This window comes from Hibiscus syriacus, unplaced genomic scaffold, assembly GCF_006381635.1.
Source record: "Hibiscus syriacus cultivar Baekdansim isolate YM2019G1 unplaced genomic scaffold, ASM638163v2 tig00110332_pilon, whole genome shotgun sequence".
NCBI lineage: Eukaryota > Viridiplantae > Streptophyta > Magnoliopsida > Malvales > Malvaceae > Hibiscus > Hibiscus syriacus.
This window is the reverse complement of record NW_024062688.1, coordinates 2,287,946-2,360,034: the sequence shown is the minus strand read 5'-3', so window position 1 is coordinate 2,360,034 and position 72,089 is coordinate 2,287,946. Positions and strand designations below refer to the sequence as shown.

Sequence of the window (72,089 nt, the reverse complement as noted above, 5' to 3'; positions counted from 1 at the left end):
ATTGCATGTTCATACATTAGGAAATGCATTATTGTATTTATGCCTCACTAAGTTTATGACTTAGCGTGTAAGCGTTTTACACGTAGGTACCGAGAAGCAAGAGGATCAGGCTTAGAACCGTAGAATAGTATACCCCCACTCGAAGATCGGATCAGAAGTACTTTGCACAATATGTTTTTTATGTAATAGATATGTTGGCATGTAAACAAAGTTGGGAAGTACGTATGCTCTGATCAATTTTGTAATGTTTTGAACACACTTATGTAAATTGTTAATTTTACGCTAATGAAAGTTAAATTTTCTATGAATTTTATAAATGTAAACGATTTGAATAGTCAATGTGACACCTCAGATTTATATCTGAGTCAGGTACGGGTTGGGGGTGTTACATACTCCCATATTGCTCACTTTCTCTTTCTCGTGCTTATACAACAAGCTAGAATAACTGATTTCGTCCCATTTTTTTTCATTTTTTTCATGGTAAACCAGATCCGTTAATATTGTCATACAATTCATTCGCCAACAACCTATATTCGAATTGGCAGTCCATTACCACATCATTCAATTTGAAATTTTATTTAAATTTTATAAATATATAAATTATGTAACGCCTTACTATGTACTCTCCCCCCCCCCCGGTCACTTCTATTTGCATCCTCCTTATGATATGAACTCCATAATCATTTATGTACAATAGAATATGTTGTAAAATATGTTTCGATCTCCATTGTGACAAGTATTAGACAAATAAATATGAAAATTGTTAAAATGAATACCCATTCGTTTCAATGTTCAATGTCTCCTCCACCAATTTCAATTGTTTTATTGATGTCTTAGGCATCTCAAATGCCTCCTTAAAAATCGGAAGAGTAAAACCTTTTTCTAATGCTCTCGCATGCATTAAAAAAACTAAACTTAGAAAACTATATTTATCTCAGGCTTAAATATACAAAAGGTGTCCAACGTATGTCCGTTTTTTCAGTTTAGTACATAATGTTTTTTTCGTTTTAATTTGGTGCCTAACATTTTATTTCGTTACTTAAAATGGGTCACGTCGTGGCAGACCGTTAGTTTTCTCCGTTAAGTAACACGAGTTAATATCTGGTAATTTTACAAAAAATTAAAATAAAATTATTTATTTTTTAAAAAAGAAAACACAAAATATTGAAATAACCCCAAAACTTTGAAAACCTTCATTTTAATCCATTAACCTTTAACCCCGTAATCGAACCACCTTTCTTCGACTGGTGGTGGTGTACACCGCCGCTCCCACCGAACTAACCAGAAACCGGCGATCTCAACCCGACCCTTAGATCACCCAAAATCGATCACCATCGAGCTTAATCATAAGGAAACCATTCGATCGCCCACCTCCAACCTCGACCACCACTCGTCAAAACTCCTACTTTTCTCTCAACCATAAACCAAAACACAGTTTTTATATTCCAATTTCTGAAAAGATTTTTTTCCATTTCCCCCCAATGGAGGTTTCCAAGCATTCAAAACAGGGGACTCCAGTAAAAGACCCAGTATGGAGTGGGACTTCTCAATCCAAAACTCCAAAGATTTCCAAACATTACGAGAATTCGAATCCAAACACTTCTGTTTCGATTTCTCCGTTAACAAAATCTTCAAATTCCCAGAAAGATTTTTCCAGGAATCCAATAGTTTATTCACCTAAAACCAAACTCGGGGAGACAAAGTTCGTGGTGGCCAAGAAGAAGTTGAAGAAAGAAAGGTCTGACCCAAATCCAAATCCAAATGTTGAAATCGATTGCAAATGTAAAGAGAAGTTTGGTGGGAGTTTGAAGAAATGTCTGTATGTTGCTTATGAGAATTTGCAGGCATCTCAAGAGGATTTCTTCAAGAACAAATCTGAGACCAAATTTGAAGAAGAGGCCGATTTGATTGGTAACCAAGAAGCAAAGAATAATATGCCGGAATCAAGGAAAGTTGTGAATTTGGTTAAGGCATTTGAAAGGCTTATTTGTACATCAAATTTAAAGGAATCAGAAGATGGAGATGATGAAAAGGAACCAAAATAAGAGAAAAATGATAATAGTAACAAGAAGCCATTGAAATGGGCATTATCAAATTTTGTTTTGACTGCTGAGAATCTTGGCTTTGATCGGTGTTTCTCATTGTGTTCATGGGATGAAACCCAAGGAAGGTCAGTAAAGCAATTGATTTATTAGTTTACATTTCTCCACTAATATTTGCTAATGCATGAGTCGCATGATGCTGCAGAGCCTGTGTATGCTCTCCTTGCATGCACTCTTTAGAATGAGCAACAACAACCCCGATAAGAATAAGAACTCCATTTGCATCTACAACTGCCTTCTTTGTTGCACTGGACATTGAAGAAAGGGCTTCCTGGACAAGCTTTGCATCTACATCAGCTAAGGCTCTTACAAAGCTTGTCCAGGCAATGATATGACCGTTTGAAAGTCTGACGACGACAGCTCCACCACGAACGGCACTGGAAATTGAAAGTCTGAATGGTTTCTTGCGATTAAGCTTGACGGTGACCGATTTCGGGTGATCTGAGGGTCGGGTTGAGGTCGTCGATTGCTACTGAGTTCGGTTGGAACGGCGGTTTACACTATCACCGGTCGGAGAAGGATGGTTCGGTGACGGGGTTAAAAGTTAATGGTTGAAATGAAGGTTTTTTAAGTTTTTGGGTTATTTCAAATTTTTTGTGTGTTTTTTTTAAATATATATAATTTTATTTATTTTTATTTTTTTAAAAATTCCAGATTGTGACACGTGTCACTTAACAGAGAAAACTAACGGCCCGTCACGACATGACTCATTTTGAGTAACGGAAAAAAACGTTAGACACCAAACTGAAACAAAAAAAACGTTAGACACTAAATTAAAAAAAAGACATACGTTGGCCACCTTTTATATATTTAAGCATTTATCTTAAATAAAACATGCATAATAAATAATATTTTTAATTGGTTAATCACAAATTTTCTCACATCCTAGACTCTTTTTGTTTTCCTTGACGAACTCAGCGTATCATATACCCTTACTTGCTCCAATATTAAATCCAACACCACCAAATACCAATGGTTATTATTGTTATTCATTGAAACCACGATATGTGTCATTACATATCATACGTTATTAAATAAATTTGAATATTTCTTTAGAATAAATGAAATTCAACAAATAAAATGTAATTATTCTACCGTATCACATTCCCTAATATGCCCCTAATATGCTTATAATCGTAATCTTATGTGAATGTCTCATTGTCTTAGATTCCCACACCACAGTCCGACCGACCATATCAATAACCTAAAAAAGTAATTTTTTTTCAACTAATTTGCATATCATTATCAATTTACACAAAATATAAAAATGATGTTTCAACTTTTCTCAACTAACCCTTGAGCCAACCCATGCTTCTGGTTTTAATGTGTTTGTGTTGTAACACCCCAACTCGTACCCGACCCGAATATGAGTCTGAGATGTCACATTACCTTTTTAAAACGTTTTTCCTTACAAAATATCAAAACATTTGAACTTATAATAAGAAAGATACGATCATGTATTGTTCAATTGTGTTTGGTATAAAATTTTAAGGCAAAAACGTATTTATGAATAGTAAAATACTGTATGAATAGTATCGTATGAACAGTACCTACTACAGTACTTTCGGCAAAATACTTATAAATTTGTATAACATCTCTATTTACATATAAACATTACAAAACTTAATCATATGATTTTACAAAACCGATTAAAACATATCGGATTTAAACCTTTATTTACATGCCAACCACTATCATTGTTACAAAATACATATTATACATTTATTTTCTGATCTGATCTTTGGAAAGGAGAAACTGACATGTCTGGCATAACTTTTACCAATCTTCCTCTTCTCGGAACCTACGCGTGAAACAATCACACGCTAAGTCGTTGACTTAGTGAGGCATACAAAACATAAACTATAACCATCTATCATTTTATATAAACAAAAGGTATACATATGCCAATATTATCATATCTTATAAAAACATATATCATTAACATGCTTTTCAATACTCATGTTATTGTTACTAATTCCTGGTGATCATATAAGCATGTGTTAAACATTTCTATACATATCTTAAAACACATAGCATCCTATAATCCATGCAATACCGTTCATATCACCACAAGCATATGCATCTTATATATTGTATTTGTTATTGTCTCTTTATTAGCCCATGGTACACTGGTGAGAATTGAAGGTATGTGAGTACACTGAGGTTGTGCACAAATGCTGTCACCACAGCTCGTATAAATTGCACCGAAGTGCCACGTAGAATTTATCCCGAAGGACCGCATAGAAATGCACCGAAGTGCCACGTAGAATTGCACCGTAGTGCCATATAAGATTGTCCATAAGGACCACATATATATATTCCTTAAGAATCATATACATATACCAAGAATCAAGTAAGTGTCTCAAAAGACCTCATACATGTTCCAAAGAATACATATACGTCCTGAAGGACCACGTAGAATTTGTCCCGAAGGACCGCGTAGACCCTCTACTCTTGGCATGCCAACTATACCTATAGCTCTCGTATCATATAACATGGGCATTATTCTTATGTTTCATATATTCATGTACTCATATCATTGCTCTTATGATCACATATCCCATGTGCATATAATCACGTAGTTTACTTTCATGTCACTTTTCATATGAATTCATATTCATATGTCACATAGCTCGTATCACTTTGCATGGATTCACATAAACATATATATCATTTGATTCATGTCTTATTCTTATATCATCATATATATATTTCATCACCTAACCTCATATCATATAACATGCTTTATTCTCTTATGTTCACATGACATATAATGCAAACAAATTATATTTACATATGTCTTTACTCACAAATTCATATATCATACAAATCATGTCATCTCTTGTTCTCATATGCTTCACATGCATCACATATATCATATAGCACATATCAGTTCATATAATCAAGTATACATTTCATGTCATTCACATCCTTATAATCAATACTCCATACACTATAACTATTGGAAATAGACTTATCACAAGTCCAATTTCTTATAATCTTATAAACTAAAATGCACTCATAAAAATCATATAACATTTTAGGAGTCACTTCTTACCATAGTAACTCCGTCATTGGCTCATCGCAAGCCAATATTTTTCGATCGCATAAGTACAATTAAATTGCACTCACCTTAGCCTTGCTTTGATTCGATCATAATCCTTTGATTATTCCGGAACTTGTTTAGGCTCAATATCTACATAAATATATCATTTCAAAACAACTATCAGAAGCCTAAACTTTAAACTTGATGTTAATAACTTAAACCGGTTTAATGAATCAAATTCTATTTTTTCATTTAGGGGGAATCGATACCCCCCAGGGGGGAATCTGTTCCCCCTGCACAATCTGGAAATTTCGTTTAAACCCAGACAATCACTGTTCATGCTCGAAAATTCACTATAACAACTTAAATTCTTCATGTTTCATTCACTTTTCTATTCTTAACTCAAATATACATACTTAAACTAATTTATATCCATTTATTTCATCTTAAACCTCAAAATTCTATTCTCCATATAGAAATCAATAATCATACCAAAATTTTCATGTTATCCAAACTTAATTCTAACACTTCTAACTTCTTATTCTCATAGATGACAAGTCAAATTCAACTTAAAATTCAACTTATCAATTCTATTCCAAGATTTCATTCAAGAACTCAAAATCTTTAATCTCTCCTATACCTTTCATCTTATTGTTTTAGAACAAATTAAGCTTTCCTTAAGCTTACTTATCATCTAGTGATCAAAACCCAACCTTTAATTCAACAAAAATAGAAACTCACCTTTTCCTAGTCTTCCACGGTTGGAGAAGAAGAAACGAGGAAGAAGATGAAATGTTTTCATCTTCACACGTTTTTATCTCTTATTAAAGGGATAAAAATATCTTTCATGAAAAATGACCATTTTGCCCTTTAATTCTTTGAATAATTACTATAAACTTTCAAGAAATATCCCCAAATAAATCATTGAACTATTCAACTATTTTACTTTAATCACCAAATTTTGAAAATTTACGATTTGGTCACTAACTCGTAATTTGGGATGTTACAAATCTCCCCTCCTTTTTAAGAAAATTCGTCCTTGAATTTTTATTGCACACATTGATAAGAACATATCTTCTAATACTCTCATGTTGTTTCCTTTATTCACTCTTTCCTTCCTTTAGTTCTTCCACTAATTTTTTTTTCTTATTCATTCATCTACTATCGTTTATCATATAAACAATAATCAGTAACCTCATCCATTTCTATCTTTTCTCTCATTTGATTCTGCATTTTCCTTTGATCTTTTGAAAATTCCATATAATATCACTCATCACGTAAACAGTAACATTCAATCCTTACTACTCAATATTATGAATCGATTGATTTTCTTCATCATTCTTTAATTACTTTACACCTTAAACCAAATCTTTACTCATTCCTAAATTCTTGTCTGTATTACCATACACAAAATCTTTTCATATAATCTCATGTATTTGTTCAAGGAATAATCACCTTTTTATAACAAAAGGTATTAACTTTAAATCTTCCTCAAACATAGTTAAACATATACTTTACAAAATATAACAATCTTTTTCACGTCACCTCGCACATTTCCTTACTTCTATATCGAATTTATCATGACTACTTACATATGACCTTTATCATATTTGATCTTTTAACCCTTTTCATTTTATTTGTTCCATTATTCCTTTATTCCTTCAAAGTCAAAATCTCCTTATACTCATATCATATCTTTTTATTCATGTTTACATACTCTTTTCCTATCACTTATGTTCATCTCTAATCACTGATATTTACCACATTTTTATAACTTTGATAATCAGCTTTACTTATACAGAATCTTATTCTTCACCATCTCTTGCACCTGTATATATATATTTTTTCTTCAAAGCTCCCTTTAAAACTTGTAAATAATCTTCTCTTTGCCTTCATCATATTTATATGATCCAAATACATAACCATATTCAGATCCATATCATACTTGATTAATTCACTTTATCTTTTCTTCCAATCTTATAACTCTATCACCTTTACTCTTACAGCTAGTTAATAACAACTGTTCATTCTAGGGCAAAAGCCCTAATCAATTAATCATATATTTATTTAGTATATTTTTTTTTCAATCAGAATTATCTCAACCATAGTTTACTTAACTTTTCAAATCCACCTTTATTCCCGTGCACCATGAAATTTCTTTGTTCAGTCTCAACATTTGAACGTCTTCCATCTTATAAAATAATCACCGACGTACTTATTTCTTGAACTTTTCCTGAAACAATATTCACATCAATGAATCTTCCATTATTCCCATTATAACATTTGTTTACCATATTTTAGTTCAACCGTATAATGACTACATTATTCCATCTAACTTTTACACTTTAGGATAGTGGAGATCCTCTAATATTATTCGGTTGTACATTAAATTTTCTGAACACAATCCTCAACTTTTTAATCTAGGGTACAACCCTTATCAACTTGATCATATAAATTATTTTCCATCAAAATTTCCCTTATCGATATCTTATTCAACTTTTCAAACTCGGACTCTTATTCACACATAATATTATTCCTCCATTTCAAAATCCAACGTTATAACTTCCTTTATCTTATAAATTGTTCACCGACATACTCATTCTCAAACTTTTCTATTACTCTTTATATTCTCTTGAACATTCAAATCCTTATCTCCTTCACTACATCACATTACATAATTGAAGTATACATTGTATTCAAATCCACTTTATATTTGGTTATCATAACCTAACAATATCTTATAATTCCAATACATTTCCATCACATAATTTTGTTAGCCATTACTAACTCTTTTCCATCTATAATGCAAATCCCTTATCATATTCCCACTCTTTCTTATACCCAATACTATTTACACGTCTACTATTCCTTTTTATATATCACTTCTTCAATAAATCTTTCGTGCTATCATAAACTTCACTTCATTACTTTAATTCTTTCATTACCTTTTCTCTTATGCTTTTGTATTCCTTTCATATCATTTATACTTTTCCTTCTTTATGCCTTTTTAACTTTTCTATCAATCTTTATTTCCGTCAAACATACAAATCATTTATCTTTAATACATTCTCTATCACACTACTTTATTATTCAACTTATTTCTTTCAATCGAAATATAAACCTTCATCAAACTATCCATATATATATTATTTCCAATCAAAATAATCTATTCGATATTTCCATCACTTATCAAACCTTCATTCTCATTCGTCCATAATACAATTCATTTGGTTCGAATTCAACCATTTCCTTTACCTTTGTCTTATACATAACTAATCCATATCATATCTTCATGTTCCTATGTTTTTTATATCATATATATATATATATATATATATATATATATATATATATATATATATCCTTAACTATCACCCCTTATCACATTTTCATGACTTTGATAGCCAACTTTACTTGCACAAAACCTTATTCTTTATCATTCTTATTCTTATGCTTTCTCCACTTGTTTCAAAAATCACCAGATTTCAATACTCATCTAATCCATTTAAAATATTTTTTCTGCTTCGATTTTCATAACTTCTAACAGAGCTTTTAACCCAATTCACAATGGTTGTCTTTAACCCTGACTTATCATCAATTAACTCTTTGTTTAATCTTTCAAGATCAAACCTACTGCTGGAGTCTGTCGAACTCTCATCTGATTTGATTCTCTGACGGAGAATACAACTAATTCATGTCTGGTTTAAAGTTGAAAACCATAATCTCTACCTTTCTTTGATGGTGCTTAATTCTAGGAAGCACTAATTCTCTTAATCATCTAAGATTTTTTTTTCTTAGCTCTCTCTAGAACTTTAACACGATCAACCATTTCTTGAAATGAGAACAATTTCAAAACCAGTAAAACTCTTTTAATTTAAGGCACAAGCCTTAAACAATTAATTACATATATCCCTCTTAATCAGAATCAACTCAACAATAAATATGTTTAACTTATTAAACTTATACTCATACACAATGCAATTTTCCTGGGTTCAAACTCAGGCATTATAATTTCCCTTTAGGGGGGAATCGGTTCCCTACTATGGGGGTATCGATTCCCTCATGATATTCTGGAAATTTTTGTTCGTTTGAAGGGGTATCGGTTCCCCCTTGAATGGGTACCGATTCCCCCTTGAATGGGTACCGATTCCCCTAGCCCAGAAATCATATTTTTAGCTCAAAAATCACATCATTTTCAGCTCAACACTTCATACTCCACTCTCTTTAATATTCCTAACTTTCATACACATACTTAAACTCAATTCTACTATATAATCACTTCTTTAAACTCAAAATTCTATCATTTACATGGCATTCAAGAATCACACTAAATTTCTAACATGTTCTACAAACAATAATCACATCACTTGATCTTTTAACATCCTTATGGTGACAATTTTCTACCATAATCTAGCTTACCCACTTAGTAACGAAACTATTCAATTTAACTTCTTCACTTTGGAGAAATGAACACTTTCTCACATTATCTTCCTATCATTTAATCAAATGTCTATAACAATAGAACATTTCTTGAATTCACCCTTGAACTCGAGTGTTCTCAACTCTTTTCAATACATTCCTTCTATGAAATATATAAGTATAAAATTAAAAACACATCATAATATCATTCAACATCAGGAAACATTCTCTAATCTTGTACAGGCACTCCCTGAGGTTTTTTGCTCTTCTCCCTGCCTGGCCAGGGCAGGTGAATGCTATTACCTTCAGTCTATTGCCTTGTGCTTCACTTTAGAAGCTCTCATTATCATACAGATAATATAACATATCATTTTAATTCTATTAGCAAGACAGTACACTCCTTACCCTATCAGATCAGAAAATTTTTCACTTTGTGTTGGCATGTATACTTTTTAAAACACTTTTAACTTTGTTTTTAGCCTAGAATCGGCTAAACCGTAGCTCTGATACCATTAAATGTAACACTCCAACCCGTACCCGACCTGAATACGAGTCTGAGATGTCACATTACCTTTTTAAAACGTTTTTCCTTAAAAAATATCAAAACATTTGAACTTATATTAAGAAAGATACGATCATGTATTATTCAATTGTGTTTGGTATAAAATTTTGAGGCAAAAACGTATTTATGAACAGTAAAATACGGTATGAACAGTATCGTATGAACAATACCTGCTACAGTACTTTCGGCAAAATACTTATAAATTTGTATAACATCTCTATTTACATATAAACATTACAAAACTTAATCATATGATTTTACAAAACCGATTAAAACATATCGGATTTAAACCTTTATTTACATGCCAACCACTATCATTGTTACAAAATACATATTATACATTTATTTTCTGATCTGATCTTTGGAAAGGAGAAACTGACATGTCTGGCATAACTTTTACCAATCTTCCTCTTCTCGGAACCTACGCGTAAAACAATCACACGCTAAGACGTTGACTTAGTGAGGCATACAAAACATAAACTATAACCATCTATCATTTTATATAAACAAAAGGTATACATATGCCAATATTATCATATCTTATAAAAACATATATCATTAACATGCTTTTCAATACTCATGTTATTGTTACTAATTCCTGGTGATCATATAAGCATGTGTTGAACATTTCTATACATATCTTAAAACACATAGCATCCTATAATCCATGCAATATCGTTCATATCACCACAAGCATATGCATCTTATATATTGTATTTGTTATTATCTCTTTATTAGCCCATGGTACACTGGTGAGAACTGAAGGTATGTGAGTACACTGAGGTTGTGCACAAATGATGTCATCACAGCTCGTATAAATTGCACCGAAGTGCCACGTAGAATTTGTCCCGAAGGACCGCGTAGAAATGCACTTAAGTGCCACGTAGAATTGCACCGTAGTGCCATATAAGATTGTCCATAAGGACCACATATAAATTCCTTAAGAATCATATACATATACCAAGGATCAAGTAAGTGTCTCAAAAGACCTCATACATGCTCCAAAGAATACATATACGTCCTGAAGGACCACGTAGAATTTGTCTCGAAGGACCGCGTAGACCCTCTACTCTTGGCATGCCAACTATACCTATAGCTCTCGTATCATATAACATGGGCATTATTCTTATGTTTCATATATTCATGTACTCATATCATTGCTCTTATGATCACATATCTCATGTGCATATAATCACGTAGTTTACTTTCATGTCACTTTTCATATGAATTCATATTCATATGTCACATAGCTCGTATCACTTTGCATGGATTCACATAAACATATATATCATTTGATTCATGTCTTATTCTTATATCATCATATATATTTCATCACCTAACCTCATATCATATAACATGCTTTATTCTCTTATGTTCACATGACATATAATGCATACAAATTATATTTACATATGTCTTTACTCACAAATTCATATATCATACAAATCATGTCATCTCTTGTTCTCATATGCTTAACATGCATCACATATATCATATAGCACATATCAGTTCATATAATCAAGTATACATTTCATGTCATTCACATCCTTATAATCAATACTCCATACACTATAACTATTGGAAATAGACTTATCAGAAGTCCAATTTCTTATAATCTTATAAACTAAAATGCACTCATAAAAATCATATAACATTTTAGGAGTCACTTCTTACCATAGTAACTCCGTCATTGGCTCATCGCAAGCCAATATTTTTCGATCGTATAAGTACAATTAAATTACACTCACCTTAGCCTTAATTTGATTCAATCCTAATCCTTTGGTTATTCCGGAACTTGTTTAGGCTCAATATCTAATAAATATATCATTTCAAAACAACTATCAGAAGCCTAAACTTTAAACTTGATGTTAATAACTTAAACCGGTTTAATGAATCAAATTCTATTTTTTCATTTAGAGGGAATCGATACCCCCCAGGAGGAATCTGTTCCCGGGGAATCGATACCCCCAGGGGGAATCTGTTCCCCCTGTACAATCTGGAAATTTCGTTTAAACCTAGAAAATCACTGTTCATGCCCAAAAATTCACTATAACAACTTAAATTCTTCATGTTTCATTCACTTTTCTATTCTTAACTCAAATATACATACTTAAACTAATTTATATCCATTTATTTCATCTTAAACCGCAAAATTCTATTCTCCATATAGAAATCAATAATCATACCAAATTTTTCATGTTATCCAAACTTAATTCTAACACTTCTAACTTCTTATTCTCATAGATGACAAGTCAAATTCAACTTAAAATTCAACTTATCAATTCTATTCCAATATTTCATTCAAGAACTCAAAATCTTTAATCTCTCCTATACCTTTCATCTTATTGTTTTAGAACAAATTAAGTTTCCTTAAGCTTAATTATCATCTAGTGATCAAAACCCAACCTTTAATTCAACAATAATAGAAACTCACCTTTGCCTAGTCTTCCACGGTTGGAGAAGAAGAAGGGAGGAAGAAGATGAAATGTTTTCATCTTCACACGTTTTTATCTCTTATTAAAGGGATAAAAATATCTTTCATGACAAATGACCATTTTGCCCTTTAATTCTTTGGATAATTACTATAAACTTTCAAGAAATATCCCCAAATAAATCATTGAACTATTCAACTATTTTACTTTAATCACCAAATTTTGAAAATTTACGATTTGGTCACTAACCCGTAATTTGGGATGTTACATGTGTCATGTACTGTTATGTGTTGCATACCAAGTTAAACAATAACCTTGTTGAGTAAAAAGTATGTTTTGTTATATTTAGACAAATTATTACTTATTTCAAAACTAACTGTAATATATAATAATTACCTCTTTAGGGATTCACAATTCCAAATATAATCACAATAAGTATATTTTATTTTCTCAATCCTTATTAGTATTTCAATCTACGACATCAATAATAAAAAATAAGCATACAAACAATCATCAACAATACAAATAATAAACTAACTAAGAAATGTTCTTTCCGTTTATGTTCTAATCAAATATTAATCCACAATTGTTTCCCAGTAACATTTCATGTCTCAACATATCCTTCTCATGAATCAATTTAGTTTCTAACTATTTTTTTCATCTTTCCACTCTAACAATAATTGTTTGCCACTAATCTTTCTTACATATCCTACAACCTCCAAAATGTATTTGACATTAGTCACAACACTAAAAGAAACAATATAAACTTCACATACTATTATCCATCTTACCTTTTGTTTTTTTAGCGGTGTAGCACAATCATAACCAATTTCATCAATAATGCATACATTAGATGTCGTAAATTCAGAAGCATACACTTACAAATTCTGATGATATTTCGATGGTTCATCTTCCCCTTTTTTCTCCTTCACTCCTTCGAACAAACGTTTATTTATTTTTTCTATCTCATCAAATTTCTTTTCAACTGGTCCAAAAAAACTCTTAATCTCACTCACTTCATTCACCATTAAACTACTTTTTCAGTTGCCCAATCTCATCCACACATTTTTTCCAAGTTCGCCAACACAACAATTCATCTCATTTATTTCATCCCTCATTTTATCAACTTCTTTCACCACTCCATCCAATTTTGTATTTGTTTTTTCCTCAAACTCCTTCCCATCAAACTTGAGGGCATCTACCACTTCCTCAATTCTAATTTGTCTCTCATCGACCTCTAAAACAATTTATTTAATTTCCAACATCTCAAACATAAATGCATCAAGTCTCTCCATCAGTGTTTCATTTGTGGAAGTCCCCTCATGGGGTTCTTTCTCTCCAATGTTCTCTTCTTCCATTTTAGGAACTTTCAAAATTAGATTTCAATATTAAACAAAGTTGTCAAATGCTTAATATCACAAGCTGATTGTTATTACCTTTTTGATCCTTTTCGGTCTTTTCGATTTCAGCTTGGTCATAATTCGAACCACTTCATCCTTGTCCAATGAAAGAATGTGTGGAATCCCGGGTTTTTTTATAGTCGGTACACTTGTAGAATTCAATCAGAAATCAAACAATACAACCTATATTCAAAATGTACTTAATCAATTTATTACTACAATTTTGTTTATTTAAATAAGTTTTATAACAAAAAAACATCTTCATAACCCATTTACCTATAATATTACAATGCAACATTTTAGGTATTTGTGATTCCCAATCTTTTGAAAGCTAACTATTGCATCTATCAATTTGTCAATAATAAATTCGCCCAATTTTGTTCACCTTTCATGCCTTCATCACACAACAACTTCAAATTGTCCTTGCTCAAGCTTGTATAACTCGTTGGACAAAGAAATATTCCAACAACGTACAACAACACTCTCACCTTCAACTGATCCCCATCAAATTTACCGCTTTTAATCACTCTCTCTGGTTCAGCTAATGTTACCTTTGTCTTTATATTATACATCCTGCTAAGTCTTTTCCAATCCTCCATCTCAACTAATACTTCAACACAAGTCCCTTCATTTTGTAGCCCCAACATGGCTACAACTTCCTCAACCCTAGATGAAATGAATATCCACTGAACCTAATTCTACGTTTTTCATTATCAAAATTTTCTATCATTTCCCGACACAACTCCCTACGAATTGTTCTTGTTGTTTCCTCAAATAAAGTCTCAAATCCTAATTCTTTAACAACATTCAAATTTTCCTTTCCTTTCAACTCTTTCATTAATTCATGCAACCTTATAATGATACATCTTAACGACATTTTCTACATTTATTTAAAAACAAAAAATTGTTATATTACCTTTATAATAAAGTTCACAAGTTTATATAACCGTTAAAGAAGTTAGGAATACCTTCTTTTCATGTGCATTCCTCCATGTGTTATATACTTCTTTTTGTATCTCCGTCAGTTTTACATAAGGTTTTTTCTCCTCTTCATTCATCAACTTTCATTTCATCGTTGCTTCTTTTCTTTCCTCCATTCAACATTTATGTTTGCAATACTTCATCTCTATAACTTTCTCAATTCAATTTACTTTCATACATAACCAACCTTCTTATCCAAATATCCCTTCCACCGTCGACATTTACTCACACTGTAAACATTTCAAATTTGTCATCATTATAAACATCGAAAATCCTTTTAATCAAGAACCACCATTCAAATAGTGTATTAGACAAATACGTGGTTACTTACTAAAAAATGCATATATGGGACCATTAGTTGCTTCGACGTTTCCTCTGTCTCAAGAGTCCCTTCATCCTCCAAGATATCCTTTTTCTCAAAGAACAATTGTCATTTCACAATCTCTCATTTCATTCATTTTTGCCAACAACAGTTTTTCTGCCCGTGATGTCATATTCTTCTTCTTCTTTTTCATTCATTACAAAATAGACTTCATCTAATATGTTTAATAAATTGTTATGTAAATGCAACTGCTTCTCATAACCAATTAGAGCCATAGCTAATCATTATAGTAACTGATCATGTACAACCAATTAAAGTTATCTACAATCCATTTGTTTCCGTTCAACCTACAATATTACATTCTACTTGTTTTACTAACTGTAATCATTTTTCATTTTGTCAACCTATAACAATAATTGATCCATTATTTTACATATTTCCCCAATAAATTAAACCATAATCACTACATTCAAATTCGTTAATTGAAAAAAAATGGAAACTAGGGTTTCACCAACATACCTCTTTGTCTTTCAAATTGCGATTATAGTTTAGTTTTTCAGTATTGATGAATGTTTTCATATGGAAAACTAAAACTAAAGATGAAACCCCCTTCTTCTCTTCTTTGATTCTTGCCTTTGCCTTCGCTAAACCGATTATGTTTTCTATAAATACTCGATACTTTTTTCTTTGTATCGAAATATGTGGAAAAGTTTGATACTTTTAAATACCATTCTTGTTTTCCTTCTTCTAAAAGTTCGAAAATATCGATACTTGGGGAAAATGTATCGATATAATCTTATTACAAAAAATAAATTTTATTTAGACACCGGAAAAGTTATACATTCAAATAATAATATTGGTTGAAATTTAAAATGTTACCCTTTTGACGTTCACAAAATAAGTTAACAACCATCAATATTATTAATATAATAAATATTTTAGGTTGCTCCTTAAAATTTTATCATATTTCAATTTGATGTAGCCTTATTCATTCACACGACAGTAAAATAGATAGGTTGCTATTTGAAGAGTAGGTTGCGATATGAAATGTTATAGATATCTAAAATATTGATTTTCTTGAAACAAGTCTCGATACTTACCGACAACATAAATTACCCAGTTAAACAATTTTTTATTATATTCAACTACTTGCAACCCAATATATTATACTTAATTCAACATTACCAGTAGCGTAAAACTTATTTTATTATGACCCTCTTCAATTTTTCGGTTGTGCTATTTTTAGCCTTATATTATTATGTCATTCCTTAGAATCCCCTAATATTAATTGCGATAAATAAGAAAACAATGTTACCTGTGGCAGGTTAAAAAGTCAAAAAGGGTTGTAATCAGCAGGCTTTTACTGCAGAAAGAACATTCAAAGTAATACCTTCGCAACTTTGTGTCATTTGGAATGCTTAATATATTTATTGGCGTATAAATTATATTTTAAATTAATTTTTAGCGTTTAATTATTTTTTAGCGTTTAAGTTTTTTATTAAAAATAGGAGTATAATATTTTTTTTATAATTTTTAGAACATACCGTTAAAAAATTATTGAATGATATATGTCGCATCTAGATTTTTAAAAATATATTTTAGAAAATATAAACGTGACGTATGTCATTTAATTTTTTATCAGTAGATATCTATAAGTGTAACGAAAAAATATTAAATATTTATTTTAATAAAAAAAGTAAATATCAAAAATCAATTTAAGATATAATTTAAATATATAAAACTGTATTAAGCCGATCTGGAAACACTTGTTTTGCATAAATTTCCAGAAAGTAGCAGCACATGTTTTGAATTATTTCTTCTCATTCCTCACAATTTATTATTATTTTGGTCGTTGTTGCCTTTGTTTGACCATATGAAGTTACTTCGGTAAACTACACTTTTAGTGCTCTTATTATTATTTGTATTCTGTTTTAGTCACTTAGTTATTATTTTTTTTTAAATTATATATAATGTTCTATTTTAATTTCATTTTAGTCATCCATTGTTAAAAAATAATATAACTATTGATTTAATATTTAAAAAAAATCAATGATGATGTGACATTACTTAATGATAACATATCAATATCACCTTTAATTTTTTTAATGATGAGTGACCAAAATAAAATAAAAATATAATATTAAGTATGATGTTAAAACAAAAAAATATTTGGGTAACCAAAACTAAATGTGTAATTTACCCATTCACTTCTCATCACATTTTCTAAACCCCTTTTTGTTTTGGAATGGCAGTCCAAATTTCTCGCATTTCATATCTTTGAATTAAAGTCTTTTTGTTGAAAAAAGCTAAATTATTCATATATTGTTTTATTTTTTAAAAAAAATATTTCTATTTTAATTCAAATCATTAAAAAAATAAATCATCTTAAATCACTGAAAATATTCGATAGATGAAAAATTTTAATCATTTACCTAAATTATTTATTTATTTTAATTTTCTTGTGATGCTAGGCAAAGGAATGAAAGTTAGAATGAAAAGACAAATAATTGCATTTGCAATTAAATAAGCTGACAAAAAAATAATTAATAGAAACCATAAATAACATGCTGAGAAAAATCCATAGAATAATTTCTCCACTCGGAGAGCAGGGGATTTCTTTTCGTATTTAAACTCCCATGTTTTAACGAGGGAAGTTAAATATAAGCAACTTGTGCATTTTGGGGTTATCTTCAAGGAAAGCATACTGCCATATATGCTATATATGCATTTTTTTTATTAATCATCGATATCTCTATTGTTTAATTATTTTAAATTAAATTTTATAGAGATCCATTATAAGACGACCCTCTAACCCAATTTACTTTATTTATATGTACCAAAATTAGCACTTCTAACTTTAATTAAAGAATCTAATAAATCATCCGCTAGATTAATTTATCATTGGTTATAGGCACTACTCTTTAATTATCTTGTTGAGTAGATAATATAAACTTTTGCCTTCATTTGTTGAAGACACGGATTTAAATTGCAGTTCTGATTACGTTTTTAGTTGCATTATGTTTATTGTGATTGTAAATACACCGGACACTGTTGTGGTGATTGTGTGTATCATGATCAAGCAATAATCGTATACGATACTATTATTATTATATAAGGAATACTATTGCAATATCAGACTATTATTTAAATTATTGTTCATGACAAATACGAGATGTAAAAACTCTAATCTTTATTGTTAAAAAATGCGAGTTTTTTTATTAATCTAGGATAAAAAAATGTAGTATTTATTCGAAAACAACTCTTAATTATTGGACATTGAATGTCTACACTATAAATATTCATGGTATTCAAATTAAAAATCACAATAATAATAATTATAATAATAATTTCTTTATTACATTGGTGGTTTGGTTCACGCAAAACGCAAGCAAAGCTTTCACAAGTTCATAATTCCGATGTGAACCACAGATGCCATAGACATAGAAGGGAAGCTTCTCATCCTATCATTCAATCATTTATGAAGTAAAAAATGAGAGAAATATGGCAGCAACTGGTGTCATCGAAACGACCGGTACTTCTCTGAGGCTGGTCAAAGGCTGACCAGTCCAAGGATCTCTGAACTGATTCCCTGAAGGATGCTATGGTTGAACAAATTTACAGAAATGCCATTGTATTTGAAGGCGCTTTTCTTTTGTAAAAATTAAGTGTAAACTACATTAGTAATCCCTTTTGTTTTTTTATTTATCTTACCTTTAGTCACTAGTTTAAAAACATACGTTTTGGTCACTTTTATTTTTGATATGGTTTACACACGTCTGTAAAAATGGTTAAATTTTAACTTGACATTTGAATTTTACATAAAATACTAATTTAGCCTTAAATTTTATATAAAATACAAATTTTATCCATAAACATTAGATAAAATATCAAATTGATCTCTGAATTCTCAAGGATTCCACTATCGACTGCCATTCATCACCGTCACTGATCACCATCAGTTGTCATCACCATCCATCTTCAACTATCGCTGTTAAAAATCATTGGACCTCAAAACTTTCAAGTTCACTCTTTTTTAACCTCATGAATGCAAATTCAAAGTCTATTTAATCGAAAAACTAGTCTAGAAACCTTTAAATTCTCTTAAAAGTAAATAATATGCGTTCTTTTTTCTTTTGATAATTTTGGAGTGAATACAAGGTAGAATTTGTTCAAAGACTCTCAACCATTTGACAATGAACACTAATACCCCTGCATAAGCGATGCTTGAACTTGGGACTTCAAGGGACTTCTGTTTTGGTCATGCAACTATTTTTTTTCAAAATTATACATAAACGTTATATTTTGGTTTCTTTTTGGACACCCACCGTTAAAATATGAACATAATTGTTGACATGACATTTTTATTTTTTTAAAGATGATGTGATATTACCTTTTATGGTGACACGTCAACATTGCGGTCAATTTTTTGACCGTGAGTGACTAAAATGAAAACAAAATATAACGTTAAGTATGATTTTTAAAAAATAGTTATGTGACCAAAAGAGAACAAAAGTGATAGTTGGAATACTAAACATGTAGTTTACCCTTAATTTAATTAAATAACTTGTTTAAATTTGATTTAAATCAAACATAAAGTAACCGAAAGGTAAGATACAAATAAACCAGAAGAGAATGTGAACAATAAAATATTCTCAATCGAATTCATCAACAGAAATTATCCAAACCCTAAGGCTTTGAAACCCAATGTTATTATCCTCTTGAAACCAACTAGACCTTAGGCATGTCTATAAAAGATTCTCTACAGCAATTCATGTATGATCATGTAGTGAGTTCCAGGAAGCAGATACTCCTCTAGCGCTTGGCGAATAGGATTAGCTGAATTACTGAATTTAGCTGAGAGAACAATGCTCTCCTCTCAAGAAATACACAACATTTGTCGTCATTATCCCATGTTTGACTACAGCTGTAAAAATATGTTCGGATTGGGATTGGGATTGGGATTGGGAAACAAGTCTAAAATGTAACACCTTAATATAAGATTAAAAAAAATTCACTTGTAACCGAAAAATTTGTCAAGACTTCAAAGTTTTAGAATAAATTAAATAACATTTTAGTTTTAGAGTAAAAATATTACATGGTCCTTAACAAATCATATAAATTACATAATTATTCCGATTACAATTTAAGAAATATCTCAATTATAACTAAAATTATTACCAATCGTATAGCATTTTAGAGTAGGCAAATAACATTTTAAAACCCGTCATAATGTTAAAATATAACCAAAATTAATACCAATTGTATAACTTTCTAAGTTGGACATAATAACAATTTAGACTAAAATTCGCCGTAAATTAACCTTACATTAAGCCATCACACAACAGAACTTACCCGGCAAGGGTACAAAAGATAACATGCATCCATTACCGACATCCACCGGAATCGCAAAACGTGGATGCCAAGTGAAATAAGATGTATCTTTCATATGCTTTGATTCAATACATAATAATCAGAGTTGAAGAAAACCAAATGGCCAGTATTGATCTTTCATATACAAAAGATAACATGAAAGATAATTACTGTTGCAGCACATTGAGTAATAAATCAGCTTCTTCATTAGATTAATTCATTAAAATAGGTTTTGCAGAACAATCCCCTGCACAGATCAATCCCTGTATACAAACACCAACAAAGCACTCCCACACAAACTAATCACCTATAAATGAATTGTGTTTATTTTCTCAAATTCAATAAATACCCTCGAATTGCCTAAAACAAATACTATTATTTAATGAAAGCAACTAATGATTTTCTCATAAACATGCTAAAAGAATTTCAGTTTTCCATGGGATAGAGTCGATCTCGCATGCTGCAGCTTACACGTTGCTTTCTGTGTTCCCGTCAAGTTGGAACATGTGTCTGTTGCCCCTAAAGTAACAGCGAAGTAAAGGTAGATGGTACATAGGAATGTTAAGAGCCCCAAAGCTGTTAAGAGGAACCTGTGCCTCTGAACAAGTGTTGACCAGCTACCCAACTCATCTTTCGGGAACTGCTTCCTCATCGATCCCATCCTCCGATGGGGAGAAGATACAATACTGTCAAGAACCATAGCTTAGAGGCTAATAGTCCTTAGACAATGCGACCTGAAACAATGTAGCCAATTCAATTCCTTGCCATTTAGTAAAAAACCAGAAGAGCATCAGGCTAAAGCATTAAATCACCATATGTAAAGAAAGGCAAAGAAATAGAATATTAACCGAGTATATGTGTGTATGTGAATATTAACACTAAATATTCACTGGAAATTATTTTAAAGATAGCCTCACTACATTTTCTTTTCCCTTTCAAGAAAGGGAGAGAACGGGCCATCATGTGTTTGAACCCTAGATCCATGTCAACCAAAACTTGAAATGGGAAGGTATACCTCGAACACATCAAGTGAAACACATGCCAATATATGAAAGATTGATCAACCCCGATAGGAAAATCTTAAAAGAAAGTACAGTAGTCTTCACAGTAATACAAAATTTTGCAAAACCTTTTTCTACAGATTCAAACCGAGCTTGAAGATCGATGACATTTTAAACCTTCAAAATGTCTCTGGAAAGAAAGCCATATAATCTAAATAAAACATTAATTAGACTAATCAATGTTGGATTGTTATATCAGAAAGAAGAAATCTTCAATTTCCCTTTCATCTGAAAACCATTTATGATTTAATTATTTCCAATGAGGCGGACACTTGACCTAAATTGTTCTCATTTCAGTTAGATAAATAATATATCTTTTTTCCACTCCTTAATCCGAAAACATGCTATTAACTCAGATCCCTAGAAACCCAAAAAGAGAAGAGCCAGAATAACGTGTTAAATCTAAACAGAAACAAATTAAAAACCCGGGAATCAAATCATATTTCAATCATACAGACATAAAATTGGAAACGCATCTCCATCCTTAAAAACTAAACAAAACCCAGATCTGCAAATGAATCAAATAGTTAACAAAAAAAACATACAAACTTAAACTCGATTAAAAAATGAAGGATGGATCAAAGGGAAGAAGCAAACAATGGGTGTGCTTCTCCCTTGTGTCACAGGCTCACGGTGATATTGAAAAGGGGAAAAAGCAGGAATGAAGGGGGAAGGCAGCGTGGAGGGGCGGTTTTTAAGTGTCTTTTGTAATGGGCCAGCCAATAAAGGGAGTTTTGATGTTTGGAAACGTTCAAAGGTCGTTTAATCATAGCCTACCCAAACCCGCGTGCGGGTTAAAATTGGGAAACTGCTCTCCATTTGGACTACATATAGCCAAATTTTATTTCAATGTTTGTTTAATAATGTTCGAGGCACCTTAAATATAAGGGTAAAATAAATAATTTTTCGATTATAAAATATTATTTTATTTAATTTTTTAATTATTAAAAGTTATAAAATGATTTATTAATTATAAATTTTTATCTTGTTAAGTACTTCAACTATTAAAAGTTACAAAATAATAACTTGATTATACATATGTTCCAAACTCCTAATTTTCTCTAAAAATTTGCAGTCTTCTAAGTTAGATGTTAACCGATTGATTGGGATAAGATAAAATTTGATCTTAGAATCTCAAACGCTATACAACTAAAATGGTCATGAAATCATATTTTATCATATCTTAGTCAATAAATTATCGTCTAGCTTAAAAGACCACCAATTTTTCAACATAAAAGGGTAAGTTTGTAACATTTGAATAGTCGGATGACTATTTTGTAACTTTTAATAGTCGAGGGACTCAACAAAGCATCACCATAAAGTTAGGGAATCACTTTACAACTTTTAATAATCAAGAGACTCAATAAAACACCATCCTATAATCGAGTGCCATTTGAACTTTACCCTAAATATAATTACTAATAAGGATTAAACTGGTTAACTAACATATACCGTACTTTACAACTTTATGTGATTAAATTTAATTGAAATCAATTAGATGTTAACTTTAAAAGTTTTTTTTTACAAATATAAATTAATATAAAACATAAATATCAAAAAAATAATTCTAATTCGAAAGTGACATGTAGCTACTAATCAAGTTAAATATCTACACTCAATTACTCATACATATCAAACTGAATAACATTGTGTTTCTTATTGATGACATTGGATTTGAAACATTGAATGATAGAACGGTCAGGAATTGAAATTTAATTATGCCTCATGTTTCCTTCATGCAGATGAATTTTAGTTTTGTTGACGGGATGTGGGTTCTAAGCAGCTGCTACATTTTTCAGTTTTTCAATAGACTTCAGGTTGGTTTCTTGCTTTTCATTTTTGCCGGTGTGGGGGAGCTTGGATTCTTCATATGGTATATAATCAAATACATATGCATTATTGTATTTAAATGGTATTTTTATTATACATTTTTTTGTTATTATATGTTTTAAAAAATGGGATTCCTTTTGGGTCACTTTGCCTTCTGTTTAAGAGAAATTGAGGTTACCATGTATATGATGGGCTTTGTTTTGAATTTTATCTCATGCCCTTTTGTTTGTTAATAGCGGATAAAGATTGAAAGTTGTGTTTTTGTGTGGGGTTATATGACAGTGAAGGAGGGGTGTAAGTTGGTTATAATGGCGAAGAAGAAGTATCCAGTTGGGGCAGAGTTTTATACACTGCATGAGGAGATTGGACAGGGTGTTAGTGCTACCGTGCGTCGTGCTGTTTGTTTACCGTTGGACGAGGTTGTTGCAATCAAAATTCTTGACTTTGAACGTCATAATCGTCTATTTATAGACGAAACCCTTGTGTACTCTCGATTAGAAGAGGAGCATGATCAATATCTCTATATCGTTCTTCAAACACTCTGAGACCGTTAGTTGTATTCCAAATTTGGGAAATATGAGTTTTGATTATCAGAGGTAACATTCATGAGTTATTTCATATCGGCAGACGTCATCAAAGTTGACCCTCAGAAGATTCAGGCTATAGTCAGGTGAGAGCCACCTAAGAATGTGTCAGATGTGCGTAGTTTTCTAGGTTTAGTCGGGTACTACCATTGATTTGTTCAGGGCTTTTCGATGATAGCTACCCCATTGACCAAGTTGTTTCATAAGGGTGTTTTCCTTGTGTGGGATGAGAAGTGAAAGAAGAGCTTCAAGCAGTTAAAGACCATCCTAACTCAGGCCCCAGTTCTTACCCAACCAAAGTCGGGTAAAGACTATAGTTTTCAGTGACGAATGGTCTTGGATGTGTCTTGATGCAGGAAGGCAAGGTGGTGGCCTATGCATCCCATTAACTTAAACCTCGTGAGCATAATTATCCTACCCACGATCTTGAGCTAGCAATGGTGTATTTGCCTTGAAGATTTGGCGACACTACTTATTTGGAGAGAAGTGTCACATCTTCACATATCATAAGAGTCTTAAGTATCTACTCACTCAAAAGGAATTGAACTTGAGGCAATGTAGGTGAGTTGAGTTACTCAAGGACTATGACTGTGTAACATCCCAAATTATGAGTTAGTGACCAAATTGTAAAGTTTTAGAATTTGATGACTAAAGTAGAAGAAAGAAATAGTTCAATGATTATGAGATATATATGATGAAGGTTATTTAGTAATTATTAAAGGAAATAAAGGGTAAAATGGTCATTTGATCATTTAAGGAATTAAATAAATGTGATAGTGGGGATATATATATTTTACACGTGGGAAATGAGGGAAACAATGTTTCCAGAATTCTCTTCTCCTCCTTTCTTCTTTGTGCGGGAAGCTCCAGCTCAAAGGTAAGTTTCTTTGTTTATAATTGAATTGTTGATTTTTAAGGTTGGGTTTTGATTATTAGATGATAACTAAGCTTAAGGAAAGCTTAAATCATCTTAAAAGCAAATGATGGTGGAGTTAGGAGAGATTAAAGATTTAGAGTTTATAAATGAAATCTTGGAATAAAGTTCATTTCTTAAATTGGAAGTTAAATTTGACTTGTCAATGGTTAAATTAAGAGATTTGGAGTGATAGAATTGGATTTAGAACATATAGAAAATTTGGTATGATTCTTGAATCTCATAAGGAATATAGGATTTTGAGGTTAAAGATGATTTACATTGATATAAGTTAGTTCAAGTAATGGTAGTTGAGTTTAATGTCATAAGAGGGGATTAAAATAGAAGAATCAAGGGAAGAGTCGATGATTTTAGTGCTAAAATGTCAGTTCTGGGCAATGTGCATCGATTCACATTCATTGTGCACCGATGCATCGATGTTAAAACCCAGAAATTGTTTGAAGGTGTATCGATGCATTGGTAGTGCATCGATGCACTCTTTTAAAATAAATACATCGAATGCAATTAGTGCATCGATGCATAAGGCATGCATCGATGCATCCAGTAATAAACAAACATCGAATGCATTTTATGCACCGATGCATCAGTAGTGCATCGATGCATACCTTCATTAAAAGATGAAATTGCCTTTTCTCTTAGTCTAAAGAGTGAACCATTAGAGTATATTAGTTATAATACTAATATAGATCTATGTATGATGATGTAGATATAGAACGTGATCCCGTTCCGGATCAATTGAAGGATTATAATCGAATCAAAGCAAAGCTAAGGTGAGTGCACATTCTCTAGTATATGAGGTTCAAGGGAAAATAAGACTTGTGATAAGTCTATTTCCAATAGTGAAAAACATGAATTCATAGAAGTATGTATTTGTTATGAATTATATTTGCGCATGAGTATATGTGTAATTGATATGAATATGGTAAGTAAAAGGGATTAATGGTGATGATAAGAATAATAATAAGGATAATGAAATGATAGGTATATGTGAATATAGGTATTGATGTGTTTTGTATGTATTGTAAGATGATATGTTTATGTGATACATGAGGGTGAATCCTATGTTTATATGAATATGAGCTCATATGAGAATTGACATGAACTACGTGATTACATGTATATGTGAATGAAACCATGAGCTTATATGAATATATGATATGGTTACATGAATATGTAAAAGGATATAAAAGATAATGCCCATGTTATGTGTCATGAGAGCTAGGGGTATAGTTGACATGCCAAGAGTCGAGGGTACCTATGTTCTACGGAACATATGGACAGAATTACCTATGTCTTTCGAGACATATGGACAGTATACTTATGTTCTACGGAACATATGGACAAAATTACCTATGTCTTTCGAGACATATGGACAGTATACCTATGTTCTACGGAACATATGGACAGAATTACCTATGTCTTTCGAGACATATGGACAGTATACCTATGTTCTAAGGAACATATGGACAGTTCACCTAGGTTCTTCGGAACCTATGGACAGTTGCCGAGGATCTTTATGACCTCTGGATAGTTACCGAGGATCTTTATGACCTCTGGATAGGTCCTGCGGGACATTGATCGAGCTGTGGTGACATCATATGTGTGCACAACCTCAATGTACTCACATACCTTAAGTTCTCAATAGTGTACATGGGTTAATAAAGAGATTAAACAAGTATACTAAATGTGATATGTATATGTGACTTGTTATATGGAATAGATTACATGATTTACATAATGGTGTATTGCTTGGTTAATGCATGATATGGTAAAGACAAATGTTTATATAAGAGTGTTAAATTATAAAGATTAATAATAGTGAATGAGAAATGTTAAACGTGTTGATAATGATATATGTGCATGTGTGTACATGTTGCAGAAATTCTATATGTGTGCTTTTATATGATATGATTGTAATACTAATTGCTCATGCATTTGATATGAATTATAGTTGTATTACATGTTTATATGCCTAACTAAGTCAACGACTTAGCGTGTGATTGTTTCACACGTAGGTTTCGAGAAGAGTAACGAGCAATGTGGAGCAAGACAGGTCAGTTCTCCTTACCAAATGTCAGATCAGAAAAGAGGTGAATAATACGTATTTTAATAAATAAAGTTTTAGTTGGCATGTAATCAAAAGAATATATATATTGTATAAGCTCTGAATAGTTTTGTAAACGTTTTGAATAAGTTTTAATGTTATAAAAGTTTTAAATTTCCCTATTTTTTTCTATAAGAGTCAAAGTTTGAAAAGTCAATGTGACACCTCGGACTCGTATCCGGGTCGGGTATGGGTTGGGGTGTTACATTTAATGGTATCAGAGCTACGGTTTAGTCGATTCTAGGCTTAAATCGAAGTCAGAAGTGTTTTAAAAAGTGTACATGCCAACTCAAAGTGAAAAATTCTGATATGATAGTGTGAGGAGTATGTTGTCTTGCTAATAAAAATAGATTATTATGTGATAATAGAAGTATGATAATAAGAGCTTCGAAAGAAGTGAAAGGTAATAAACCTGAAGGTAATAGCATTCACCTGCCCTGGCCAGGCAGGGAGAAGAGCGAACACCTCAGGAAATGCCTGTATAAAATTTGAAAAATTATTCTTCATGTTAAAGAATGTTCTGATGTGTTTTCAATTTATACTTCTTTAACTCATAGAATGAATGTATCAAATTAGTTGATAAAGTTGCTAGCACCCAAGTTCAAGGGTGGATTTGAGGAAGGTTCTATTGTTAGAGACCTTTGGTTGAATGATATGATAGAAGGTTTTCATTTCTTCAAAGTGGAGATGTTGAATTGAGTAGTTTTGTTACTACTTTGGTAAGTTAGAGTATGGTGGACAATTGTCACCATAAGAACGTTAAAAGATTAAATGATGTGATTAAAATTGTATAAGAGTTCAAGAATAAGTGCATTGATGACTAGTTTATAAGACGGATGAAACTAGAATACACGAGCTTGAAACAAGGGAATTACACCTTGTATGAGTATGATTATAAGTTTATTAAGCTAAGCAGAATTGCTGCTGAGTTAATTCCGACTGAAAATGATACATGTGATTTGTTGTTAGGACTTGCGCCTTAAATTAAAAGAGTGTTACTGGTTTTGAATTTGTTATCGTTCCAAGAAATGGTTAATTGTGTTAAAGCTTTAAAGAGAAAAAGCTCAAAACGAAAAGTTTGGAGAAATAAAATCTTAGATGATTAAGAGAATTATTGCTTCATAGAATTTTAGCACCATCAAAGAAAGGTAGAGATTCTGGTTCAACTTTAAACCAGACATGAATTAGTTGTATTCTCCGTCAGAGAATCAAATCAGATGAGAGTTCGACAGACTCCAACAGTAGGTTTGATCTTGAAAGATTAAACAAAGAGTTAATTGAGGATAAGTCAGGGTTAAAAACAACCCTTGTGAATTAGGTTAAAAGCTCTTTTAGAAGTTATGTAAATCGAAGCAGAAAAAGTATTTTAAATGGATTAGATGAGTATTGAAATCTGGTGATTTTTTTAACAGGTGGAGAAAACATAAGTATAAGAATGGTAAAGAATAAGGTTTTGTGCAAGTAAAGTTGACTATCAAAGTAATGAAAGCGTGATAAGGAGTGATAATTAAGGATAAATATATGTGATATAAAAGAGCATGGAAGTATGAAGAACATGATATGGTTTAGTTATAAGACAATGCAGATTATAAAAAGGATAAATGGATAAAGACCAAGGAATGGATTAAGTGTTTTGCTAGAAATTAAATAATGTGAAGGATAAGAAGTATTTTAAATGTATCAAGTGAGGTAGATACTGTTTTTGTATTTAAGATGGAAAGAGTTAGCGTAGGCTAACAAGATTATGGGACGGAATGTTTTGAAATTACAAAATTTCAAGATATGGTAGGTTATGATAACCAAATATGAAGTGAATCTGGATACAGTTGTATACTGTGATTATAGTAAAGTGATAAAGTGAAGGAAGTGAGAATTCAAATGTTTGAGTAAAACTAAGGATTGATAAGAAGAGTTTAAGTATGGGTACATCAATGATCAGTTTATAAATAAAGGAAGTTAGAATCTTAAGCTTGAATAATGGAAGTGACATGGTGTATAAGATTAAATGTTTATTTGATTAGTTGATTAGTAAAGTTATAAAGATATAATAAAGACTGGTAATCAGAGATAAGTTTAAGTGATAGGAAAAGAGTATGTGAACATGAAAGAAAGATACGATTGGTGTATAAGAAGATTTTGATTTATGAAGAAAATGAAAGGATGAAGTTTAAAGAATCAAATGTGATAAAAGTTATGTTGAGATATAGATTATAAGTTTAACCAGAAGTAAGAAAGGTATGTCAGGTAATATGAGAAATTGTTTAGTTATGCAAAGTGTATGTTTAATTGGTTATGATGAAGATTTAAGGTTATGTTTCTTGGTCAAGTGGATGTAGTCAGAGAAATGAATAAAGATTTATATGTATTAAGGAAGTTTTGGAGTCAGTCAAGTAAGAATGAAATAAAAGTTTGGTTATTCTTGAAAGATAATTGAAGATTGACAAGGAATTTGATTGATTTATGAGTTTGAGTCATAAGAATTAATGTTATTGTCTATCTGATAAGTGACATGATAGGAGATATAAAGTAAAAAGGTAGTCGAATAATTGAAAAGATAAGAACCAAGTTATTAAAGATGATACAAAAGATTAAGTTCAGAAAGCAGCATAAGAACGTTAGAAGATATGTTCTTCTTAGGAGGTGCAGTGAAAATTCGAGGACGAATTTTTTTAAAAATGAGGGGAGATTTGTAACATCCCAAATTATGAGTTAGTGACCAAATTGTAAAGTTTTAGAATTTGATGACTAAAGTAGAAGAAAGAAATAGTTCAATGATTATGGGATATATATGATGAAGGTTATTTAGTAATTATTAAAGGAAATAAAGGGTAAAATGGTCATTTGATCATTTAAGGAATTAAATAAATGTGATAGTGGGGATATATATATTTTACACGTGGGAAATGAGGGAAACAATGTTTCCAGAATTCTCTTCTCCTCCTTTCTTCTTTGTGCGGGAAGCTCCAGCTCAAAGGTAAGTTTCTTTGTTTATAATTGAATTGTTGATTTTAAGGTTGGGTTTTGATTATTAGATGATAACTAAGCTTAAGGAAAGCTTAAATCATCTTAAAAGCAAATGATGGTGGAGTTAGGAGAGATTAAAGATTTAGAGTTTATAAATGAAATCTTGGAATAAAGTTCATTTCTTAAATTGGAAGTTAAATTTGACTTGTCAATGGTTAAATTAAGAGATTTGGAGTGATAGAATTGGATTTAGAACATATAGAAAATTTGGTATGATTCTTGAATCTCATAAGGAAGATAGGATTTTGAGGTTAAAGATGATTTACATGGATATAAGCTAGTTCAAGTAATGGTAGTTGAGTTTAATGTCATAAGAGGGGCTTAAAATAGAAGAATTAAGGGAAGAGTTGATGATTTTCGTGCTAAAATGTCAGTTCTGGGCAATGTGCATCGATGCACATTCATTGTGCACCGATGCATCAATGTTAAAACCCAGAAATTGTTTGAAGGTGTATCGATGCATTGGTAGTGCATCGATGCACTATTTTAAAATAAATACATCGAATGCAATTAGTGCATCGATGCATAAGGCATGCATCGATGCATCCCAGTAATAAACAAACATCGAATGCATTTTATGCACCGATGCATCAGTAGTGCATCGATGCATACCTTCATTAAAAGATGACATTGCCTTTTCTCTTAGTCTAAAGAGTGAACCATTAGAGTATATTAGTTATAATACTAATATAGATCTATGTATGATGATGTAGATATAGAACGTGATCCCGTTCCGGATCAATTGAAGGATTATAATCGAATCAAAGCAAAGTTAAGGTGAGTGCACATTCTCTAGTATATGAGGTTCAAGGGAAAATAAGACTTGTGATAAGTCTATTTCCAATAGTGAAAAACATGAATTCATAGAAGTATGTATTTGTTATGAATTATATTTGTGCATGAGTATATGTGTTATTGATATGAATATGGTAAGTAAAAGGGATTAATAGTGATGATAAGAATAATAATAAGGATAATGAAATGATAGGTATATGTGAATATAGGTATTGATGTGTTTTGTATGTATTGTAAGATGATATGTTTATGTGATACATGAGGGTGAATCCTATGTTTATATGAATATGAGCTCATATGAGAATTGACATGAACTACGTGATTACATGTATATATGAATGAAACCATGAGCTTATATGAATATATGATATGGTTACATGAATATGTAAAAGGATATAAAAGATAATGCCCATGTTATGTGTCATGAGAGCTAGGGGTATAGTTGGCATGCCAAGAGTCGATGGTACATATGTTCTACGGAACATCTGGACAAAATTACCTATGTCTTTCGAGACATATGGACAGTATACCTATGTTCTACGGAACATATGGACAGAATTACCTATGTCTTTCGAGACATATGGACAGTATACCTATGTTCTACGGAACATATGGACAGAATTACCTATGTCTTTCGAGACATATGGACAGTATACCTATGTTCTATGGAACATATGGACAGTTCACCTAGGTTCTTCGGAACCTATGGACAGTTGCCGAGGATCTTTATGACCTCTGGATAGTTACCGAGGATCTTTATGACCTCTGGATAGGTCCTGCGGGACATTGATCGAGCTGTGGTGACATCATATGTGTGCACAACCTCAATGTACTCACATACCTTAAGTTCTCAATAGTGTACATGGGTTAATAAAGAGATTAAACAAGTATACTAAATGTGATATGTATATGTGACTTGTTATATGGAATAGATTACATGATTTACATAATGGTGTATTGTTTGGTTAATGCATGATATGGTAAAGACAAATGTTTATATAAGAGTGTTAAATTATAAAGATTAATGATAGTGAATGAGAAATGTTAAACGTGTTGATAATGATATATGTGCATGTGTGTACATGTTGCAGAAATTCTATATGTGTGCTTTTATATGATATGATTGTAATACTAATTGCTCATGCATTTGATATGAATCATAGTTGTATTACATGTTTATATGCCTCACTAAGTTAACGACTTAGCGTGTGATTGTTTCACACGTAGGTTTCGAGAAGAGTAACGAGCAATGTGGAGCAAGACAGGTCAGTTCTCCTTACCAAATGTCAGATCAGAAAAGAGGTGAATAATACATATTTTAATAAATAAAGTTTTAGTTGGCATGTAATCAAAAGAATATATATATTGTGTAAGCTCTGAATAGTTTTGTAAACGTTTTGAATAAGTTTTAATGTTATAAAAGTTTTAAATTTCCCTATTTTTTTCTATAAGAGTCAAAGTTTGAAAAGTCAATGTGACACCTCGGACTCGTATCTGGGTCGGGTATGGGTTGGGGTGTTACAGACTGCGTGATAGATTACCATCCCAGACAGGCAAACATTGTAGTAGACGCCTTGAGTAGGAAGTCGATGTCAGAGTTGTGAGCCCTCCTTGCACGGTTGAGCTTGTCTAGTGATTATGGGTTGTTAGTCTAGTTGTGAGTTGAGCCAGAGTTAGTTGGCAAGACCAAGAGGCTATAGATTTCATATGATCGTTTTAAAACCCAGGTTGAGCAAGTTCGTCGAGGCGAGGCACCAGTTTTTGAGTTGCTCGAATATGGTGAGTTATACCTCAGTGGGTGGTTGTGTGTGCCCGTAGACACCCAATTACATAGTAAGATCCTTTGAGGTACATTGCATCCCACTATCAATTCACCCAAGTAGTAATAAGATGTGAGCTTCGATAGTTGTATCCATTACAAATCTAGTTATATCTATTTTTTTGAGTATTTCTATGACACGACTTATCTTCCCAATGTGAAACATATTCACATGTGTCTTTGATAACTTGAACATCAGATATTCAACTGGCATCGGAGTATCCTTCTAAGGTAGCATGATCTTGGGATAATACAATTCATACTCTTAAGTATATGAGCTCATAATTACTTTTCAGAGGTTTGTCATAATAACAATATATTTGTTTCAACCTTTTGTTGAACATATATGCTTATCTTTATTGACATAACTCATATGGTGTCATTTCATTTTTTCATAGAACCTTATTTAAAAGGTAATTAACCGAAAAAACAGCTTCCCCCACATGTTCTGCGATAACCTAGAACTTCTTAACATTGCATTCATCATTTTCTTTTTAAGAATTAATTCTTCTGTTTTGTTACTCTATTTAATTTAATAGAGTGTGATGATATCACTTTATGAATAATTTATTCACCACCATAATCACCTCATAACATCTTAATTTCTCTTGCTCTTTAGCAAATATATAACAATACTTTTACTATCATCAATGAAGGTAATACAATATTTATTTCTTCTTGTTTGTAAAAGTAGTTCAAATAAATTCATTAAACCGACAGAAACTAAATTCTCAAAATTAAATTTATTTTCAAGATCTCACTTTACAAATATTTCAATATTTCCAAGAAAACAAATTAACGATTTATTTCTTTCTTTCAAAATAGAATCATATTTAATTCTTAAGAAAATAAATTCAATCCAACAATTTATTTTCTTTTACAAATGAGAAAAATATATAAATCCAACTATTTATTTCCTTCTAAAAACAAGAATCATACAAGATTCCCAAAAATAAATATAACAATTTATTTCCTTTTACAAAACAGAAAAATAAATCCAACGATTTATTTTCTTTTATAAAACTGAGAAATAAACGATTTACTTCTTTTTACAAAACAGGAAAATAAATCAAACGATTTGTTTCAATTTATTTCCTTTTACAAAATAGGAAACTAAATCCAATATTTTTTCGTTTACAAAATAGGAAAAATAAATTATACAATTTATTTCCTTTTACAAATCAGAATCATATAAGATTCACAGGAAAAATAAATTTAACGATTGATTTCCTTTTACAAAACATGACAAGAAATCCAACGATTTATTTCCTTTTGCATAATAAGATCCTTCAAGATTCCTAAGAAAATAAATTAACCAATTTATTTATTTTTACAAAATAGAATAATTCAAGATTCTTAATTCAACTATTTATTTTCTTTACAAAGTTAGAGTCATTTAAGATTCTCAGGAAAATAAATTCAACAATTTTTTTCTTTACAAAGTTAGAATAATTCAAGATTCTCAAGGAAATAAATTTAACAATTTATTTTCCTTACAAAGTTAGAATCATTCAAGATTCTCAAGGAATTAAATTCAAATATTTATTTTCCTTACCAAATTAAAAGATTCTAATAATTAAATAAATCTAGTGATTTCTTTCCTTTATATTTTGTTAATTGACGGGATTAATAACATTAAAACCTGAAACATATATATCACAACTCGATTCTATTTAACAAACAAGAATAAAAATGAATTAATCCTTTAATTTTACCAACCCAATAATCACAAGGAACTAATTTTTTTATTTAAGTTTTCATAATCCAATAATCGAAAGGAACTAATCTTTGTTCGCAACCCAATAATCAAAAGAAACTATTCATTTGATTTTAATTTCCACAACCAAGTAATCATAAGCCTTGGATTAAACTCCGAATTCGTTTGTATCTACAAAATTTCTCAAAAGAAATTATTAGTACAATAAAAAAATTCATAGTCTTCCAAAACACAATCAATAATTATTATTTAATAATAATCATAAATATCAAAGATGATTTTTTATTCATGCCATATTTAATATTCCATATTAATAGACCCAAGTTATATGGTAATAATATCGTAACAATAATATCATGAATAATATCACGATTAATGCTCACATACACTTTTGTGGGTGAAATCTCACCATAATGACATTCCTCAATAATACCATAATATAAAAAGAATAACATTGATTCTTTAATTGCTCTACATTTATAGACAAAAACCACATATGAATTTTTTTTTTCATAAACAAAGAATCACATTTATTCTTTTATTTGTAAAAAGGCAAATCACCATGTGCTAGTCATCGTGAGCTAATCACCATGCATGTGTATTTACACAAGTTGATTCCTATGTGAGCTTGCAAAACAATTTACAAAAAGCTCATGTACCATTACAAAAATTCAAATCAATTTCACTTATTTTAGATGTTTATTATCAAATAAAAACAACGCTTCAAACTTAGTAACCAACGTTACTTTAACGACAATTTCTATTAAATAGATTTGTCTACTTTGAAATTAAGCACACCCGTTAAAACGATAGGATAAATCCCAAAAACGAGTTTATTTGCTTATCTCAATTTTCTAAGATTTTCGAATCGCCTTGGATTTATTTCCCCCCAGAAAAGTGGAAAATAGAGTCCGTCTTAAGATTGTTAGAAGTATAACAATCCGAGATGATACAACGATAATAATAAAATATATTCAAAAATTATAAAACAAATTAGTTGGTACCTTGTCCACCTTCCGCAGCATGCAATACTAATCAATTGGCATGCTAAGGACAAAACCAAATTATATGTAAGCGATGATAAAATCAAGTAATTCCCATAAGCCAATTGATAAATCTTTTCCAAATTGCAGCAAAGGATAATCGATTCCACGGCATGACTTCATCGCAAAGTTCGTAAACATGAATCAATAATAAAAATAAAATAATTAATGAGATAGAAAAATTATTCTATTAAATAATCGAAAGGTGTATAAAATATAAATAAATACATGATTAGAAACGGAACAACCGATTGGAAATGAGTCGAGGCTTACAACTACACGGTTTCCTTAAGATATTTTCGGCTATTCATGGTGCTTGAGATATTTGGTCATCTGTCTCCCAGGATACAACAACAAGATGATCAGCGCACAGTACCACAACATTCAAGATCACGAACTATTCCTTGCTTTCATTTATCATCGAAAAACTATAGGAGATACAACTTTTTGAGTAATTTTTAGTTGTTTTGAATTGTGTTTAACCTAACATGTTAACACGGTATTTATAGTGATTCCACATTATGAACAATTATAAATTTTTGACCTAATAAAGTATTATGAGAATCAAGCAGTTAAGCAAATTCTAAAATTATTGTTTTGATTAAAGGAACCTTTTAATATTTATCCTCTTAATTCAAAAACAAATTTTAAAAAAAATATATACTATATATTTGAGGGGGGAAATATCTCATATGTGGGTTAAAATATCTACAAGCCCACAAAAAGTCCGACCAGCTCGGACATTAACCTTACCACATTATGCACGTCTGCACATGTACGAACTAACAATTAGTTACATGTTTTTCTCAACAACGTTCGGATCAATTTCTCATTCAAAGATTCAAAAATATCGATTTTTCTGACATAAAGGATATTAAATTATTAGGGATTAATCAATTAACTCCGGCCAAACATCGATGAACTACTGCCTTGGGAATCGACAAGCATCGAGCTCCAACACAACCCTACAGCTCTCTCTGGGGCATGTGACGATGGTCACGCCCCTCGTGGAAACATGCTTGTTGATGCAATCGCGACAGTAAGAGTGACGGCAACGTTTCGTGGTGAACACCGCTTCAATGACATGGCATGAGAGCCTCTTGAAACTGCAACTCTTTAGGCATATTTGTGGTCAGATGGAGGGAAGATTCGATGATCAAACAGTTCTGACATCAGAAGTTGGTGTGGTTTGTGCCATCATGGATGTCTTTGCTTATTTGGTAATTAAAGTTGAGTGATCCTTTTAACAAGATGGAGAAACAAGGCTTTTCAACTAACTTAGCATCGACTACTTTCTTCCTTCAAGGGTTTTCTCTCAATAATCTCCACTTTTTGACTTATTTTGCCTTCACTCGGCCTTCTATTTCAATTTTTTTGGGCCTAGAGATTTTGAAGGGTTGGCTATTAGTTTTTAAGTTTTTAGTATCTAAACTATTATTTTTGTTCTATTTTAATACAAAAAATTTATTTTTCTTCAAAAGCATGCCTAAATTTAGTTTAAGTTTCAATTTGATATTAATGAGTTAAAAAATTAAGAGAATTGTTGATTTGATATTGAAGACACTAAATTTGTCCACTATTATTACACATTACATATTTACGTTAAAATATTATTAATATATATATATATATATATACACTTAATTTTTTTATATTACAGGGCCCAATATACGACAGGCCCGTTTACACGTGCAACCCTAGCTCCATCTTTTCCACTTGTGCTATTTCACTCCAGCCGTCAGATCCGGGATGATCCAAGGGCCCAGATCAAAGATGAAACTAGGGTTTTGACCCTAGTTGCTTACAGCCATTTCTCACCCATCTCAACAGCGTCGCACGTTTCGGTCGAACACCCTCCGCACGCAACCATCGCCGGAGATCTCGGCATCAACAGCAACAACCAACCAAGAGCATTAGAAGTCTATTTTGTATAGGATTCTAAAAATAGTCTATTCTTTTCCACTATAAATACATATAATCAAAACCCTTTGGGACATTGGGAGAATACACAGAGGGTTCACGAAATTAAGCACAAAAATACCACAAAATAGAGAAAGATATATAAATCTTTGTAAAGCTTTCGAAAAAGAAATAAAAGAGGTATCTTTTTTACCTATACTGCTTCGGTTCATGCTTGCATGTTGGTTGCTTTCGTGCTTTTGGTTCAAAACCACTCGAAGGAGCGTTTTAGCCGATGAATGGAGGGGCTTGGTCAGGATCTTCTTTTGTAGATCTAGCCCCTGAGGCTCATTTTTTTATAAAAAATGTTTTGATTTTTGAAAACTAGATTAAAAGAGCTTTCAGATTTTTTTTAAAAAAAGATTTTTGCCGCCAATGAACGGCATGAGGCGGCGCGGGGCGGCTAATGGTCGGTTTCTGGAATTGGTGGCATGTGTTCTTCAACTGAAGAACAAAGCCAGAGAGAATAAAAAAGGGGAGGGGGAGGCTCTCGCGCAAGAGGAAGAGAAATGAGAATTAAAGCCAAAGCATTGGCTTATATACCGACCCGAGCGAATCCCCTAGGGGATCCGCGTGTTTTTTTTAAAAAATAGGGTAAACTGTCATTTTTAAAGCGTTATCTTGACCCCTAAATTGAGTTTACACTTTAATATTTCTTTTCAATTTGACCTCCAATTTATGGTTCTTTCAATTTAATCCATGCGCAACTTAATTTAATTTATTTATTTTATTTTTTTCTCGTTTTTATATTTGTTAGGATTTTCGGAAACTCGAATTGACAACCAGAACGGTTTTTAAAGAGGGGTCGGAACGGTTTTGTATGGGAGTAAGGAGATTGAAAGATAGAGAATTGCACAACGATTTATAGTGGTTCGACTTTCTCAACCAAAGTCTATGTCCACTACCTTAGCTCCTCACCAAGGATTTTCCAACAAATTCACTAATTTGTTCTTTCTTTTGAGGATAAAAAGTAACCTTACAAACTCCCTAATTTTTCTGGGCTAAACTAGAAGCTTTCCCTAGCTTTTACACGGGCTAAGCTTGTATTTATAGCTTGGAATGTGTTTGAAGTCGTATATAGCCGTTGGGGATGTTTTGGAGCCGTTGGGAGATAAGAATCCATTAATAAAACAGTTTGGAGCGTGGGGGAATCGGTACCCCCTCATGGGGAATCGGTTCCCTAAGTGCAATATGATTTCGATCGTTAGACAGGGGGGAATCGGTACCCCTGGGGGGAATCTGTACTCCCTGAACATTCTGTTTTCTCGAAGCCAAAAACCTGCAGGGGGAATCTGTACCCCCTGGACAATATGATTTTTCTTGGCTTTGAAACGGTTCGAAATACTTTGTAAAATTGTTTTAAAAATAGTTTAAGTATAAAACACAATTTTACACTTTAGTAAGGATTAAAATGAACTTTGAAACACTTGGAGTAATATTTTTATATTCGAATATACTTAGAAAATATTTTGTAAAATCTTAAAATTCATTTAACTTAATTTGTTATATCGAAACATCAAAATTTTTTCAACAATCTCCCCCTTTTTGATATAACAAAACATTTGAGTAATTTTAAGATTTTGAAATCAAGTTTGAAATTACTCCCCCTTACTTTAACACTTCTCCCCTTTAACACCTTAACACTTCTCCCCCTTTTTGTTAAATCAAAAAGACTCTAATCTTTGAAGTTCAAAATAACTTTGGAGAGTAAGTAGTAAATTTGACATTTTAAAAATCATTTGAAAAAAAATCAAAGCTCCCCCTCAATAAATGCATTCCAAATAAAATTTAGCTTTAAGAACAAGACACTTAAACAAAATTGGATTTCAACAAAGAATAACAAACATGTTAGTAGCACATGAAATTCAATATATCCAAGACTAAAATACTTTATGCAATACCAATTGTTGAAATTTGATATCAATACCAATTGTTAAAATTAAGTGCATATGCATAAAGTTTTCCAAAAATGTTAGAGATATATCATTTTCATTTAAACCACATGCATAAACATTCAAATTTAGGTCAAAAATTTTAAAATTTGTAAAATCAAAGTATTTTAAAAATTGATATCAATTGTTAGAGAGATATCAATTGCATTAAAACCAAATTTGACCTAAATTTTATTATGATGAACTAAAAATTCATAAAAATTCATATAACTTTAAAATGTTCATCATAATCATCTTTTCAACATACATGAGATTAAAACAATGATGCATAATCATTTAAAACCAAAACTCATGCATGCTTAAAATCAAATGAGCAACCAAATAACCAAAATTAAAAGCATTAAGCTTAGAGGTTACCCATTCCTTTTTCATGTATAGCTAGAGTATCTTGAATATCATCACTTTCATCACCATTGCTCCCACACACCTACAAGAGACATTTAAGTAGATTTTGGTATCCAAATTGCTTTGGACCCTTGGACGTTAGTTTTAATGCCCCTTGTTCCTTTCGGAACCCATACTTGCCTAATTTTAAAATGTTTTCCTTTCTTCAAAGGACAAGTATGTTCCAAATGACCATGATAATGACAATGTGAGCATATTGTCATTATTGAACTAAATGAATTATTTAAAATGATTTCTTTTTCTTTTATTAAGCATTCAAGCTTAACTTTTAAATCAAAATTTTGTTTTTCAAAACTATCAATTTTTATTTTTGAAAGCTCTAAATCCTTTTTCAAAATTTAATTTTGGCTTTCAAAATCTATTTTTGTTTTCAAAGGAAAATCGTTTTCAATTTTAAAATTTGAAATCATTTTCTTATATTTGGAGTTCATGGTCTCAAACTCCGAATATAACCTATTAAGAGCATCTTGTAACTCATCAAACGTCTATAAATTAAATTCATTTGAGTTAGAAGATACCTCGGGCTCTTCGTAAGCCATTAGAGACACCACCTTTGTTGGTTCTTCTTTCTTGTTTCCATGGATTTCCTCGAGCTTATTCCAAAGCTCCTTGGCACTTGAACATGAAGAAACCCCTTCATAGATTCAGGACCAAATGCACAAAACAACATGTGCATAGCCTTGGCATTAAGTTGAGCTTTCTTCCGTTCTTTGTCACTCCGCTTCTTCTCCTTCTTTTTTGGAGAAGAGTAGCCATTCTTGATTATCTCCCATACATCAAGATCATTGGATTGGATGAATACCTTTATTAATTTCTTCCAATGATGATAGTTGACTCCATTGAAGTATGGAGGTTTGTCGGTTGGTAGGGAGTCTTCCATGTGGAACGAGCCGGAGGTGGAAGCCATCTTCTCGGTTGTGTAGGGAATTGGTAGAGCTTCTTCTAGGATCGTCTCAAGGTGGTTAAACCTTCTTAACGAGTTAGGCTCTGATGCCAATTGTTCGGAAGCTCGAATCGACAACTGGAACGATTTGTAAAGAGGGGTCGGAACGGTTTTGTGTTTAGGGAGTAAGGAGATTGAAAGATAGAGAATTGCACATCGATTTATAATGGTTCGACTTTCTCAACCAAAGTCTACGTCCACTACCTTCGATCCTCACCAAGAATTTTCCAACAAATTCACTAATTTGTTCTTTCTTTTGAGGATAAAGAGTAACCTTACAAACTCTCTAGTTTTTCCGGGCTAAACTAGAACCTTTCCCTAGCTTTTACACGGGCTAAGCTAGAACCTTTCACTAGCTTTTACACGGGATAAGCTAGAACCTTTCCCTAGTTTCACTAATTGTGTTTTATACTTAAACTATTTTTAAAACAATTTTACAAAGTATTTTGAACCGTTTCAAAGCCAAGAAAAATCAGATTGTCCAGGGGGTACAGATTCCCCCCCAGGGGGTATAGATTTCCCCTGCAGGTTTTTGGCTCCGAGAAAACAGAATGTCTAAGGGGTACCGATTCCCCCCAATGGGAACAGATTCCCCCCAAGGGGTACCGATTCCCCCTGTCTAACGATCGAAATCAGATTGCACTTAGGGGACCGATTCCCCATGAGGGGGTATCGATTCCCCATGAGGGGGTACCGATTCCCCATGAGGGGGTATCGATTTCCCCCACGCTCCAAGCTATTTTATTAATGGATTCTCATCTCCAAACGGCTCCAAAACATCCCCAATGGCTATATACGACTTCAAACACATTCCAAACTATAAATACAAGCTAAGGACACTTAAAGAATGAAGAGAACAACTATCCAAGCAATCAAACACAAGAGAAGAGTTTTTCAATAATATTACATTATATTATATACGCATATATTTTTCTTTCTTAACTTATTTATTTTATATTATATTTATAATTATCTCCAAAAATAAGCAAACAAACACTTATCTCAACAAATATTTTTCTAATAAACTATATTTTTCTAACATATTATCTAACTTTTTTTGTGTTTAATATATTATACGTGACTATTTTCATGAATTTGTTTTTGCATGGAAGATTTGTACCAATAGTTTGTTACCTGACGTACCTGACTTCATTCTAGTTTGAAATAACATAATCCACTAGATCTAAATAACTCGTGTTAATAAAAAATAATATATGTGAAATTCGTCAGAAAAGAATAACGAGTTTTATAAATATTAAATATTATAAAAAATATAATAAAGGACAAAATAATTTATGAATTATCATATGAACCTAAATAATTTCGACTATAACAATCTTAAACTAATTTTAAATGAAAACAGAGAAAAATGAATTATTATTATACTTTCTTACTTTTGGGGAATTTATTATGGGGCTATAATTCATGTACCTTTTTTAATAGAATGGTTTTCTTATATGAGTTTTGGTGGTATCCATGAATTCCCCCCAAACTTTCTAACCTGACCCAACAGCTTTTTGGCTTTACAATTCTAATTTATAATATCTTATGCCATTTTATTTTTTTCTCTAAATCGTTCGAATCTTTCTTACACTATTTGTATATGTTCTTCATATTTAAAATGTATTTATAAATAAAATAGGTTCATTTAAGTATTATATATAATCAAACCTACATAAGCAAATTTATCCTTATAAGTATATTGAAAAACTAAATAAACGTATATTTACGTCAAATATGGATTTGTAAAGCCACCTAAATAACTAATAAACCAAAAGGAAGGTTGGGTGCACATGCAACCAATTCTGGTTCTGAGAGTTTAGTGCCACACACATTCCAAATGTCATAATCATTCAACTCATCACCAGTCTAATCATTTAAGAATCTATACCTCAATAAATATATTAAAATTTAGGTACATTATAGGTTTAGTATCTTAACAATCACTTTTATTCTGTTTTGATCACCTAGTTATTTTATTTTTAAAATTATACTTAATATTTAGTTTTGATTTTATTTTGGTTACCCATCATTAAAAAATCAGCGATGGTGCTGATGTGCCTAAAAAGATAATGCCACATCATCATTAAAAAATAAAAAATATCATATTAGTAATTTTGATAATTTTTAAAATGTGAGTGATTAAAATAAAACTAAAACGTAATGTTAGTCATAATTTTAAAACAAATTGAATGACGAAAACGAAATAAAAACAATAATTGAGATACCCTAAAATTTAGGCACAAACCTAAATAATTATTAAGAGATAAATACTGTCAAAAACAGAAGGCAAGACCAACTCAAAATCAATGGTCATATGCTTACACAGATTAATACTGAATTCCAAAATAAAATGAAATCTTCAAAGTCAAAAGCGCAAGTAATGGATAAAAGAGTGGTAGCCTCTTAAAAGTAGCAATTATCAAAGCTACATACACCCACCAAAAGCGCATCCAACTCTCGACTTCTTCTTTTATATATGTAAATAAAGTTTACTTAATAGATAAGTATATAAATATATTTATAGTTTTAAAAAGGTGAACTATGTAAATAGTCTCTTTTATGTTTATGGTATGATCGAATTTGATCGCTAATTTAAAAAAATATGAGAAAATAATCCCTAACGTTATCGATACGTTTGATTTTAGTCCCTTAACCATTAATTTTTGTTAATCCTATTTTGTTTAATTTCCTTTTGTTTAAGTCCCTAACATGGTTAAAAGAATAAAATCGAACGAGAGTTAACAGCTAAGAGACTAAAACCGAATGAATCGATAATGTTAGAGACTAAAATCCAATAGATCGATAACATTAGAGAATATTTCTCCTTAATTTTTAAATTAGTGATCAAATTCGGTTAAACCGAAAAACATCGGGGACTATCTACATAGTTTACCCTTTAAAAAATCATCTTATGTATTATTTATTAAATTAAAATATTAATTATATTTGTTTCCTGTAAATGTTAACTTTATTCGTGACTTTTTAATATTTTCTACATGTAAATAAATGCTACAGACAGAGAAGGTAATGTAAAATTATTAACATTTCCCTGGTTTTGGATTCTTCTGGTAAGTCGTGTCTGCCAGCTTTTACTTGGTTATAGTGGCTAAAAGGCTTAAATTTTGTAGAATTTTTTAAAAAGTATATTCTTTTTAAAGAATAGCTATAAACCCAAAATTCATTTTTGGTCTGTGGGAGCTGGGAAGTGACCAGTTTGGAGAGAGATGGTGAAGAATTGGAGAAAAGGTTTGGTTTTGGTGCTGTTTACACTCTGCATTTTGGGGTTTAAGCCCCCATGTTCAAATGCAGCAACAGATCAAGGAGACGGTTTGTGTTACTTTGCTTCTTCCCTTTTCATCTTATTTGTGATTTTTGGTGTTGATTTTTGGTTGTGTTTCTTATTGTTATCTGCTTTGAGCTGCTTGTGGCTTGAAATGAACTTCCTTGATTGCATTGTCTTTTTCTTTAACTTTGTTAGTGTTGGTTATTGTTTATAAAGTTTTCACTATGCTTTTCAAAGATGGATTCTTGTTGATTATGGGGATAAGATTGTGAAGTTTTAGTATTTCAGTTGTCACTTTAATTCAGAGATTTCTAGGATATGTATTCCTGGACAAGTTTATAATCTTTTTGGCTTTTCTCTGAATTGTTGCTGACTGAAAAACTCAATCTTTCTACCCACAGTTGAAATTGCAAAATGGTCCTTCCTCTCTGCCTGCAATGCTTAAGCTTTTTCTCTCTGTTTGGAAACGAAATATCGACCCTTGAAACCGATATTTTGTTTTTCGATGTCCATGTTTTGTTGGTGTTCCAGTAGTTTTGGCTAAATTTCTGACCAAACATTTTACAAATCTGTTAAACATTACGTTATGTGCATGGAAGCACACTGCTAGTACAATGAATGATTTCGATGAATTGGTTTCGATGAATGTTTAGAATAGAGAAGTGGAATAATTTAAGACTTGTGATGAGAACTTGTCTCCTTGGGATGTGCAGCTTCTGCCTTAGGGGTTATGTTCAGCAGTTTAAACTCACCGCCGCAGCTAACTGGGTGGACCGCTAACAATGGCGACCCTTGTGGGCAGCCCTGGAAAGGTGTTACTTGCTCTGACCAACATGTCACTGAAATGTAATTTCTTTGTTTATGATTTTCATTCAAGATGTCTTGTCCTAACTCAGCTGATGCTAACTATAAAACGTTGCCTTTTTCTTTCTTCAGTAAACTGTCGAATCTTGGACTTTCCGGTTCAGTGGGTTACAGCCTTCAAAGTTTGACATCGTTGAAGGAACTGTAGGAAATTTAATCTTTAATAGTGGCTTGGTTTTCTTTTCTTATATTTATATGTTATCTTTATACTCTTATTTGAACAAATCTGCAGGGACTTGAGCAATAACAATCTTGCTGGCGATATACCATATAACATTCCTCAGAACTTGCAGCGATTGTATGGATCAAACGTGCATTTGTTTGCTTTTCTTTTTTTCCTTTAAGGATTTTATTTAACATAATGTTCATTTGTCTGCAGAAATCTTGCATTTAATCAATTTACTGGAAGTGTCCCTTATTCCATCAATCAGATGCATTCTCTTCAATACCTGTAAGTAATGTTCCAAATATTCGTTTTTCCGACATGAAGTCTGTAGACATTTCTGGAAGTGTCCCTTAAACTCTCGTGCTCTTCCTTTTCTTTTCCATTTCTGGAAATGCAGAAATCTTGCACATAACCAGTTGCAGAACCAATTGAGTGACATGTTCGGACCACTTTCTTCCCTCTCCACATTGTAAGATGTTTTTCCTACCACTATTCAGATTATATTGTTTTCCATAGATGTCTGTCTTTAAGCCGATTTAACTGAAAGGTTATGTTAACAGTTATCATCATTCCTTGCTTCAGGGATCTCTCTTTCAATTCTCTGACTGGTGATCTCCCTGAGAGTTTTAAGAACCTTACTAGTATGAACTCTATGTAAGTATTATCGGAAATATCTTTTGTGGAACAAATGTATATGGTCGATGTTGAATTTCCATAAATGTATTGTTTTCTTATTTGCAGGTACTTGCAGAACAACCAGTTTACAGGCACTATTGATGTCCTTGCCAATCTTCCCCTTGAAACTCTGTGGGTAACCCATATTTCAGTCTTTTGTTTCCTTATATTGTAAATAACCCTGTAATATTGACCTTTGTGATAATCGCTTCTCCCTCTCACAGATATGTCTCCAACAACCGTTTTACCGGCTGGATACCTAATCAATTGAAAAGCATCAATTTGCAGTAAACATTTGAACTCATTATCGAGTGCCTGACTTCAGTTTTGTATAAAGTTCTTTGCAATTTCAATCTGAATAATAATTCATTGCAGGAAGGATGGTAATTCATGGAGTTTGGGGCCTGCGCCTCCACCTCCACCTGGTACCCCTCCTGCCACTAGAAATAATAGAAATCACAAATCCAGTGGCAATAGTTCACCAACTGATGGAGCTTCTAGTGGTTCTAGTGGTGGGGGTAGCAAATCGGGGATTGGAAGTGGAGGCATAGCAGGAATAGTAATATCCATCCTTATAGTCGGGGCTATTGCAGCATTCTTTCTGGTGAAGAGAACATCTTGGAGGCCATCCTCAGATATTGAAATGCATGATAATCAATCGTTTGCACCTCTTCCTTCTAATGAAGTACAAGGTAACTCCTCGTAGTAAATCTGCAACTCGGCATGGTGGCCAGTTGAATGTGACCATAAACCTATCTTTACTGTTTGCTCAGTTGCATGTAATGCTGCTGCGTTGGATTTATCATGAAGAGATCTTGTGTCTTTCATTGCAGCGTCACAGTTATAAACTTAGGTTTGTAGTTATTAAATATATTAAGAATATTTACTAATTTCATTTAGAACATATTTCCTTGTGTAAGTTTGGACTCCGCATGAAGCATGAAATTTGCGAGTGTAAATAATAACTATAATTTAAGGTAGTAGAAAAGCAAAGAACTTATAATGTAAACAATTCAGTAGGTTAGAAGAAAATATGCTTCAATGAAGATTCCTTCTTGACTCCATGAATTGATAAGCTTTCAATTTTGAAGCATTTTGTTTGCTTTTCTCATATCTATGTTAATTACTTTTTTAATAATCTAAAACCTTTTTAGTTTGTTCTTTCTCATGGTTAAAATTGTATTGCAGAAATAAAATCCATACAGTCTTCCTCTTCAGTTGACGCCAAGACCTTTGACACAGCTCCTTCGATGAACCTCCGACCCCCACCTGTTGACCTTCACAAATCATTTGATGAAGAAAACTTTTCCAAAAATCCCATTGTTGTTAAGAAAGCTTTCCCAGCTCCTGAAAATGTTACATCATATTCAATAGCAGACCTCCAGATGGCTACAGGCAGTTTCAGCGTGGAATATCTTCTTGGTGAAGGATCGTTTGGGTGTGTTTATCAAGCTCAATTTAATGATGGCAAGGTGTGAGTCTCCCTTCTGCAAAATCTGTAGCCATTGTCGTTGATCTCCACAATTGTTTGCTAATATTGTCATTTATGTGCCTTAAGAATTTTCTACTCTGTACTCACCTGGCTGTGCCTTGCGTTCATACTGCCATAGGTTCTTGCTGTGAAGAAAATAGATTCGTCAGCTCTTCCCAGTGAAATGTCTGACAATTTTTTAGAGATGGTTTCGAACATATCCGAGTTGCATCACACAAATGTCACAGAGCTGGTTGGCTATTGTTCAGAGCATGGACAGCACCTACTTGTCTACGAGTTCCACAAAAATGGCTCACTCCATGACTATCTGCATCTATCAGATGAGTACAGCAAGCCTTTGATCTGGAATTCCCGTGTCAAAATTGCTCTAGGGACTGCACGCGCTTTAGAGTAAGTGGATAGTTCGATAATGGACAACAATAGCTATTATTTCATCTCATTTTTATATCATCACCACAAACGGAAGGAGCTAAAGCTGAGTCCCGTCTCCAGCATCTTTTATTTTCCTCTCTACTCTTCTTTTCCACTATGCTATGTTTTGACATTTGCATCATCTGAGTCTGTATCTTGTACAAGTTTGCAAACTCGATAAAAAGGTTTTCTTTTTCAGGTACTTGCACGAAGGTTGCTCTCCGTCTGTTGTTCATAAGAATATCAAGTCGGCAAACATCGTACTTGATGCTGAGCTCAACCCTCACCTTTCAGACTCTGGCTTGGCAACCTTTATTCCAAATGCAGATCACGTAACTTTTCCCACTATCTCTGCTTGTACAACATTTATTTGATCGATGGAATTCCTTATTCTGGTTTCTTGCATTGCATATCTTAATTGGCATTCCTCAAAGGATGAGGCAGGCTTTGACATTGGTCAATCGATAGGATTTGTCATTGGTCAATCAATATAAAAGTGTCTTCATTCGGTATGCAGGTATTAAGTCGTGATGATGTTACTATGTCCGGATACGGTGCACCCGAAGTTACAATGTCTGGTCAGTACTCTCTTAAGAGTGATGTTTACAGTTTTGGAGTGGTTATGTTGGAACTTCTCACCGGACGTAAGCCATTCAATAGGTAAGGAATCACCTACGAAGCATTTGGTTCCATGTATTAGCATCCCACATTTCTAACTAGTATGCAAGTGTTTTAACAGCACAAGGCCAAGATTAGAGCAATCTTTGGTTCGATGGGCAACGCCTCAGCTACATGATATTGATGCTCTAACTAAGATGGTCGACCCTGCGCTTGAAGGGCTTTACCCGGTTAAATCGCTCTCTCGGTTTGCAGATGTGATTGCTCTGTGTGTACAGGTAAATGTCTTGGTCCAAAAATACCAAAACTTGAGTCCTTTTTCTCGTTTTATCTACATTAGATCTCCAATGATTCGGATAAGCAATGAATTCGGAGAAAATAACTCGTAAAATGCTTCATTGCTTTAGCATTTAACTGATCTTTTTTATCAACAGCCGGAGCCCGAGTTTCGACCTCCTATGTCAGAAGTGGTTCAAGCATTGGTTCGACTAGTGCAACGAGCTAACATGAGTAAGAGAACAATAGGGACAGATCAAGGTGCATCCCAGAGACGCAATACTGATGATTCACATGAGTACGTGTCTTGAATGGATAATGCAGTAGGCGCTTGACTGTTTCAGAGAAGAGGACTTGAGATCAATGTTATTGTTTTATGGTAATATTGTTTTAGCTAATAAAATATACCTCCTCTAACTTTAGCTTTAGTTTCAAATTGGTCCAGCACTTTGTAATATGATTATAACCCCATTAGTTGAAATGACAAAGGAGGAGTGTTAGAGCAGTTGTATTGATTGGTCATGACATATAGGCCCGAGTTGGACATCCAATTGCTTCGATAAGCAACGGAGGATGTCTTATATATATTAAGATTATATTAAATATATATATAATATATTAAAAAGATGGACAACTAAATAAATAGGGACTCAAATAACGAGAGATATATACAAATAAGGCTTGATTACGTAGGGATCTTTATGTAAATCATAGTATCTATACGCTTGAGTGACCCCTTCTCATTATGAGAAGTATATAGTCCTAAATGTGGCAAATTTTTTTCTCTAAAAGTTATAAACTAGTCAGTTAAAATATTATTATAAAATAAATTATTCATCATTAAAAATTAAAACGTATATTTAATGCGATCTAATATAATATATTTTATCGTCAAAATTCATATATTATATCAATTTTATCATAATTTAAAACATTAAAAAAATTCAACTCTTCATATTTAGAAATTTTATTAATTTATTTATTTTTACAATATTATCAAATCAAATAAACTCATCGTATCAAAGCAATAATTAGACAATTGTATATTATCATAAAGTATTGCTCTTGTACAATAAAAATAACATGATAATAATCAGGGCTGAAATTAGAAATTTATTACAACGGGGTTAAAATATTTTTTATTTTCTATAAATATAATTTTTAAATGAAGGGTTAAAATATTAATTAATATTTAAAAGTAATAATTAGCAGGGGCCCATGATAATAATATAATATTTCTAAGTTGGGAACAAGAAATTTAAGAAAATAAAAATTAAATAATTAAATTTTAAATATGAAAGATTAAATTTATTAAATCATTTTATATTAAGACGCAATTAAAGATTGTTTAAGTTTTAAGAAATAAAATTATTAACGTCAGATATTTAACGACGGTGTTTATAATAATATTTTAATAAATTTATTTATAACTTTTAGAAAAAAAATGACTTTATTTCCCTTGACCCATTGTTAAAAGTGAAGGGAGTCTCTTTGCAATATGTTTCGAGACGTAAACCAAGGTCCCAGGTCAAAGTTAAGCCTTTAAAGAAGACCCACAACTCCGCATTCAAATCGAACATTAGCCATTGGATTTAGTAAAACTAAAAGCCAGGCTCCCTCGTGATAGCGAAGAACATTTTTTGCGATAGCAAAAAACATTCTCGCATGTCGCCAAATCGATCCGTCTATATTGAGCTTCAACCAATCCTAAGATGGAGTAGTCCATGAAACATTACGCAGCACATGGATATTATATTATGGGTTCCCTCAAAGTATCTCGCATATCATCAACGAGGTTGGATCAAGTGGTAAGTAACTTGATATCGTTTAAATAAGTTCTCGAGTTCAAGTCATTGTATATGCAGAAAATCATTACTGGGCTCACCCACCAAAACCAGATGTGCGATATGAATCTATAAACCCCATATTTTATCATCATCCCCAACAACCCATATCTCGCCCAGCCTGATTACCACAAGAACACTATCACTTGTTTTCCTGCCAATGTCAACCCAAAAAGGATGGAGTGCATGTGAACTTTTATCCAAAGCATCATCACAAATTACATTATTTTAAAGTATAAAATCATTGTGAAATTGGCTATAAAAGCCTAATGCATGTATGAACATGAGAGGGGGAAAACAGAAAGGAAGGGAAACAATTGTAAGGGGTTCTTCTCGATTTTTCAGCAAAGGAACGAGCAATAAAAATAAAAATACAGAGAAAAGGAATTCTTCAAGAATCAAAAATAGAATCGAATTTGTTTCAAAGCGAAGTGGTATTTTCTAATTTTATTTCATTTTTGGTTTATTAGTTTAGTTATTGAAATGTAATTAAGATAGTAGATTTTAGTTTATAGTTTTTTTTCGTTTATATTCAATGCTTTCAATATATATATATATATATATATATATGAAAAGGGGTTAAAAACTTACCGAGGTGGCGTGGGTTATGGCTCCACTGTGAGCGGCGATGAGTGTTGTGAGAGGAGGAAGAAATGCTAAGAAAATGTTAGGGTTCATCGCATATAATGAAGATATAAAGGGGAAGGGAAAGTGGTTCACGTGTTCTGGAATTGGGAAAAGGAAAAATGCTTTCATTTTAATTTTGGGTTAACCTCACATAGGGCCCTTTAATTTCTTGCCATCTTTTATGTTGGTATCTTAAACTTTTGGACTATTTATGTTTAAGCCACTCCATTATTATATTTTTTAAAAAACAGTCACCAAATCTTTGAGTCTAATCACGTTTAGGTCCCTCTAATATTACCTTATTTTTACATTCTAGTCACCAAAGCTCTATTTTTTTATTTTATTTTATTTTTGGCGCTTTATTTTCGTTATTTTCAAATCGATCACCAATATATTATATTTTGTGATGATTTATGCATGTAACTTTCATTTCCTTTATTTTAGTCACTATTAACTTTTAATTTAGCCACTGTTATTTTAATTTTTTGAATTTAGATCCTTGTTTATTTTTATTTATGTTTTCTTACATTTTTAGTTAACATAATTAGGTTTTGGGTCCTTGTATTCATTTTAAATTAATTGTTGAGGCTCATATTTGTTCATATATATTTATTAGATTATTCTACTTTAATCCTTTAATTTTTCGTTTGTGTTATTTTAGTACTTTATTTTTTTTTATTTTTGCTATTTAATCCCTTAAGTTTTTGTTTTTCTTGCAGCTCGTTCTTAAGATTAATTCGACCCATAAATTTTAATTGTTTCCTATTTAATTTTTAATTTGATATTTTTTCATTCCTTTTATTTTTTTTATTTCGATCTTAATACTAACTCTTTGTGTTTGTTTGTTTTATTTTCTTACTTTATTTATGATTTTTTAGGATAATTTTAATCAATCAAAGGTAAGTAATTTGAATCAAATCTCTAAATTTTAATTTAAATTGTAATTTTCGCAATTAAGACACCCGATAAATTAAATGGTACCGAAAGGGCAGTTCAAGGGTTCTAATCATTCCTTGACTGTAACCGACTCCCGAATCTGACATATTTCTGGTAAAACGCAGATCATGTAAGATGGTATTCGATCAACCAAATTTTTTACGAAAAATAAATGATCGGTGGCGACTCCAATATTTTATTCCAAGTCGAAGCCAAATTCTGGGCCCACCCGAAAGGCGGTTGCGACAGCTTGGCGACTCCGCTGGGGACAGGTAAGTGAGTCAGGCCTAAATTAATTTTCGGTTGTAGTTTTAAGCGAAAATGGTAAACTTAAATTTATTTATTCGATTCCAATTATTTACCTTTGATTATTTTTTTCAAATAAATAGTTGTACTGACGTTTTCTCAATGATTTCATATTTTCAAAATTTTCATTTCAGGCTCTATACCCGAGCTCCGAATCCTATTTAAGTGGGGTGAAAGTGACGCCTTCGTGTGAATTTATTCACCGCATAGGCCTAGCAAGTAGCCTTCGGGATTCATATACCTTATGTCTTCATGTGAATTTATTCACCGCACAAACATAAGAGAATGTGTCCTCTCGAGTTTAACTTAGTACACACAAGCCTATGATGGGTTTAGGACTAAGGGTCTAGCAAGCCCAAGAGGGCACCGACAAGGAGAACTCGGGTACCGTTTTTTATAACCTAAACCGGGAGACTATGGAGAATTAGAGCCTACCCCGAAACCTCATTCCAAACCATAAGCTACTTTCTTTCTTGCTTTACTTTCTGTTCAAAGCATGCAAACTAGACAAATATGCGGTTAGGATTTGTTTGAAATTAGCACGCGGGATAGAGATCATGTCAGGAATAATAAACATGTGGGGTAAGACTTTTATTTTCATAATTGTTTTTATTATTATTTTTACCTTACTAACTCTTTTTATTTTTGTTCTCTTTTATTTTATTTTCATCATTTGCATCATTTAAAAAAGGTGTTGATCCACAAAAACGTGTTTGTTAAACATAAATAATTTGTATTAATGGACAAAGGGGTTGTAATACAAGAGATGAAAATGAAGAGGACAGTCTACAAGGAGATTATGTGTCACATTCAATCCAGAAGACGTGGTGCCCACAATTGAGGAGTATATCACTCTGCTGCATTATAAAGGACTCAAAATGAATCGGGTCTACATCAAGCACAATGAGAGTCTATCTTTGAAGAATTGACCGGCAGAGGTTGCAGGGGCAAGATGAAGGTTACTGATCCTGGGAGTCTCTTCAAAGACAACAATGGCAAAACGATAGCTGAAATTGGAGACCATTACTGACGAATTCAAAAAATAGACAAATGAAATTCACATAGTTCCTATCAATTAAGGGCTTCAATGACGTATTCGTTGGAAACAGGTTCAACAAAAGATGGATGCCATATATACAGTCATTCGAGACTTTTTGGACTATTACAAAAAGCGACTCAACATTTGCACAGTTCATCCAGAAAAGTCGGAGCGGTTCGATAGATTATTCAACCGGTGACATAAGAAGGCAGAAGACTAGTTAACATGTCAGAAGATGTCAGAATATTTTTGTCTCTTAAAAGATAAAACACTTTTGTCCCAATAAATATTATTTATAATAACATACATGTTTTCGGATCAATTCATTGAGCATTTCATGCATTTTTGCATCTACATTTCATTTTAAGCGTTTTCATAAACATGAAATTTTTTCATGGAGGATTCAATGCAGTATTCTTAATTACGTGACACCACATGGAAGAAATATTTTTAACAATTAAAAAACTGAAATCAGTACAGTGGGAGCCTAATCAGTTGATAGTATGGCCAAGCCTGCTTGGATGATCTGAGAAAAGAGCCCCCATATCCCGAAGGTTACGATGTTGATATCGTGCACAATTATCACATAGGAAGCTCCAGACATCCCTTTGAGAACGGCAAGGCACTGTGGCACAAGATCCAAAACCTGATGGATTCAGGGGCAAGAATAATCGAAGAAAAGGACATTGTATCTACCATTTGCACTGAGAGGACTGTTTTGTTTGAACACATTTTTTTTATCTTTCATGTTTGCTTAATCTTTTAAACGACTGAATTTATGCTACCTTCTAAGGTGAAATAATTGAGCAAATTTTAATCTTTAGTTATTCGAGTATTAAATGAATTAAAGATTCTTTTAATTCTTCAAGAATTATAGATTTTTGACACATGGCAAGATCAGACATTTCTTATCATGTTCCAAAAAAAATCCATCGATTCTTTACCCAGAATAATCCATGGAGAGTCATACCGATACCTTTGAGTCAAAAAAGTCACACCATCGTCTTTTTAGATGTAAAACCAATATTTTTACCAATAAAACCTGCAAACGTTGGATGTTAACTTGAACATGAACCTTCACACCAGAAGACACAACTTGGGGCATCTCGTATCAACTTTTTGAGGACGAGCCTGAGCAATTGAGGCATGATGGGAGCAAGACAAGATGGAAGGCATCAGAATGAATTGATCCTTGGTTCAATACCCTGAAACACATGTTTGGGCCTATTTATCCATTTCTTTCATAACCATGAACCATGACCTATATTATGTGCCTTAAAAAGTCCATTCTAATCATACATGGATTTATAAACAGAAGAGACTATCTTCAGATTTCATTCCACCCATCAGGATTAATTTTTATTTGCAAAAGGTTTTCTAAAATCTTTAATGCATGATAGAGGAAAATAACAAAGGGGGTTCAAGACGTAAATTCTGAATGACATCTTAAAATCAAAGAAGAATTCAAGTTGAAAACTTGAAAAGGCGGTTTGAATGTAAAAATAGTGCAGCTGAGGCGATCGCACAAATTTCATGATAAGGCATTGCACAATCTGAGTATGACCATGAGAGCTGGGAGCCGACGAACACTTCCATTAGATGAGATACAAGCTACCCCATCAGATCAGTGAACATCAAAGAAATAAGAAGGCCAAACCATTGACCAAAACATAAGAACCTGAGACTCTTTTTATCCTTTACCAAAGATAGCTTTGATCTTGACACTTGTCAAATAGCTATAATTTATTGAAGGATTAACAGTGTAATTAATTCTTTGATGTCCAATGAACTCTAGTTTTATGATTCATCTCAATTGTGAAACCTAGAAAGGGGCAATATTTTCAAAACTTTTTGATTAAACATTTTTTTTCAAAACTTTTCTAATTGATATTTTCAGAACTTTTGAAAATAAAAGAAGAAGAAAATTCTTTTTCAAACAAGACAATCTCTCTATAGTGGATCTTGGTATTTGACATGTGGTTCTCAGACGCAAAGCTCATGTTTAAAATCAGCGCTGAAGCAATAGAGGGCATCTTTTCAATATCAAATGTTGGGGCATCTTTCGAGATTCAACATCGAATATTGGGGCATGTTTGGGGATTCAACATCATGATGCGAACAATCAGACCTTCTGAAGGTCTTTCCTCCACATGTAGGAACAAGCAGACAAAGCACAATGAGATAAAACTAATTCATGTTGCATGCATCTTAGACATACTTAAGATCATCACATTCATCATTTTTATACATATTTTTGCAGCTTTTAGAGTCAAGTTTCAACTTCAAGAAGAAAGATACTCGATTCAAAAGCACATTCAGAAATTGATGGTGGATGTTCAATTTCACAGCGAAGGAGTGGCTGTCAACAAACAACTTTTCAATATCATTCAGAGTCAATTTCAACTTCACGGTGAAGGATATTGTACTCAACAAACAATTTTCCAGTTTCATTCAGAGTCAATTTCAACTTCACAGCGAAGGATATTAAACTCACAATTTGCTCGAGAGAAAATTTCAACTTCACGACGAATGATATCTTATTCGAAGACAAACTTCACGACGAAGGGAATCGTACCCACAAACAACATCCATCTCTAGATTGGATTTCAACTTCACGACGAAGGATATTCAACTCAAAGAATGAGTGTCTATCAATAAACTTTTCAGTTTCAGAGCCAATTTCAACTTCACGGTGAAAGATATTGGACTCGAAACAACACAAGCTTGGATTTCAACTTCACGACGAAGGATATTCAAGTTGCTCAACTTCACGACGAATGAGCCATCCACGATTTCAACTCCATGACAGAGGATATCGTACCCACGAATCCATGATTTCAACTCCATAACGGAGGATATCATGCCCACACATCCACGGTTTCAACTTCATGACAAAGGGAATCGTACACACAAGCAACATCTATCTCTAAATTGGATTTCAACTTTACGACGAATGATATCCAACTCAAAGAGGGAGTGTTTGTCAATAAACTTTTCAGTTTCAGAGTCAATTTCAACTTCACGGCGAAGGATATCGGCCTCGAAAGAATGCAACTTAACTTGGATTTCAACTTCTCGACGAAAGATATCCAATTCAAGGTTCAACTTCACGACGAAGGGGCCATCCACGATTTCAACTTCACGACGAAGGATATCATGTCCACCAGTAACAATGCAACCCTTGGATTTCAACTTCACGATGAAGGATATCCAATTCGAGGCTCAACTTCACAATGAATGGGTCATTCACGATTTCAACTTCACGATGAAGGATATCGTGCTCATTTGCAGCTTAGCTCAAGGCAAGAAGGGTTATCTGCTAACAAAAGACCTTCGAGTTCGATTACACTCAGCTCAAAGACACATCATTTGCAACATAACTCAAGGCTAGAAGGGTTATCTATCAACAAAATACCTTCGAGTTCGATTATACTCAGCTCAAAGGCACATCATTTGTAGTATAGCTTAAGTCGAGAAGTGCTAACTGCCAACCAAAGACCTTCGAGTTCGACTACGCTCAGCTCCAAGGCACGTTATTTGTAGCATAACTCAAGGCTAGAAGGGCTATCTGCCAACCAAATACCTTCGAGTTCGACTACACTCAACTCCAAGGCACGTCATTTACAACATAACTTAAGGCTAGAAGGGTTATATGTCAACAAAAGACCTTCGAGTTCGATTATATTCAGCTCAAAGACATATCATTTGCAGTATAGCTTAAGTCGAGAAGAGCTATCTTTCATCAAATACCTTCGAGATTCGATTTTATTCAGCTCCAAGACACGTCATTTTCATCATAACTCAAGGCTAGAAGGGTTATCTGTCAACAAAAGACCTTTTGAGTTCGATTACACTCAGCTTAAAGACACATCTTTTGCAGAATAACTCAAGGCTAGAAGGATTATCTACCAACATCAAGACTTTTGAGTTCGATTTCATTCATCTCAGAGGCATATCAACCGCATGGTAGCAACGAGGAACTACCTTCTGGAAGAATTTTCAAGCCGAGGTATTTAATCGAGAAGAAGACCAAGGCCCAATTCCATGCTCAGTCTGAAGCCCAATTACAATTACTCCCCAACAAATGTATCAAGTCTCAAAACAAAAAAAATGTACCGGACAAAAACTGGTTGTCTTTTTCATCTTTGCCCTATTCTTGTTAACACAAGAATGTGCAAAGAGGGGCAGCTGTAGACCCCAAATTTTGTCCTCATCCCCAACAGCCCATACCTCGCCCAGCCTGGCTACCACAAGAACACTATCACTTGTTTTCCTGCCAATGCCAAAGCAAAAAGGATGAGGGTGCATGTGAACTTTTATCCAAAGCATCATCACAAATTGCATTATTTTAAAGTGTAAAATCATTGTGAAATTGGCTATAAAAGCCGGATGCATGTATGGACATGAGAGGGGGGAAAACAGAAAGGAAGGGAAATAATTGTAAGGGGTTCTTCTCGGTTTTTCAGCAAGGAACAAGCAATAAAAATAAAAATACAGAAAAAAGGAATTCTTCAGGAATCAAAAATAGAATCGAATTTGTTTCAAAGCGAAGTGGTATTTTTTAATTTTATTTCATTTTTGGTTTATTAGTTTAGTTATTGAAATGTAATTAAGGTAGTAGATTTTAGTTTATAGTTTTTTTTGTCGTTTATATTCAATGCTTTCAATATATATATATATATATATATGAAAAAGGAAACTTACCGAGGTGGCGCGGGTTATGGCTCCACCGTGAGCGGCGATGAGTGTTGTGAGAGGAGGAAGAAATGCTAAGAAAATGTTAGGGTTCATCGCATATAATGAAGATATAAAGGGGAAGGGGAAGTGATTCACGTGTTCTGGAATTGGGGAAAAGAAAAAATGTTTTCATTTTAATTTTGGTTTAACCTCACATAGGGCCCTTTAATTTCTTGCCATCTTTTATGTTGGTCTCTTAAACTTTTGGACTATTTATGTTTAAGCCACTCCATTATCACATTTTTTAAAAACCAGTCACCAAATCCTTGAGTATAATGACGTTTAGGTCCCTCTAATATTACCTTGTTTTTACATTCTAGTCACCAAAGCTCTATGTTTTTATTTTATTTTATTTTTGGCACTTTATTTTTGTTTTTTTCAATTCGATCACCAATATGTTATATTTTGTGATGATTTATGCATGTAACTTTCATTTCCTTTATTTTAGTCACTATTAACTTTTAATTTAGTCACTGTTGTTTTAATTTTTTGAATTTATATCTTTGTTTATTTTTATTTAGTAACTATCTTATGTTTTCTTGCATTTTTAGTTAGCATAATTAGGTTTTGGGTCCTTGTATTCATTTTAAATTAATTGTTGAGGCTCATATTTATTCATATATATTTATTAGATCCTTCTACTTTAATCCTTTAATTTTTCGTTTGTGTTATTTTAGTACTTTATTTTTTTTATTTTTGCTATTTAATCCCTTAAGTTTTTGTTTTTCTTGCAGCTCGTTCTTAAGATTAATTCGACCCATAAATTTTAACTGTTTCCAATTTAATTTTTAATTTGATTTTTTTTCATTCCTTTTATTTATTTTTTTATTTCGATCTTAATACTAACTCTTTGTGTTTGTTTGTTTGTTTTATTTTCTTACTTTACTTATGATTTTTTAGGATAATTTTAATCAATCAAAGGTAAGTAATTTGAATCGAATCTCTAAATTTTAATTTAAATTGTAATTTTCGCAATTAAGACAACCGATAAATTAAATGGTACCGAAAGGGCAGTTCAAGGGTGTTAATCCTTCATTGACTGTAACCGACTCCCGAATCCGACATATTTCTGGTAAAACGCAGATCAGGTAAGATGGTATCCGATCAACCAAATTTTTTACGAAAAATAAATGATCGGTGGCGACTCCAATATTTTATTCCAAGTCGAAGCCAAATTTCGGGTCCACCCGAAAAGCGCTTGCGACAGAATCGATCCGAATTTATCAAGACGAAACCTTAGAACCGAGGGAAACAAAAAAAATATCTCGCATATCCATAACGTGCATTGCCTCCGATTTTAGTCGCATACTCACATTAAAAGAATCCGTTTTTCACTAAAAGGAAAACTGCATCCAGCAGAAAGTACGCGTCTAAATCCAGACTTCAGGATCAAATCTGAATTAACCATCCATTCCACTAAAACTACATAACTAAGTGCAGCGGTTCTGCATAATTGGAAGGTAAACAAAACGTGGATGACGCCAAATCCCTGCACTTTAAAACATCATTCTTGTTCAAACTAAAACTATTACATATATGTGACATATTTGATCTTTCATATTTAAAAATTTATCAAATTCTATAAATATTAAAAATAAAATTTACAAATTCAGAGCTCCGACTCAACCATTTATAAAATAACTTCAAAATAAACATGGGTTTCACAAACTGATCAATAATAGTAAAAGTCCTATGGATATATATACCCACGCACCGGCGGAACCGCCAATTACTTTTTAAATATTAATTAATATTAAAAATATATAATTTTTAAAAAATAAATAAAGAAACATAATATGACGATGGTGCTCCACAAATCACGAAAAGCATTCGAACACTGAATTCCACAAGTTAAATAATATGACGCTAATATGATGATCATATTACGAGTATCATAAACATAAACATATTGTTTATGATAACATAAAATAACAGTAACATATGTGTAACAAGGTATGACATGCTTCTCAACAATAAGTTTCATGTTTTCCTTGATTTACAACTGAGCCTAACCATGAATTATTAACATCAAGCCATCTAGGCAATATAGTATATACAAATATCAATATATCATTGCTCGACCTCATATAATATTGAGTATATAAATAGGTGATCTCAGGATATCTTTCGAGATCGTTTAACAATGGCTAATAATAATATACACACATGCATTAATCATCGCCACTAAGGACGTGTAAGTATAATATTTGATTGTTTTTATCACTTTTTTATCGTCACTAATATCGCATTATTATATAATAATCAAGTGTCATTACATCTATAGATAGTTTATATATAAGATAAACTACATCAGTAATTTAACTTTTATTTTTGATAATTTTAATATTTAATTTTTTTGAATAATTTTTATTTTAAATTTAAAATATTTTTCCTAATAACTCAAACAAACCATTAAACTTTTAAAAAATAAACCATTAAACTTAAAAAAATCAATTTGATCTTCAAAGTCAAAAATTAATTTATTACATTTGTCACGTTATCGGTGCCATCACCAATAATCATAGATCATTTTGTCAGCAAAGTGAAGTATCACATCAATATTATAATTATTAACAACATAAACTGTTGATCAAAAGATATATTAATTTTTTTTAAATTTAAAAGTCATGGTAAATGCAAAGGTAGTTTGAGTACGACACTATTTTTTTTAAGGTCATGTGCGTTTTTACTTATTTTAATTTGGTGAAAGTATTTGTCCCAGTGTTCTATTATAAGCACTATTGTAAATAAGCCCTTTACTAATGATTCGATTTAATGCTTATAATAATAAAAATTACCAAATAACGTAAAATTTTGACCGACTAAACAATTATTATTTAAAACGTGTGTATGTTGTATGGTTAATGGGATAATTGTTTTTTTAGAAGATTCGAGTTCAAACATTAGTGATTGTTCAGATAATTGAACGTTTATTGTCAAATGATTTAGGGTCTTTAGAACAGATATTATCACTTGTAATCACCGTAGTTTAATAAAAAAAAAGTGTGCCCACTCTCTCTTTTTGTTTTGTGAGTTTGTTTCGCTTTCTATAGATCATATCAACTTTTTATTCTTTAATTTTGTTTAGATAGTGACAACACTGATTTTGATGTTGATCGCTAACCATCAGTTCTGTCTCTCTCTCTTTTTAAAATAAAAACGACTTTATCTTTGTGGTAATTTTTTTGCTGCTTTCTAAGTTGTTTGGTAGTTCTTTTTATTTTATATTTTCTCTTAGTTGGATTTGACGATGCCATCAGTAAAGATTTAAATTACAGTTGTAGCTACATTTTCAGTTGTGTCGTGTTTATCATAATTGCGGATATAACTAATGCAATTGCAATCATTGCGGATTTCTCGGTTGTGACTTTTTCTAAAGGAGATATTCTTTTATATATAAAAAGTGGATTTTCTTTTAAATAAAATAGCGGGACAATAGCGGAATAGTGGTCTTCTATTGTTGTGATTAGCTGCTACTCATTAAATTACGGTTGCGATCCATCGTTATTGGTGTGATTCCGATTCACATTGTTATTTTCAGCGATGACGGTTTTGAACGCCGTCGCGAGCGCAATTAGCGACCACTATTTCTCTATTTGACTGCTATTTGAAACTCTAGTGACCACTATTTCTCTATTCGACCTCTATTTGAAACTCTAGTCACGACTGATCAAGATGACACTTATTTGTAATCTGTTAATCTTCCATGCTCTAGATCATCGAATTGAATTTGAATATATTATTTTGCGTTTGTGGGTAATTTCTCACGAAACTCAGTTCTGATTTGCGGTTTTCGGTGGTCTTTCAATATCTTAATTCTCTTTTATGATTCGTTTGTCGATGCAGTCAAATTTTTTTGTATCTATTTTCGTTCGAGCTTTTTTGTTGATTTTTTAACATTTTCCATGTACGATCCTTTTATGTTCTAAAATGACTATAATTTTATGTCAATGTTATCGGGTAATGTCCAAATTATGTATTTAACTTAAGATGATAGTTGTAAACCATTTTATAATTTTAAATATTTTTGTTTTTTTTATTAAAATTAGATCCTTCTATTAAAAGAAGTGACATTTGCATAAAAAGTGATATGAAAATTATTAATTAACTTCCAACAAAATATTCCATTTTTAGAATAATAATTTCTTTTTAAAAATAATACTTTGAACAAACATAAAAATTACATGAAAACTTTTGAATACCTAAATTGAATTACAACCACAATACAAAATATGTGATGGATTAGAATATAACACAAAAAATAAAGGAAAGTCATATTTTAGAAAATAAAAATAATATGAATGCGATACAAATACCAAAAAAATATTTTGAAAAATATATATTTATATAATATGTTAAGTGCACAATATAAAGTAACATTGGAAACCCTTGATTAGGATATGAACCTTGCCCATGTCCCAATTATAAAAAAAATATTCTCAAATCATCTGTTTTTCTCCATCAGTCTCACTTAACATCGTTTCCTATTTGTTATTTTTCTATGAACATTTCTTCTTTAGAAAGCCAATTACTAGATTATCTCACCAAATAAAAATTTAGCTGTCCAATGAGCAAACCCTTTGAATCTCCTCTTTACAAGGGGTAGTTTCTATATTAAGTTATAGGGTAAACTAAACGTTTATACCAACTATTTCTTTTGTTTCATTTTGATCACCCAACTATTTTTTATTTTAAAATTATACCTAAAGTCTACTTTTGTTTTTATTTTGATCATCTACCATTAAAAAACTAATTATGATGTTGATGTATCACCATAAGATAATATCATGTTTAAAAAAAATAAAAAGTCAAGTCAACACTTACGGTTTTTAACAATAAGTGACTAAAATGAAACAAAAAATAAACATTAGGCATGATTTTGAAATAAAAATAGTTTAGTGGGTAAAACAAAATAAAAGTAATAGTTAGGCTACTAAACGTGTAGTTTACCCAAAATTATATGATATGGCAAATCAATTTTTTTTTTAATTGTTAAATTTTTTAAATGAAAATATTATCATATTTGTTTCCACCATGAGTTTTTTTCAGTTCATAAAAAACGAAAATAGTGCTGCTGTTAAGTTAATGAATGGTTCGATCCCTTCCTTGTCAAATGATTTACAAACACAACAAATTAACTAAGGTTTAGGGGTTTGATCCCCAGAGTGGATGGCACTCCATCACAGTGGTAAGAATGCAGCAAAACTAGTAATCAAATCAACGAAATAAAATTGGCTCATATAATACAATAACACCACACCTACTATTCTCTGCAATGGAGCATCTTCACAATTTTACAGCTTCCCATTTCTGCATATTCTTCACTCCTCAACTTCTGCTGTAAAGTTTGGCACTTCACCTTGGCACAAGTACTCGTCACATAATGATGCCGTTCCCCAGCCCTTTCGGAGCCTTAAAATGTCCTCCGTGAATGTTGATCCCGGGGATCCAATGTACACACTCGCCATAGCACAGATGGTCTTATCCAGCATAGCTTCCACCTATCAAACATATAAGTTAAAGAGCAAATTTAGATTGATCCTCTACCAAAATAGTAATGATTTGGGGAGCTTGATCATGGATTCAAAACTTCTCAAACTGTACGGAATAATAACGTGAATCAAATACTTCAAATGCATGGTTGTGCTTTTCAAGCCAAGCAAAGGTTTTGATCATCGGCAAGTAGAACTTGAAAGAGAACAAGGAAATGCAAGAGGACCTTTTCCAATAATTAAAACTCAACAAGTTAATCCAAGCCCAGTGTTGTCAAGAGCAAAAGGCACACTCTGGACTAAGGTTATAAATGAGACGAAACAGATTACGAGCTACTCGAATTCAACTCGATCAAAACTCGAATAGAATGGACTCAACTGGAGTTCTTAACAAGCTGAAGCGAGCTACTTGATACCCGACTCGAAAAGTTTGCGAGCAACTAAAAATAATAATATATTAAATTTATTTTTTTTTAAATTAAATTATTAATAATATTAACATTTGTAGATTATTGTTTTTAAAAAATATAATATAAGACTTTCATGTATTTAAGTTTCAGATTTGAACTCGAGTTCGAGCTTGAACTGAGCTAGAGTTTGAGCTTCAATCAAGCTAAGTCTGAGAATGTTTCGAATTCAAGTGTCCTACTCTAGCCACTAGGACACTTATATTGCTCTAGGCGCAAGGCATAAGGAAGTGCTTGCTGGGTTGAAAGACACAACATATATCATATGGCTCTGGGTGTATATATACAATATATGTATATGTAGGTATGTATAGTAAGCTTAAGATACATAACCACGATGATAAACTCAAAAGAGAGGGCAAGTTTTACCTACAAACATAGAATACCAAAGGGCATCAGCCATGCGCCAAATCAAAAGCCTCACCCGAGAAAGGTCCGAGGCACTTTTTGTTTAGTGCTAAGGCATAGGCATGCCACGGTGCCACACCTTGACAACATTGTTCATTCCATGGATCTAACAGATATGTGTAGAATCCAATCATTCAACTCCTAATACATAGGACCTAGCACTAGGGTCTTTTAGGCACAATGTGACTAAAAAAAGCAGGGTGCACCACAAATAGGAAACCAAGCCTCACTACTTGACAAGCCAAATGGATATGTCAACCTTTATTTTTCAACAGGTTGGACTTGAAATCTAGAAAATCCTATACTTATCAGGATTGAGGACTTGAATGGTGAGAAGACTAGCCCTGGTCATGTAGATAATTCTAACCTTTGAATAGAATACAGGAATATTCAAAACAAAACTAACTCATATTGATCTCCTCCTAACATAAAAGTAGTATAAAAATCTCACCTGAGGGTCATTCTCAATGCCATGCCTGTATAACAAGGCATCCCACTTTTCAGCTGAACTACGAGGAGGTCGTTTAACCAGTGGTACAGTTTTCCCATTCAGCACAACCATTGATTGTAGCAAACCAGTTTCGCTTTCTGCTGCATCTGTTGAAAGGTATATAATTGGAGTATTGGCCCTTTCAATCATTCTAGTGATGCAACCCGCAGCTTGAGGAATAGGGTAGAAGCAACTCGGATTTTTAACATTGCTGAGGAATAAGCAAGTAATGTTAGTGGCATTTTACACAAACCCCACTCTCAAAGCATAAGGCCATACAAACTGACCCAAGATGACAATAGACCAACAATTAATGGCAATGGCCAGAACCAACTTGTTAAGACAAGCCCTTTCTGGTAGGATGGGAATCTATATGCAATTCCAGTATTCCACATTATCCGAAAACATTCAAGACTCAAAAACATGAAATTCTCAATACGATGGACACACTCTTTCATGCAAGTAAATTCCAAACACTTTGAAATCAAAGCCTACCGTTCTTGAAACTATGTCATATACTTAACTAAAACCGATAAGGTTGACATACTCAATCAAACAACAAACAACACTAAATCAAAGCAAAATAAAGTTAATGTCATCATTTTAAGCTTTGACTTGTGTTCTCTAGCATAACATTATGGCTTAAAAGTAAAGATTCTAACTTTCCTACACAAGTTCCCAATTGAAACCATACCAGAACTTCAAAAATCCATGTCGCCGAAAATGAAGAGCGATAAAATCACTTCCCAAGAACGTCTGAATAAACCGTTGAGCAGTCAACAAGATAAGCTTACTTGGTTCTACCAAAGTCTTACACTTATGTGCAATCGGACCACCTGGTTGTGTCACCCAATCTGTCTCCACATCCGCAAAAAAGACATCCCCAATTGCAATAACATCATCATCCGAAGCGAAGTTATCTTCCACATCCTTAACCGTTTTTGGACTCGCCTTCTTAGTGTCCTCATTCTTCCAAGCATTCTCCAATTTCCCCATCGAAATTCCTAACGATCTCAGCTTCTTCAAATGCTCTTCATCCACATAACACGGCTGAGGGCTCGAAAAATAGCAAATGAATCTATCAATGTGAGCGTGATTCTTTTTTATTTCCATGAAGTCTTCAAACGAGATAACAACCTTTTGTCCAACACAATCGTTAATGTGATCGATATCCAGCACTCGATCGTACTGATAATCGAATTTCGAGCTGGGAATCACTAACGTCCGACCCAGAACCGCCGCGAAGAACATGTGTTTCTCCACACAAATCAGATGGTTACTCATTTGACCCGACAAGCAAATGGCGAACAAGAATTTATCGCGCTTGGGTTTCCATTCGGTTGTTCTTCTTTCAGAGAATTTCTGGTCAACTTTTGCGCAACGATCGAAACTGTAACCGGAATAGTTGGGGACCAAAACGGAGCCGTTTTCAACGGCGTCCCCGGTTCTGTGAGGGGATAAGAGGATTTGCTGGATGTGTTTGTTTAACGTGATCTGATTAAGCAATGCGGCTTTAATGTCATCAAATTGGACGGCTGTGATATTATTGTTGGAGTTGACGAAAGTGTGATTCCAAAGAGAAAGAAGGGAACTTTGCTGTTGGTTTAACAAGTGAAGAGCTTGGAGTTGGGATTCCTCGATTCGGTCCGACACCGTATTGAATTGAAGGGAGGAGATATTGGAGGAGAAGAGGGAGCGAATGTCGGCGGAGAAGAAGATAGGGATGAAGAGAAGAGGGAGAATAATGGCGAAGAGGTAACGCTTGTTGAAGGAGAGCTTGAAACGCGGTCGTATCTGGGATTCGAGTTCTTCGATGCGGAAGCTAGATCTCGGAGGGCCGGAAGCACGGGGGCTGGTTGGGATTTCATGCGGGAGCTTCTTGGTGTCGTTTTGTTGGATCAGGGTTTGGCGATCGTTTTCATTGTCGTCGTCGGATGAATCTCGGTCCATTGTTATTGCTTAAAGAGTGACCAGTGAGTCAGCGAGTGACGGAAATGGCTGACTCAGTGATGATAAATTGGGGAGTTTCCAAGATCTGTTTTTCTTTTAATATATATATATAAATCCTTTTTGGATATTATTAGATGGGGATGGGTTAAATCTTTTTAGGGTTTGATTGATTAAAAATAAATTGAATTACTTGGGGAGTGACAAGAAGAATGTCAACTGTGGAAGGAGACAAAATGACTCTGTACCGTTGTCTTGGGGTGGGTTGGGTTGGATCCACCCACCCGATCCAACACACAAACGTCGTCGTACTAAACCCACTTAAACAAAACCTGTTTAGATTTAATGATTAGTGTTCGTATTCTTTCAACAAAATAAAATAAATTTTTAATTAAATAGTAACTGTTTAAATTATATTTTTTATTAGTTTTAAAATATTTGAATTTTTTTTATTAAAGTGAGTGTTTGACATTTGATGGTTAACAATAGTTAAAAACAGTCAACCAATTAATATTTTACACATATCTAATTTTTATTTTTCTTTATAATTATTTTAAAATAAAATTCATAAATTTTTAAAAGGGCCCCAAAATTTTCATATTTTTACACTAATTACTCCAAAATTTATAAAATCATAATTCCTAAATCTCTAAAACCCTAATTTCTTAATTAGATTCAAGTATTTAGGAGATTAAAACAACCATAAGGAATGACGGGCAATGAAGTCCACAACAGATGTGCGAGAGTTCAACGATGATCAATGATGAAAAAGAATTAAGGTTTTAGAGGATTTGAGACATGATTAGGGTTGGTTTTTAAGAAATGACTTAGAGAAAAGAGAAAGAATTGGATTAAAGAAAGGAATTTAAATATATTTCCTTCATTTTAAAAAACTTGCATGGTTTGTTATAATCCATATTTAATCTATATTTGATTAAATACAAATATATCATTTATGAATTTATATTCAATTAAATTATGAACATATTATTCCGAATTTATATTCATTTACATATAGTATTGTAGGTCCAAAAGGATTGCTTCACCTAAATTTTTATTATGAGAAACCTTATAAATTGTGAAAACCTTATAGGATAAAAACAAGTTTCATAAGCTTTCACAATTTAATAACGTGAAACAACTAGAAAAGTTTTTCTCCTTTAGTTTTTGGTGATAGATAAAGGCAATGATATATTTCGTGATCTCTGCAGTTGTGTTATTGTCTACTGATCATCTAGTTGTTGTATTTAAGAGACAAACAATTGACGATCTCACACACCAATGAAGTGACTGAAAATTTGATTTAAAGAAACATGCAACATCCAGCTCTTCTAGCCACAGTTCTATTGCTTCAAAGTTCTCCTTTGAATCCATTTTCAACTTATTGAGAGCTTGTTGAGTCTTGTCATCAAACTTGTCCCTCACATACTCTATTTTATCAAGACATGACTCGAAAACTCTTAGGGTCTTCTTGGCCTAGTCCTCAAATTCTTCAAGTTTAACGACCCTCTTCTTTAATGATGTTAATATTTTTCATAGATCCTCCACCCAATAATTGGAAATATGACTCATATCAACCAAACTGTCGACTAGATCATCCCTCGTCGTTGTCCACTTCTATTTCTCACTATGGCTTTCTATGTCTTCTTGGCGGAAACACCATCACTTTTTATGCCATCTCAATTACTAGCTCGATCACCATCACGACTAACTCAAACACAAACAATCACCAAACTTGATTACAGTACAAGTTGCATCAATCGCAAGTTCCCTCGACTCGTTTTGGTACCACTTTTCATGACCTTAGAGTTTTGGTCTAGTAGGATGTGCGACCTTAGATGTTTCTAGACTCTTCTTAGTCTTTTGGGCACCTAAGTAAGCTTGAAAACAAGTCTTGTGAGAACCAAAGGTCATGAACAAACCCACAAGGCTTTGATGGATGTGGAAACTAAATACAAATGGGCTACTATAGCCACCAAAGAGAGAAAACAATATCAAAGAAAATAAAAAACAAAGTGACAAGAGAGAAATAGAGTAAATGTTTAGAGTTATATTACTCTTTCAAAGTAAGAATGAATGGAATGGATGGAATGAATACAAATAAGGTGGGGTCCCTATTTGTAGTTGAGTTTCGACACAATTAATGACCTAGATCGATTTACATCTACTGCTAAATAGGCTCAAATCTCCTAATCGTAGGAATCAATATCAATTATTATCCAATTACAACAATTAGTCCAATTTTTTCTCTAGATTGAAGATCTCCATGATATGGAAAGGTTCCTCATGTGAATGGACTCTCTAGCATTCTCCCAACGATGGGTCAAATTTAATGGTCTTCGCAAGCTCGATACTCCGCACACAACCTCTTTGACGGATATTCACGCACATGTCTCAAACTTAAATATGCAGGTTGTGACAATATGAACAACTTATCCCATTGACTAAAATATATTCAGATTTTATTTCACACATATGCACAAACGTTACTCAAGAATTTTTCTTTTTGGGCGCAATTTCTGTGTTTGATGAGTGGTTTTTTAATGATTATGAGGCATAAGCCATTACATTAAGATGTAACTAAACGGTTATGGGAAGGGTCATAAATATATCTATAGAGAACATCTAGTACTTATACGGGAGCAAAATTTTAGATCGATAAGTGACCAACAGAGTTGGCTTTTGTGATTTTGTCTGTTGCTTCATTTGCTTCACAACGTATGAGTGCGATATTCACACACCAAGTGTTGTTGATTAAATCTGTGATGGCTCAGATAAGTTTGAAAGGATTGTTAGCAGAATCCGATGTTAAGAGCTTAAAAGCGTCGCCATTATCAGTTTGGGGCAAAACTCTCTGAAAACCATGAGACCAAGCAAGTTTGAGACCTTTGAGAATCCCCCATAGTTCGGCTTGAAGCATCGTTTTGAATCTGAGTCTTTTAATGAAGCCTAAAATGAAGTTTCCGAGATGATCTCGGAAGATACCACCAGCTGCACCAAGGTTAGCATTCATAAAAACAACACTGTTTGTTAAAAAAAAGTAAATTTTATTGATAGATTTAATATTTAAATTAAATTCATATTCTTTTTTAATATTATAAATTAAAATATATTCTTTAATTTGAATTTGAGAAGATAATTGTTCTTTTAATATGTCAAATTAAAAGGTATTTATTATCTATTTAACTTTGAATGATAAAGATAATTATGTCATTTTGAATATTTCAAATTAAAATAATATTTATTTAAGTTTGAATAGTAAAAAGTGTATATATTTTAAATATCTCAAATTAAAAGATATTATTATCTATTTAAATTTAAATATTCAAAGATATTTGGAGTAAACCTCTCTTGAAAATCTCTTATAATTAATATTGTGTTAACCTACTAGGTTAAACACATATTCAACACTTTAGAACATATTTATGATATCTCAAAATTCAAGAACTTGAAAGAAAAATCTTTTTCTCTTCCACTAGTTCTCAGATGTGCTATTGTGGTTGAGCATCTAGTTGTTATATCCTAGGAGACAGACGATTAACGATCTCGAGCACCAAATGAGTGGCCGAAAATATGTCTTCAGGAAACTGTGTAGTAACAGGCATAAATTGTTTCTGATCGATTGGCCAAAAATATGTCTTCAGGAAACTGTGTAGTGACATGCATAAATTGTTTCTGATCGATAGATCAATCAAATAAGAATGTGTATTTTATTTCTATATTTTTCTTGTCTTTTAAGAAGTATAACTTACTTTATTTTATTTTTCAATTCAGATTTCGTCTCAGATTGTTATTTTGCATAACAATCTTTAGACAAAATTTTATCTCATTCTTCCATCTTTCTTAATCCGAGGTGATTCAGAAATTGTGAGAAAATTGAGATAGTAGATAAATTTATTTCGGAATTTATCCTGTCATATTCGCGTTGAGATGAATACATCCTTCTAGAGGGGGCTTCCATTGGACACATTCAAACTTAGTCTCCTTTAGAGATGACATATGCTTTGGACTGTTGTAATAGTCTTTCGCCCAGGAGGTTCCAGGGAGTATCCAAACGATAACAAACAAAGCTGGAATCAAGGTTTGTCGTGATCCACTTGTCCGGATGTAGCTCAAAGAACCTGCTACGCTGCTGATTGTGAAGAATGGACTCCCAAAACCTTGTCGAATCTGGGCAATCACGAATAATGTGCAATGTGGATTCAACATGAGAGATTAATTAGAAATTAAATTTTCATTAATTATCTTTAATTGCTGATCACTTTTAAAATTGGTATGGACTAGATTCCTCCTGTATAGAGGGACTAATTTAGAGAGATCGAAGAAGTCTTTTTACCAAAAAAAAAAAGTTAGAAATTGATATGGAAATCCAATCCCAAACCTTAAAAGTTCTTTCGGCGAGGGATTATTCATGTAATTTTCCTCGTCGCCTATATATAATAATTTTTCTCTCCAATTTATACAATTGAACCGAACAGTTTGATTTCTGATTCGGTCAGTCCAATTTAACTTTTTTTTTCTTTCAACTGAGCATTGGATTATTCATTAACATGATGTCTAGGCCATGCTTTTATAAAGTTGTTATCTTTAAACTACGTCAAAATTCTTATTCAATAATCAATGTCCATTAATAAAAAAAAAAATCAATGTCCAATGCAAACTAATGTCAAGCACAAACTGAGACTTCGATAATTAAAAATTATTGTTATTTTCTAAAATTTTGAGATCGTGCATCGCATACATATATGTCTCAAAAAATATATGAATTTTGTGTTACTTTATTAAAATAAGACCCTTAAATTTTTTATAATAAAACAAAATTATAAAATATCAAAAATTAAGAAAATTAAAACTAGGATGAACATAATAAGAATTTTTTTTTATCAATTAAACACTATAAATTGATTACATTCTTAAGATAATAAGGGAGAAAATTAGAAACATTTTTTGGTTAAATCTTATCAAATGGAAAATAATTTTTTCTAGGTTAGCAGAATTTTTTCAAAGTGTTGAACACCAGAATTTTGAGACACTGTATCGTATCACATTTTACATTTGTCAATGGATAGACCTGATCGCATATGAAAAGATATGAGTGTTAATATTCAAATAGTTGAAAAATATTTAAACATATATTATCTTATACTCATCCCAAAACTATAAAAAAAATCGACCTCCAATGACTTTTCCACCTGTGAAAAATA

General features: G+C 32.3%; 3 protein-coding genes and 1 pseudogene across 6 annotated transcripts; 2 read left to right on the top strand and 2 right to left on the bottom strand.

The window, feature by feature from the left end:
- The first annotated feature begins 1,481 nt into the window (after positions 1-1,481).
- Positions 1,482-2,195, top strand: LOC120119241 (annotated as a pseudogene).
- Positions 2,196-20,822: 18,627 nt separating this feature from the next.
- Positions 20,823-22,367, bottom strand: LOC120119937. Of its 3 annotated transcripts, none has more exons than XM_039139727.1 (2): positions 22,241-22,367; positions 20,823-21,368 (listed from the first exon to the last, which is right to left on the bottom strand). In XM_039139727.1, exon 2 carries the CDS (start codon positions 21,332-21,334, stop codon positions 21,050-21,052), a length of 285 nt encoding a protein of 94 aa, XP_038995658.1. In that variant the 5' UTR covers positions 21,335-21,368; positions 22,241-22,367; the 3' UTR covers positions 20,823-21,049. The 3 variants fall into 3 exon arrangements, with proteins under 3 accessions (XP_038995658.1, XP_038995656.1, XP_038995657.1); XM_039139725.1 differs by having other exon boundaries at positions 22,249-22,366; XM_039139726.1 differs by having other exon boundaries at positions 20,823-21,377; positions 22,257-22,363.
- A 21,502-nt stretch (positions 22,368-43,869) lies between these two features.
- On the top strand, positions 43,870-49,094 carry LOC120119387 (protein STRUBBELIG-RECEPTOR FAMILY 6-like). Its single transcript, XM_039139192.1, has 16 exons — positions 43,870-44,134; positions 44,804-44,936; positions 45,027-45,098; positions 45,187-45,252; positions 45,334-45,405; positions 45,518-45,589; positions 45,703-45,774; positions 45,862-45,927; positions 46,020-46,082; positions 46,171-46,487; positions 46,984-47,267; positions 47,406-47,677; positions 47,898-48,030; positions 48,216-48,358; positions 48,438-48,594; positions 48,751-49,094. Exons 1-16 carry the CDS (start codon positions 44,032-44,034, stop codon positions 48,901-48,903), a joined length of 2,178 nt encoding a protein of 725 aa, XP_038995123.1. The 5' UTR covers positions 43,870-44,031; the 3' UTR covers positions 48,904-49,094.
- A 14,082-nt stretch (positions 49,095-63,176) lies between these two features.
- Positions 63,177-66,947, bottom strand: LOC120119386 (O-fucosyltransferase 36-like). 2 transcript variants are annotated; one of them, XM_039139190.1, is made up of 3 exons: positions 65,633-66,947; positions 64,900-65,149; positions 63,177-63,582 (listed from the first exon to the last, which is right to left on the bottom strand). In XM_039139190.1, exons 1-3 carry the CDS (start codon positions 66,886-66,888, stop codon positions 63,403-63,405), a joined length of 1,686 nt encoding a protein of 561 aa, XP_038995121.1. In that variant the 5' UTR covers positions 66,889-66,947; the 3' UTR covers positions 63,177-63,402. The 2 variants fall into 2 exon arrangements, with proteins under 2 accessions (XP_038995121.1, XP_038995122.1); XM_039139191.1 differs by lacking the exon at positions 63,177-63,582 and adding an exon at positions 64,660-64,792 and having other exon boundaries at positions 65,633-66,945.
- Between the last annotated feature and the right edge of the window lie 5,142 nt (positions 66,948-72,089).

Excerpts from the sequence above, each read along its gene's own strand:
- LOC120119937 (XM_039139727.1), bottom strand. The coding sequence starts at position 21,334 with ATGGTTCTTGACAGTATTGTATCTTCTCCCCATCGGAGGATGGGATCG.
- LOC120119387 (XM_039139192.1), top strand. The coding sequence starts at position 44,032 with ATGGTGAAGAATTGGAGAAAAGGTTTGGTTTTGGTGCTGTTTACACTC. Across the intron at positions 46,083-46,170 it reads TTGAAAAGCATCAATTTGCA|GAAGGATGGTAATTCATGGA; the intron begins GTAAACATTTGA and ends AATTCATTGCAG. Across the intron at positions 47,268-47,405 it reads CTCAATTTAATGATGGCAAG|GTTCTTGCTGTGAAGAAAAT; the intron begins GTGTGAGTCTCC and ends ATACTGCCATAG.
- LOC120119386 (XM_039139190.1), bottom strand. The coding sequence starts at position 66,888 with ATGGACCGAGATTCATCCGACGACGACAATGAAAACGATCGCCAAACC. Across the intron at positions 65,150-65,632 it reads CATGGATTTTTGAAGTTCTG|CAATGTTAAAAATCCGAGTT; the intron begins GTATGGTTTCAA and ends CTTATTCCTCAG. Across the intron at positions 63,583-64,899 it reads GCATTGAGAATGACCCTCAG|GTGGAAGCTATGCTGGATAA; the intron begins GTGAGATTTTTA and ends TATGTTTGATAG.